The 60,948-nt window shown below is 50.6% G+C and overlaps 6 protein-coding genes across 6 annotated transcripts; all 6 read left to right on the top strand.

Annotated features, from left to right (window-relative positions):
- The first annotated feature begins 2,048 nt into the window (after positions 1-2,048).
- Lcn8 (lipocalin 8) lies at positions 2,049-5,317 on the top strand. The gene is made up of 7 exons (XM_052722442.1): positions 2,049-2,491; positions 3,409-3,539; positions 3,996-4,066; positions 4,358-4,462; positions 4,545-4,634; positions 4,729-4,754; positions 5,306-5,317. The coding sequence occupies exons 1-7, from the start codon at positions 2,252-2,254 to the stop codon at positions 5,315-5,317; spliced, it is 675 nt and encodes a 224-aa protein (XP_052578402.1). The 5' UTR covers positions 2,049-2,251.
- Positions 5,318-7,557: 2,240 nt separating this feature from the next.
- Positions 7,558-17,604, top strand: LOC128100363 (epididymal-specific lipocalin-5-like). Its single transcript, XM_052722440.1, has 7 exons — positions 7,558-7,665; positions 7,879-8,015; positions 9,539-9,618; positions 10,083-10,187; positions 10,356-10,457; positions 10,561-10,632; positions 17,540-17,604. Exons 1-7 carry the CDS (start codon positions 7,558-7,560, stop codon positions 17,602-17,604), a joined length of 669 nt encoding a protein of 222 aa, XP_052578400.1.
- A 2,919-nt stretch (positions 17,605-20,523) lies between these two features.
- Positions 20,524-24,414, top strand: Lcn6 (lipocalin 6). The gene is made up of 6 exons (XM_052722439.1): positions 20,524-20,616; positions 20,806-20,942; positions 22,989-23,059; positions 23,672-23,782; positions 23,972-24,073; positions 24,308-24,414. The coding sequence occupies exons 1-6, from the start codon at positions 20,524-20,526 to the stop codon at positions 24,412-24,414; spliced, it is 621 nt and encodes a 206-aa protein (XP_052578399.1).
- A 1,424-nt stretch (positions 24,415-25,838) lies between these two features.
- Lcn10 (lipocalin 10) lies at positions 25,839-28,786 on the top strand. The gene is made up of 6 exons (XM_052722432.1): positions 25,839-25,940; positions 26,628-26,767; positions 27,153-27,223; positions 27,442-27,549; positions 28,276-28,374; positions 28,758-28,786. Exons 1-6 carry the CDS (start codon positions 25,839-25,841, stop codon positions 28,784-28,786), a joined length of 549 nt encoding a protein of 182 aa, XP_052578392.1.
- A 15,583-nt stretch (positions 28,787-44,369) lies between these two features.
- On the top strand, positions 44,370-49,980 carry LOC128100357 (odorant-binding protein 2a-like). The gene is made up of 6 exons (XM_052722431.1): positions 44,370-47,378; positions 47,888-48,021; positions 48,257-48,327; positions 48,781-48,891; positions 49,470-49,571; positions 49,904-49,980. The coding sequence occupies exons 1-6, from the start codon at positions 47,235-47,237 to the stop codon at positions 49,978-49,980; spliced, it is 639 nt and encodes a 212-aa protein (XP_052578391.1). The 5' UTR covers positions 44,370-47,234.
- A 5,104-nt stretch (positions 49,981-55,084) lies between these two features.
- Positions 55,085-56,328, top strand: LOC128101991 (protein B-Myc). The gene has a single exon (XM_052725477.1). It carries the CDS (start codon positions 55,504-55,506, stop codon positions 56,089-56,091), a length of 588 nt encoding a protein of 195 aa, XP_052581437.1. The 5' UTR covers positions 55,085-55,503; the 3' UTR covers positions 56,092-56,328.
- Positions 56,329-60,948: the final 4,620 nt, after the last annotated feature.

Raw genomic sequence — 60,948 nt, 5'->3', positions numbered from 1 at the left:
GAGCCCTGTCTTGATCCTAGACCCCCTGGGGAAACTGAAGTGGACTCTGGCCACTTAGGGTTCTCCTGAGAGAGGGGGCAGGAGGTTTCATTTAAATTTGGTGCAGGGAGGTTGCTGCATCCACAGGGAAAATTGAGCATAGCATATGTGGCATCCATGAGTTCACAGTGTCTTTGGTGAAACTGAGGTGCCTTGTAAACATGGGGCCTGGCTACCAGGCTCCTTTGAGTCTCACTGGTAGGATGTAGGAGAGCTGGAGCTGGAACAGCAGGAGGGACATGGAGTTGGCTTGCCTGGGTTTTGCTTCCCACCGCTGCTGTGATCTTGGGCAAATGGTTTGGACCTCTGGGAGCCTGAGAAATGGGTCAGGACAGTGGCCAGTGTGCTCCTAGACCTTGCTTGACTTGCTGTCATGTGTATTCCATGACAGACCTCCTGGACACATGTAGATTAAGACACTGATGCACAGAGGCTAGGCCAGTTATTCAAGGTCACATGACAGGCAAATCCAGGCTCAGGCCCCATGGTGTAGGTTCTGTATTGCTCTCAAATGAGAGGTGGGGTACGGGGTCCCTTCCCAGGGACCATCACTGCTGTTTTCTTCACGTCACAGAACCCCCATTCTTTTAGTGGGTCTAGTTCTCATACTTCAAGGGCCAGGTGTGAGTGTCCGGAAGGTGCTGGAGTTCTGGTCCATTGCTCATCAGTGTCTGTGGTCCTCAAACAGAAGAACCAGAAGTAATCAGCCCGCACAGGTGCTGCCCTCATCCTGTCCTGGTCATCCAGAGAACCAGATGCCACCCACTCCACTTCCCTTTCTCTCACTCCTGCCAGCCAAACCCATCTCTGTGTCCCCAGGGGTCCTGGCTTGTCAGCCTGTTGCTGGGACCAGTAGGTCCTCAGCTTCCCTCCTGATGTCCCAAGGTCTTTGGATGGTTCCTTGTGTTACCCAGTGTGCTTCCTCTCCTAACTCATCCCTTACACTTTCCTAGCAGCCCACCCTAGTGTCTTCTCTAGCCTGGTTCCCTCTGGAGGGTGGGCTTCAGTAGCTGTGACCTCCCTGTGAGCTGCCCAGATCTCGAGCAGCTCCACGTGGGTCCTAAAGATTGGACACCACTCCTGCAGGATGAGGAATACTGACCTGGGTAGAGTTGTTTTGAGTACCCTGGGGCCCCTTTGCTGTACAATCTGTGAGCTAGAGAGTTGGGTCCTGAGGCAATCAAACCCTTTTGGGAGTACCAGTTTTTTATTTTTTTCCCAGAGAGTGAGAGGCTTTAATATCAATCACAAATAAAGTTGGTATTGAAAGTAAAAATTGCCTTAAAAAATTCTCAGTGGCCCTAGAAACTGTGTCATTGGGGTTGGGAAGATGGCTCAGTTAATAAAGTGCTTTCCTCAGAACCCAGGTAAGAAGCCAGGCATGGTGGTGTGTATTTGAAATCACGTGGTGCAATGCTTGGAGAACGGAGATGATGGATCTCTGGGGGTCAATGGCTCGGCAGCCTGGACTACTCAGCAAGCTCCAGGTTAGTGAGAGACTATCTCAAAGACTAAGTACCAACCAACCAACCAACCAACCGATGAACTAACTAACCAACCAACCAACTAACCAACCAACTAACTAACCAACCAACTGATGAACTAACTAACTAACCAAACAACCAAACAACCAATGAACTAACCAACCAACCAACCAACCAACCAACCAACCAACCAACCAAAACAAAACAAAACACAAAGTGAATGGTACCCGAGGAACAACACCCGAGGTTGACCTTTGGCTTCCACACCCATGTGAATATGTGCACACCTTTCCCCCAACAAGAACACACACACACACACACACACACACACACACACACACACACACCATATACAAATACACACACACACACACACACATTGAAGTGTGTTACTCTCTAGGGCTTCCCAGAAGCTTGCAGCCAAGAGAGGTCATAGGCAGAGTGGAGGGTGGTCCTGGAGCGCAGGATGGTGCAGGAAGTGAGGTTCCTGGGGGGGGGGCAGTGACCCAGAGCTCCATGCCCAGTTCAATATTTTGCTGTTGTTTTTAAATGCACTGTTACAAATGGGGAAACTGAGATAAAGTAGCTTGCCCAGGTCGCCACACAGAGGGTGGTGCTGGGGTTGGTTTGTGCAGTCTCAGGGCATGGTCCATCGCTGTCCAAATACTAGGATGGAGGCAGCTTGACTGCCGTCTTAGCTGGGTCCAACCCTCTCTGGATGTGGGTTGATGCAGAGTGAGTCTGAGTCTGAGTCTCTGAGCAGCTGGCAGCCAGCTTTGCCCAATGACATTCTCTGGGTGGTTGCACATGCTTGCACACTCTCCAAATATAAGCCCGTGCCCTCCATAAGCAGAAGCCACAAGGCAGGCCTTGAGATGGAAGCCAGGCTGCTGAGCACCGTCTGGGGACTCTTCCTGGTGTACGGGCTGCAGGCGGAGTCTACGAGGGTGGACCTAGTACCAGAGAAGGTGCCTCTTTCTTCTTACCTTGCAGGCATTACTGGGGCTTGATGGGAAGGTGGACAGGGAGGGAACAGAGTGGATAGCCATTGTAAGTCTTGCTGCCCTTCCATCCAACTCCTACTTAGCTACAGGATAGCTGGCAGGGGCAGGACCATCCCCAAGAGGGCAGGCAGTGGAGGGCCCTGGTGAGGCTCTGAGCTTCTCCCCTCCCTGAGTTCTGTCATGTGCCACCTGTGCCGCGGCAGGAGCTGCTGTCCTCAGGCTGGTCACCTCTGGGTCCTTGGTGATTTACAGATTTGGGGTCCCTTCCTGCTCCCTGGTTCATAGGGTTCCTATGACCCTATCGCTCTGCACTGTGGAGCCAGAAGAGGACTTCTCCAGAGTGGACAGCTTGTTTGCTTAGATTCCTCTTTCTATGCCCTGGATCCTTCCTGAGACCACAGATTCACACTGTAAACTCAGAGGGGTCAGCTTTGGGGGACACAGATTCTTTCTCTTGTAACAGTAACCAGTTTCTAAAAGTTTCAGGTGATACCCTGTGCTCTGGGAACATTGCTGTCATGGGAAACCATGATCTCAGGGAAGTTGAGGTTGGTAGAGCCATGCTCCTGTATTCGGTGTGCTAGCTGTAGGCCTGGATGCTTGCTCCCCACACACCTGTTGGAAAGGTGTCCCAGCAGACCAGTCTTGTGTCAGGATCTTCTGGAAGGGACATTTCTGTCTGGTGTCCTGAAAGGTCCCCTGGGAAGGAAAACTCGGCTAAGGACAAGTGGCCACCCAGGCTCATGACTATCTATTGGCCTCGCAGAGCCCACCCACTCCCTGCCCGAGGGTCCCTGAAATACCCTCTATAGCCAGGGAGCTGCAAACCCAGTTTGGCTCTACTGCTCAGAGCTAAGGATACCTCTAGTTCTGTTCTCTAGATTGCAGGATTCTGGAAGGAAGTGGCTGTGACTTCGGACCAGAACCTGGTGTTGAAGGCTCAAAAGAGGGTAGAGGGTTTGTTCCTCACCTTCAGTGGGAGGAACATCACCGTGAAGGCTGTGTATAACAGGTAAGAGGCCTGGCTCATTTGGGGGATGTGACCCACTGGGAAGGAAGAGACATATATGTAGTTGAACACAGTCCAGGCTGTACCTCTTGTAGTGGAGAGATCATCAGCATGTTTGTGGACTAGCCTTCCCCGTATCTACCGGCTTGGGCCCTCCAACTCCAGAGAAAGCCAGATCTCAGGCTCCTTGAGCTGCATTTCTGCCAAAATGTAGGCAAGGGCTTAAGATAAAGCCTTATTCGTTGATAAGAATGTGCAGGTAGTAGCTGACTGGCTCCTTGAAGGTGAGAGGCTGGGGCAGCCCTGCCCCATGCATGGCCCCTTTCCCATGGGTCCTAGGCTCCAGGATGCTCCCCAGTTTGCCAGCACCCTTTCTGAAGGTATGCCCCACTCAAAGATGTGCCCATCGGGTGGACACAGGCTGTCAAGTTCTTAACAAACACTGTTGGTGCTTTTCAGCTCAGGAAGCTGTGTGACAGAAACATCTGTGGGTTCAGAAAGAAACATTGTGGGGGAATTTGCTTTTCCTGGTAAGTACTGTTGCCTTCTTGCTGAAGTTGCAGCTGCCTGACCCTGGATACTATCTCCCCCTGGCCTGGAGGCTCTCTGTGCCCTTCCTGGGGTTCTCAGGCCCTGGACTCCAGGCCCCTCATCTCTGCTAGTGAACTGGATTGACCTTGAGAAGTTATCTTCTCAGGATGTCACAGGCAGGTCCCAGCACTAGGCAGAAACAGAAAGGAGTTAGAGTCTGCAGAGCCAGCCTTCGAGGTCAGCCCCCAGGTTTGAGCAAGGCTCCCTAACCCTGCTACTGACTCCTGAAGGCCAGAGGAAGATCTACGTGCTGGACACGGACTATGAGCACTACGCCATCCTGAAGTTGTCTCTGCTCTGGCAAGGCAGAAACTTCCATGTGCTCAAGTATTTCAGTAAGCTCGGCCTGGGTTGAGGGGCAGAGCCCTGTGACTGCCTTCTTTCAGTCTGCTAGCCCAGCCCTGCTGTGCCCCACAGCTCGGAGTCTTGAGACTGAGGATGAGCCAGGCTTCTGGAGGTTTTGGGAAATGACAGCAGACCGAGGCCTTTACATGCTGGCCCGACATGGTGAGCACATCACCTTGGGGAGGAGGCTGGACCGGGCCCCTGTTATGGGGTCTGATGCCCTCCTGACTGTACCACGTGCTGTCCCATCCCACAGGGAGGTGTGCTGAGCTCTTGAAAGAGGTGAGCCTACTACCCTTGGTCTACATTGCAGCCTGGCCCTCATGGAGCCCCTGCTGGCACTACTGGTCCTGGAAAGGAGGGGTCATCCATCCCTCCACTGATCAGGACAACCAACAGCCCTGATGGGCAGCTTCAGATGGAAAGAACAGTCTGCCATGTGACCCCAAGCTGTCGTGCTGGACCCTTGGGTGTGGGACAGAACTAAGTTGGACAAGAGAGGTCCCTTGTTTGTATTGTTCTGTCCAGCAGGACTGTGCAGGGCTCTGGGCCAGCTCTGCCCCTTCATGTTCTGCCAGTTGGTGGGATGGGGGGGGTTCAGCTCTGTTGGATATCTTGGGGTTTCCTGTGTCTAACACCATGCTAACCTGCTACCTACACAACCTCACTGTCACAGCCCAGGCCCCAGAGGTTGACTCCATAACTCCATTTTGCAGATAGAGACTCCAAGGCTCAGGGAACCAGTGCTTTGCCAAAGCCAGGCAGCTGGGGTACCAGCGTCTCAGGTCCCTGAAGGCCACACATGGCCCTAAGCTCTGCTGTTCTCCCTGCAGGGACTGGTCTGAATAGCTTCTGCCCGGGCCTGCGGCTGCAGCTCCACCTACCTGGCCTCTCCTGCTCCTGCCTGAAGGGCCTCCTGCATCTACTTCAAATAAACCCTGCTGCCAAAAGCTGCCCAGCATCTTTCCTGGGGGCAAGGAAAGGGGTGGCGGGAACGGTTCTCTGGCCCAGGTGGAGGAAACAAGCCTGCATTTTCGGTGAATGCTTGGTGAAGAATTTGCCTTACACACAGGGCAGCCAGTCCTAGACTCCCAAGTGAAAAGGTCCTGCTTCACCCTGCCCTGCCCTGCCCCATTCATGCTACCCTGGGCAGTGGGTCCCACAGCCCTCTCCTCATTCTGGAACAGTGTCCATTCTGGTCATGAATGCTGGTGACACCCCAGGATGCTGTGAGCGAAAGTGAGAGCAGGTCTGGAGCTTTGCAGGCATCTGGGCAGAGGAGTAGCAGAGAAACGCTTTTCAAAAGGCTGCCAGATGGCCAAGGCCACGCTGGAGGCAGAGCCTCCCGTGAAGACACATGGAAATGTGTGGCTCTGGCTGTGATGGAACCTCTAACCTTCCTACTGCCCACTTTGTTGGCTGCCTACCTCTACACCTCTCCTTGACACATCCCTCTGAGATGCCTTGTCCCCACTGGGCAGATGGGCAGCTGACACTCAGAGGACAGAATTGAGTCCATACCAGAGCCCCTTTCCTGAGGCCAGTACCCGGTACCTGGTGCTACATTCTGGAGATGGCCAAAGGTGTTGCAGCAGCCACTGTGTGTCTTGTGAGAGGATAGGTTGGGTGATGTGCAGTTAGCAGGATCCTGGAGGGGTTCTTTATTTGTTCAAAAAGCAGGAAAAATGCCTTCCATCTCCCCTGAACATTGTTTTGAACACAGGGATTCTCTAAGAATACAGACCCTTGCAGTTGCCGGTGGGCATCACCCCACCCCAAAGTCCTGGTGTTGAGGCTCCTTGAGTTTCCTTTGTTGGCCTTCAGTGATTGCTGACAAACCACAGTTTCTAGGACGAGATCATTAGCATCAGGATAGCTCAGTTCTGAAGACCTGACGTTCTTCTGAGGTTGGAGGGGTCAGGGAGAATTGAGTTGGTCACTGGCTGCTAATGTGGGGCTTGCTGAGATGGAAAGGGCTCTGGGCCACAGCGCTAATGGCTGCCTGACTTTACCGGAAGAGCTGGTGACTGATGTTCAAGAGGTATGCTGGGGACACCAGCTTGTGGCTTCTGTCAGGAAGAAAGAGCGTGCATCAGTCCACTAGTTGGGCTACCAGGAGATCCAAATGGCCATTGCCTCTGTGTGTATTAGCCGTCCCTTCCCGAAGGGCTCTGAGCCCTGGGTCATTTTTATAATCCTTAACTGTTCTCCCTGTCTCCTCGTTCCTACTACTTATAATTTGAACGCCTGCTGTAGCTGCCGATACTCTTCTGTCTTGTCTGTGCCCTGCAGGGTCAGGGCCTGGGCTTTCCCTAGGGGGTGATATTACAAGGGACTCCCTCTTTGCTGTGGAGGCTTCACAGGTGGCTTGGCCCTATGTGTCTTGCTCTTCACCGGAAATCTGGAGATTGTGATCTTGCCCACAAAAACAAGTTTGCAGGTAAAGATAAGGCCAGGGCAGCAGGGCTGGCTTTAGCCCAAGTGTGTTTGGCTGCTCGTCTGGTGGCCCTTGGCTGATTGCTGTGCCTTCTTTAAAGTACTCAGTAAGATAGTGATGGGGCTGGAGGGGGTCACGATATTCTGGTCCACTCCTTAAGATTCTCAGCCGGCTGAGCACAAAGCTGCACAGATTCAACCATGCATGGCTCCAGTCTCCTCAGTCCTGCCTCCGCCATTCCCAGGACTCTGTTGCCTGGATCATTGCCTGGATTTCCAGTTGACAGAGTTCCAACCCTAGCAAGTCTTCCTCTTCTCTGTGGCTATGACCAAAGCCTGCCGAGGGGCCTTGGTGGGACACCTGCTCTGTCACCTACATGCAGCTGGAAAGGAGCAGTTCAGTTGCTGAGTGGATTGATGCACACATGAGTGGACGCCCAGAGACAAGATCTGTGTCCCTGGAGGCGGTCCCCTGAGGCCCTGCTATCCACCTGGCTGGTTTACAGTCTACTTCCAGCCCACCTAATGAGAACCTTCTATGCCTATTCCAAGCACCCACAGGGAAGGATATAAGGTTCAGAGACTCTGAGCCAAAGGCTGTGGCTTCCTGTGGCTGAGAGCTGAGCCCAGGTACCCAACTACTAGGCACATGGAGAGCAACATGCTCTTCACCCTGCTGGGGCTGTGTGTGGGGCTGTGCGTGGGGCTGGCGTCTGACTTACAGGATGCAGAACTGAAGGACTTCAACATAAACAAGGTAGTCACAGTTATAGTGAGCCAAGTTCCATGGGGGTTGGGCCCTGCCCAGAGTCAGCCTTCAATATTCTACCATCTTGGGTGCCCTTCACCCCTAGAACTTTCCAGACTGCTGCATCCCTTGGAAGGGAGGGATGTAAAATGGTTCTCAGGGTCCCAAGTCCTGAATGCTGGTACACCCAGGCAGTTCCTTCCTCTAACCCCTATCTCCCAGTTTTTAGGCCTCTGGTATGAGATTGCCTTTGCCTCCACGATGGATACACATGGCTTAGCGCACAAGGAGCAGAAGTTGGGAGCCATGACAGTCAAGCTGGAAGAGAACCTTCTGGCTCTGACCACCACCTATTACAAGTGAGTTAAGGCCTTGTCTATGGCCCTAGAGGAAAGCTGGGGTTGCCTGGACAGTGCTCTCTGCTTTCCCCAAAGATACATTGACCCATGTCTGTGCCTCAGCCTCAGCTGTAGAGAGGGATAAGGGGGCAACTGTTTCAGATGGGACCAGACATCTTTGGCATCCTGGGTGTCCCAGTGTCTACTAAGACAGTTTATGGAGTGGCCTACAGCTCTACAATCATGATAGGAGTTTGGCCTCTGGACTGCCACCCTGGACTCTGAGCAAAGCAAGTAACAGACCAGACAGCTTTAAGGTCCAATTCTTTAGCTCATGAGACGTGCCAACTTCTGACTGACAGATGGCAAGGCCTGAGGAGAAGTGAGGCAAGGCTGACCCGAGTCGTCTCTTTCATCCTGGCACACAGCCCAGCAGTGCCCAAGTTCGCATGTAGCTATTGGCCAGTAGACACCTTCAGGCCAGGTCACTTCCACAAGGATGTGTGCACGTCCCTGTTCTAGAGTGTCCCTTCAAAGTGTGTCGTTTCATCACAGAGTGGCCCTGATGCTCAGAGCATATGTTCTCCAGACGTAACCATAACTCTTCACCTCAAGATTGTGTTCTTCAGGTGTGAGTGACCATGTTCCTCACACATGTGTGTCTGCTCCTGAGTGTGTCCCTCAGTATTTGTGCCCTGTACCACCGAGTGTGTTTCTCAGTCATGAATAACTTCCTGTTTTTTAGGTTCTCCCCTAAATGTGTGTCCCTTTACTTCAGAAAGCCTGTCTCTCACACATGTGTTTCCCTGCTCCTGAATGCATTCCTCATGTCAGTGTGTCCATCTTTTTCAGGCTGTGTCCCTCGGTGGGTAGAGAGTGGGTCTCTTAGGTATATTTGTTCCTGTTCCTCAAACTGTGTCCTTCAGACACAAGTGTGACACTGTTCCCCAGAGACTATATCCTTCAGATATATATACAGCCCTGATCCTCAGGGTGTGTCTCTTGATCCTTTGTGTATCTGTGGGCACAGGTTAAGTGGTTCCTCGGGAGTCACCGGGAGCGTATTTCCACAGCCAGTCGCTCTTGCTACTCCATCTCCTTCTCACTGGGTGGCCACTGGGTAAGGGTCCTGCTCTCTGGGGTCATAGGCTCAGCAGATATTAAGACACATGTATCTGGCTGGTTTCTGGACTCCTGGGTTGCCCACCATGCCCACCACCTCAGAGCATACAGTGTACGGCCTGGTAGGCAGGAAGCTGGGAGTCTCCTTCCTTTCTTTATTCTCCTTCATTTGCCTCTTGGTCTGTATAGCCCAGGCTGCCTAGGACTATATGCTCAGGGATGTACACAGGGATCGGTCCTGTGTATAAACACGCCTAAGAGACCCACTCTCGGCCACTGAGGGACTCACTGTTTTCCCCCTTTGTCAGTCTCTATAGCCCAGGATGCCCTGACTTGGGCATCAAACTGCAATCCTCTTGACTCAGCTCCCCTCACCTCCCAGTGTTGGGATTACAGGCTGGCCTACCTTCTTGTCTTCATAGTGGGGACCACTGTGTGCTGGAGAAGGCCGGGGCCATGCAAACAGACCATCCAGGGAAATTCAAGGTCACCAAAATATCAGGCAAGGACGCTGTCCCAGCTTTGGTGGGTGTGGTGGCCTCTCTGAGGCACTTTGGCTTATTCTTAGTGTGTCCTTACCACTGTTCTGGATGTGGGGGACCCTGCCTCACTGGGGGTATTGCTGATGTATCCTGACTGAAGCTCTCGGTGTGGGGCTACTCGGTACCAGGGTGTCATGCCCAGATGTCAGGAGCCCCTGCAGCCACTGTCCTCAGCCTCCATCTTTGCCAGGATTTTGGTGGCTTCCTCTCTGAAATCCTAGATGTGATTCAGCATTCATTTATCTGAGTCAGTAGGAAATCCCTGCCCTCCTCTTCAAACTCTCCAGGTCCGTTCCAGGCTGCCCATGTGTGTTTCGAGTACATGCTTGTGTGTGTGCAAATGTGCTAGGCAGAAGCATAGCTAGGAACTGAGAGCCCTGGACAAGCAAGTGGGAGGGTGTCTAGAATTTTGCTCTGTTCTCAGGAAGCAAAGAAGTTGCTATTGTGGCCACTGACTACCAGACCTATGCCATCATAGACATCTCTTCTCCAGTAGCTGGGACAGTCTACCGGGCCATGAAACTGTACAGTAAGTCCAGCCTGGACTCATCTGGGGGTGGGGTGGGTGTCACCCCTCCTGTACCTCATCTCAATGTCTTCCCACCCTGGGGTGGGGATAGGAGAGTATCCCAGGGCTACATCAGGATGGGAGGAGAAAGTCTGTAACTGTAGAAGTTCAGTCCATATTCACCTGCAGGCCGGAGTTTGAACAACAATGAGAAAGTCCTGAGAAAGTTCCAGAAGGTAGCCTTGGAGAATGGGTTCACCACATCAAACATAATCATTAACAAGCATGACTGTGAGTAGGCCTCGCCCGAGTCAGGGCCTCCCAGGAATGGGCAAAGACCTGGCTGGGCCTGCCCTGTCCTTTCCTTATCTCATCATTTGGTTTCTGTCTACAGTAACCTGTGTGGACATATTGCAGTCGGTGAGTCTCCGAACTAAGCTGGGACTGTGCTGGGCACCCAGGCTGGGTGGGGACTCTTTCACATGTCCTTTCTATCACATTGATGAGGGTGGGAGCTTTCCACTGGCCTGGTATCTGTGGGCAGCTGGGGAGTGTGTTTGGTCACATTTACTGGAGCAGGCAGATCCAAGTTCCAGAACACGGGCTGCCCAAGGATCAAGAGGACTCAGTTATTCTCTCTGGGCTATTTTTCCTCTGGCCTCAGCAGCTGGGGGAGGTCTCTGTGGTGGGGTCTGACACTCTCCTGCCTCCATTTCATGCAGGGAGGTGAACCAAAGTCCTGAATAAGGTAAGCCCACATCCTTCATTCTATACTGCAGCCCCTGTGTTCTGATACTCCATCCTGATCCTGGTGGGGTGTGTGTGTGTGTGTGTGTGTGTGTGTGTGTGTGTGTGTGTGTGTGTGTATACCTCTCCTCTGATGAGGACACCCAATAATAGCATTGCTTGACAGTTCCAGAGAGGCATCTGTTTTGTTGTTTGGACAAAAATGTAGTTGGGAATATGAATCCAAGCTGTCAGGCTAAGTCCTAGGAGGGAAGGGATTGTGTGGGTAGGTGTGGGTGTGGATATTGGGACAGAGCTGCATGGTAGGCCCCTTGTCCTCAATGTTCTGCCCAGCAGGGATGCTCAGAACTGCTAATTGACCCTGTCCGTCCCTTCAGGTGCTATCAGGGGGTGAGTCAAGGAGAGATATGGACCCTGTTAGATGTCTTAGGTTTCTGTATATCCAGCACTGTGCTGGTCCATCACCAGCATGACCTCATTTCCACAACCTATCCCCTAGATATTGGCAATACGACTCATTTTACAGATAGAGAAATCAAGGCTCAGGGAACCAGTGCTTTGCTAAAGCCAGGTAGCTAGGATGCCAGGCCCTTCCCCTGTGACCTTGACCACTGCCTCAGGGTCCCTGGAGGCCACACACGGCCCTGAGCTCTGTTGTTTTGCCTGCAGGAAATGATCTGAGGAGGAAGCGGTAGCTCTGCCCATCTGGCCTCCCCTGCCCCTACCCAAGGTGTTCCTTGACCTGTGACAAATAAACCTTGCTGCCACATGCTTGCTGCCTAGCATCTTTTTTGAGGGTGGGTGGTGACAGATGGGAGGTAGGGGCACACCTGTGATCGATCACCTTGGTTTCTGTCCACAGTGACCCACATGAGTGCAAATGCATTACATTTTTTTAATGAATACTCTGCAATGGACATACCTCACATAGCCGATCAGGTGCCACCGACTGATTCAGGCCCACAGCCCCACCCTCACTCTGGAGCAGTCTCCTGTCCTCTTAGGATCTGGAAGCGGTCCTAGCAGGCCACAAGCAGAGATAAGAGCACACCTTCTCTTGCGGTCTCAGTAGGTCTCTCAAATGGAAGAGGAAGAGGAACAGACCCCTCTGCTGCCTGTACTTTCCTAAGGCTCCCTACTGCGTGGAGTTCAAATCCCCAGCTACTGTTTCCGAGGTCCTCCTGGATGTGGCTGCTCTCTAGTCCCCTGCTCGGCCCCTCCAGTCAGTTCCGAGTCTTCTTCCCAGCTGTACTCAGGGCCCGAGTGCCCGTCATGGTGTCTCTCCCTCCATGGCCTAAAGCCACTGTCTGCTTACCTTGCCTCTTTTCGTTGCTGCAGCAGCTAGAGGGCAGAAAGGACAGGAATGTGGGGTGATGTGAGCACCAGCCCCTTGGGGCAAATGGGTTCTGCTTCCCGAGAGCAGCAGCCCCAAGATGGAAGCAGGAAAGTGGTACCTGGGGTGGAACAGTGTGGGATGGGGGAGAACCAGCCCAGCTGGAGTGGAGAGATGTTGCTGACCCCCAGGCATCGGAGTGAGACACCACAGAGTCTCACAAAGAGAAAACTACACCCCTTGCCCACCTCAAATCCTGAAGCAAGTGCCAGAGAAACCTCCGAAGAGGCATTCTGAGGTGAGGTTCTGACGTGCTAAGGACACGGGGAGTGTTGCAGTTTCCTTCAGATCTTCTGGTCCAAGCCTGCACCAAGTCCCAGGAGCCTAGCGTGAGGTTGGACTTCCAGCTCCAGACTGTGGACTCCAGTCACAGTTCATCATTGCATAGTTCTGGAGCTTGACCGCCAGTCCACGATCATGTGACCTCCAGTCCACGATCATGTGACCTCCAGTCCACGATCATGGGCCAGAAGTTCGTTTTCAGGGCTGGGACACAGCTCAGCCAGTAAAGCACGGACATGCAAGCATGCAGACATGGATTTAGTGCCTCGTAGCCCATGTCAAAAAGTGCCAGATACTGTGCTACATACCTGTAGTCCCAGAGCTGGGGAGATGGAGACAGCAGGATCTCTGGGGCTTGTTGGCTAGCCTATTTGGCCAACTTGTTGGGCTCCAGGTTCAATTAGCAACCCTTGTATCAAAAAATGGTGGGGAGTGAATGATGAAGACACCTGATGTTGACCTTTGGCCTCCACATAAATGTACACATATGTACACATGCTCTCACACATGCACATGCATAGACACAAGAAAGTCCACCTTCAGGTAGGGGCTCTCTTCCTGGCTGGTGGACATGGAAGTGGGGGACAGAGTGCTTTATATGGTCAATCTCCCTGTCCTCATAAGGACTTTAGCCCCCTTGTATAGAGTCATAGTGAGTGGCTTTACTAGAGCCTCACTTACTACCCGAGAACCCCAACACAGTAACACGAGGGTCAGAACTGAGGAGCATGCAACCCAGTCTTGGACAAAGTATACTTTGCAAAGGCTACAGAATGCAGGGCTTTTATATTATCTATTTATTTGTAATAGGGTTCTATGTATTTCTTAAAAAGTATTTTTATGTATATGGATGTTTTGCCTGTGTGTATGTCTGAGCACCACGTGCATGCAGTGTCCAAGGAGGTAGGAAGAGGGAGTTGGGTCCCCTGGAACTGGAGTTATAGATGGTTATGAGCTGCTGTGTGGGTTCTTGGAATTGAACCTAGGTCCTCTGGAAGAACAGCCAGTGCTCTTAACCACTGAGTCATCTCTCCAGTGTTGAATGTAGGTAGGGATTTTATAATGTGTTATTGCTGATGCGTCACAGAAAGGTTACTAGATATACAAACAGAAAAGCAGGATCTATGGGAGAAAAAAGGAATAGTTAGTCCAACATGACCCTGAGAAGAAACAAAGTTGGATTCAGAAGAATGTCTAACGAGGCATCATAAGCATGTTAAAGGAAAAAGGAAATTAATGGCATGGCAAAAAGAAAGGATTCACAAATAAAAAAATAGCCAATGACCAATCAGAGAGAAATTCAGCACGAAGTGGGACTGTTACAAAGAGCAAGAAGGAAATCTCAGAGCTGAAAGGACATTGCATGGACTCAGCATCAGGTTGGACAAATAAATGTCAGTGTCCCAGTCTGAGGAAGAGAGGACAGAGGGACTGAGGTTATCTCAGAGGTTTCCTGGAGAAGAGCTGGCCAATTTGTTTAGACACGTGGTTGAGCTCCAGGCTCAATGAGAGACCCTGTCTTGGAAAAAAGAAAAAAAAAGATGAGAGTGACCGAGACACCTAACACCAGCCTCTGGCCTCTACATGCATACACACCAGTATAGTGGGAATTAAGGAGGTAATTCCACGTAGCCTATCTGATAGTCAAAAGAGGTTTATTTTGGGTAAACTTACAGCAAGCAAAGGGGTCTGTTATGGGATCCAGGAGAGGTGAGGTGCAGTCCACTGCGGTTCTCTGGAGAACTCTGACTTGGTCTGCAGTCCAGCATCCAGCATCCAGCATCAACAAGGTAGCCAAGAGAGAGCGAGCACACACGCATCTCAGGTCTTAAGGGGTCCCTGTCTTGGCCACGCCCTGGGTGGGGGCAGGTACCTAGCAGTTACCTGCTGCCTACTAGGGGCAGTGCTTCAGGGGTGAAGCACAGACAACCGCCCCTACACACCAGCAAAGCAGCCATAGGAATAGAACAGAGCAAGAAATGTGCAGAAACGTACTAGAATCAACAGTGTCTGTGTCAGTCACTTTTCCCACTGTGACCAAATACCTTACAAAAGCAATCAACCGGTGAGGGCGCTGTCCGTCATACTGGGGAAGGCATGGCAGAGTTCATGGCAGTGGGGGCATGTAGCTGGGACTCCTTGAATCTTGACAGGTCATGAGGCGGGGACAGTGTAATGCCAGTAATGGCTTCTTCCTTCCCTCTTGTATTCAGTCCAGGAGACCTCAGCTCACGTGGGACGACAACCTACATTCAAGGTGGATTTTCAGTTAAACTCTGTGGAAACACCCTCAGAGACACACCCCAGAGGGGTGCCTCACTAAGGCCCAAGGTGTTTTATTAATCTAATTATGTTGACAAAGTTAGTCACCAGATCATCCTAAGCTATCAAGTTTAGGATAATATCAAGTCGCAAATTTTATATAGACAAAAATGTTTTGTAAGGTCATAAAATGCAAAGTTATTCCTAAACTTGATGAAAACATCACCTTAGAGACTCCCAAAATTTAGAGAAAATGAGCAGAATAAAACAAAGAAGCAGCTGAGTGGTGGTGGCACACGCCTTTAATCCCCAGCACTTGGGAGGCAGAGGTAGGCGGATCTCTGAATTCCAGGCCAGCCTGGTCTACAGAGTGAGTTCCAAGATAGCCAGGGATACACAAGAAACGTTGTCTTGGGAAAAAAAAGAGGGAAACTCATAAAAAAAATCATATGCAGGGATGTCACATTCTGCATAGTTAAGCCAATGTTCTGGAAGAATATTAAAAGTTAAAAACATGTGGCAAACAGGGATGCAGGTGCCTTGTGTCCCAGGATAGCAGGGCGGTCCAGGAGAGGGCAGAAGGGCATTTTTATGTAGTTGAGAGAAAACCCTCAGCTCAGGTTCCAGTCGTTGCCCCTTGTAGAGACAGCCCGTTCCTGCATCTCTGAGGGCCACTCACTTGCCTGGCCTCTTTCGTGCGTGTGTCTCTCACTCTGGAGACTAATTTGTTCATTTTACTTGGAGACCCTGAGAGATTTCCTTTTGTCACTAAAAAAGGAGATTTATTTATTTTTATTTGTGTTTGTGTATGTGGCTGCATGAGTGTGTGTACACCAGGTGTGTTCAGGTACCCACAGAGGCCAGAGGGTGCCAGAAACCCTGGTGCTGGAGTTACAGGCAGCGGAGAGCCTCCTGACGTGGTTTCTGGAAACTGAACCCAGTTACTCTTCTTTTTTCATTATAAATATTTTTATTTTATAATTAATTTAATTTTACATATCAGCCACAGATTCCCCCGTCCTCCTTCCTCCCACCCCCCAGTCTCCCCCCCCAATCCACCTCCCACTCCCACCTCCTCCAAGGCAAGGTCTACCCTGGGGAGTCAGCCCAGCCTGGTAGACTCGGCTGAGGCAGGTCCAGTCCTCTCCTCCCTGCACCAAGGCTGAGCAAAGTGTCTCACCATAGACAGTAGGTTCCAAAAAGCCAGCTCATGCACCAAGGACAGGTGCCGGTCCCACTGCCTGGGGGCCCCCTAAACAGTTCAGGCTCATCAACTGTCTCACTTGTCCAGAGGGCCTGGTCCAGTTCCATGGGGGCTCCTCAGCCATTGGTTCACTCATGTGTTTCAGTAAGCATACTAAACCACTGAGCAACCTCTCCAGCCCCTTATTTTCTTTAATGCTGTTCTTAGTTAGGGTTTCTATTGCTGTGATAAAACACCATGACCTAAAGCAGCTTCGGGAGGAAAGGGTTTATTTCGGTTTATAACTCTGAGGTCACACTCCATTACTGAGAGAAGTCAGAGCAGGGACTCAAGGAAGGAACCTGGGGGGCAGGAACTGAAGCAGAAATTCTGGAGGACCACTGCTTGCTGGCTTACTTCCATGGCTTGTTCAGCTTGCTTTCCTACACAACCCAGGACCACCTGCCCAGGGGTGGCAGTGTCCACAGTGGGCTGGGCCCTCCTGCATCAACCATTAATCAAGAAAATGCTCTACAGGCAATCCGGGTGGAGACTTCTTCTCAATTAATATTCCCTCTTCCTAGATATGCCTAGGTTTGTATCAAGTCGACAAAAACCAATCAAGACAACACCCACGTGAAGGGCTCTAACAGGCCTGAGCATGGCAAACACGGCTCTGGCAGGCTTTGCCCTTCCCCATTCTCTCTGCCTTGCTAAACCATTGGATTACATTCCTAAAGCCAGCCATTAAGGTCTCTTCCCCAATTTGGCCACTTCCTCCTCCTGAGGCTGACCACCAAGGTCCAGCTATCAAAAGCCCCCCTTGGTTCACCTAATTAACCTGTCCAATCAAAATTAAACACCTCATCCTAACACGGATTCCCTTTTACCTTTATAAACCACCATTTACCTATGGGCCATGTCTGTCTCCTCTCTGTCCTGAGGCAGTCCTTTGTTCCTCTGGGACAAATTTCTCTTCCCTTTCTCCCTTGTCCCTTTCCCCTCTTCTCTCTCCTGTTTTTGTCTCTTATTTCCTGCCCTTTGTCCCTCTGGGGCAAATAAATTTTCTTTATGCTGAGAACTTGGTCTTGGAGTGTCTTGTGCCAATATTGGTTATTTCGCTGTATATACGTTAGCACGTTCAATTCAGCTTAGAGTGTTGTTATAATTTTTTTTCTTTCTTTCTTTCTTTTTTTTTTTTTCTGAGACAAGGTTTCTCTGTGTTGCTCTGGCTATGCTGGAACTCACTCTGTAGACCAGACTGGCCTTGAACTCACAGAGATCCACCTACCTCTGCCTCCCAAGTGCTGGGACTAAAGGCATGCGCCACCACTGCTCGGCATAATTTCTTCCTTCCCTCCCTCCCTCCCTCCCTCCCTCCCTCCCTCCCTCCCTCCCTCTCTCTTTCTTTCTTTCTCTCTTTTTTTATTTCTTTCCTTATTTTTTGACCTGATTTACAATTTAATGGCTGTTCAGGCCTGGGTCCCTCACTTCCGCCACTCTCAGGTCCACTGCTCTGGGGTCAGAGTTTTCTGCTCAAAGGCATGGATGTGCAGGAGCTCTTCAGCTAAGCATTCATTCACCAGCCGGTGTCTCTGGAGCAGTGGCTTTCCCTTGAACTTAGCTGACACCACCAGGACTGGGAAGCTGGTCACGAAACGCAAAGGTTGAGAGTCGTGTCCTCCACCTCCACATGCTCTGCCTCCAGGTCCCGCCGCTGCAGCTTCTTGAGGACCATGGCCACAGCCCAGTGAGGGCACAGGCAGGCGTGCCCAGAACCTCGCCTCGGGTCCTGCCACTCCACCTTCCGCCCTCACTGGTGGGACCGTTTTCATTAGCTGAAATATTTTAACTCTTACTTAGCTTCTTCTTCTATAGCTAAGTAGAGACAAGGATACCTTTATTTTTATAGGCCAGCTTGTATTCATTTCACAGGCCTGGTTGGTTCATAAGAGTCCTAACTGATCTGTGTCGTTTCTGTGAATGTGTGTGCTCTGCTTCCTTACTGGTAGTTGTCTGGTAGTCAGCTCTGGATGCCACAGCAGAGTGCTGGAGGCTGAGCAGTTTAAACATCAAAAGCATATTTCTCACGATTTGGGATCAAGCCATCTCTCCCCTGGGAGAGAGTTCTCTAAGTTAAATTTTTAAGATTTATTGATAATGCAATTGTAGTAATGTAGCATGAATCTTAAAAGGTCTTATTAATAAAAAACAGGTACTGGGGTCAACGCTGGAAGATCAGAGAAGCAGAACAAGCTACAGCCACCTCACCTTGCCAATTCCTCAGCTGATCCTGTTTCGAGTCCTCATCCAGAATGAATCTCAGCTGAACTGTTGCTAAAAGCCTAAAAGCTTAACCAGCTCTAGTTCCTGGTCCTCATGTCTTATATACCTTTCTGCTTCCTGCCATCACTTCCTGGGATTAAAGGTGTGTGAGTCACCATTCCTGGCTGTTTCCAATGTGGCTTTGAACTTACAGAGATCCGGATGGATCTCTGCCTCCCAAGTGATAGGATTAAAGGTGTGTGTGCGCCACCATTTTCTGGCCTCTCTAGTGGCTGTTCTGTCCTCTGACCCCAGTAAGTTTATTAGGGTGCACAATATATTGGGGGACACAATATATCATAGTAATACATTTTTTTCCCCTTTTTGAGACAGGGTTTCTCTGTGTAGCCCTGGCTGTCCTGGAACTCACTCTGCGCAGACCAGGCTGGCCTCAAACTAAGAGATCCACCAGGCTCTGTCTCCTGAGTGCTGGGATTAAAGGCGTGCACCACCACTGCCTGGCAGTATATTTCATGACTAGCATGGCTGCAGTTTTCTTCTTTAGGGGCATAACTTTCGCAAGTGGTGAAGAAGTTCAGGCACAGTAACCCACTCTGACCTGACTCTCATGGACATTCCTTTCCTACACCACTTTTTATGATGTCTGGTGGCCTCCAAGAACTTCCAAAGGTGGCTTTGCCTGTGAGCACTGTCTTAAGAACTCTTTTCAGTCTGCCTTGGAGGACCCAGGCATAGTTACGGGCCTGCTCTTCCTGTCCTCCCCCACCCACCCCCGCTGTTGTCCTGGTCCCATGTGTGTTGACTGGAAAATGTGTTTTAAAATGATTGACAGCATTGATCTGAAGATTAGGATGGGAATTTTGGAGCATTGTCTTCCTAAAAGAAATTTTACTTTCTTCTATCAGGTATCTGGGAGGTCAGCAGCCAGGAACCATCCTAATCCAAGTTCAAGGTCTGACTCTGGGTTACTGAGCTGGACAGAAGGACACTTAGCTGATGTTTACACAGGGTCTGGCTTGTGCACTTTTACCTCTCCACAGCAGGATCTGGGAGGAGCTCTATTAGATCTCCTTTCTGCAGAGACTCAAGCTGTGGACACATTGCACACATGGGTTCTCAAGTCTTGCTTGGAGTGAGGATAGGGATGATGAGGGGCATGGGTGTATGGGGGCAAAGTGTGAGCTTCAGTTTGCTCTGTGGTGGGTCCTGAGCGCCTGCAGCCTTGTTCTGCAGAAATGCTCAGTACATCTTTGATGATGAGTGAAGGAGTAGATGAGCCAGGCTCAGGGAGTGTGTGGCTAAGGTCTTTTCTGGAGGCAGCAGGATTCACCTACCACCTCTGCCACCCCTCAAGTATGGTGGGCCAGATAAACCCCACCCAGAACTGCTCCTGATAGCAGCTCCAATGACTTGGTGATGGATAGCTCAGGCTACAGACAGCAATCAGGGGATCCTTGGGGATGGGCTGCAGACCCCAATCAGGGGAGCCTTAGGGTCTGGCTGAAGTCTGTCAGGATTTGGTCTTAGGGAGCAGAGAGCTAGATGTGGCCCAGCTGGAGATGGATGAAGAATGGTTAGATCCAGATAGGGGGACAGATGGAACAGGACAGTTAGGCTGCAGAACTGGCTGTTGGGGTCAGTGGGAGGCCGCAGGTCAGCAAAGCAGAAGGTTGTGTGGGCCAGTGTGTGGGGGAGAATGGAAGTGTAAAAGGAAGTCTTTGGGATGGCTTTTTGTATTTTTAATGATTGAGACAAAAGATGTCTGAAACTGCAGATTCTGGACAGACTACTTGTGCTTGACCAGCCGAGACTGGAACTTGGCCTCAGCTCGGGCCTGCTTGGCCAGCCCCTGAAGAGCAGATTCAGCTGGGGAGATTGCTGATCCTGGGAAGGGGAGAAAGCAGGGTGGCCAGCTTTAGGAGGCTTACTCTGGAACCTTCTGGGGAGTTGGCACCGTTCTGTTGATTTGAACAGGTTCCTGGGCCTCTCTCATTTCTGTCACAAGTCTGAGCTAGACACCAAGGCCGCCACAGTTTAGCAGTGCCCTCCCCCACCCTGAGTTTCTTTGCTTTGTGAGAGGTCAGGATGATATCCTGGCAGTTAGTGGCCACCCACACTGAGGCACTCAGAGTCATATAAGCTGTTTCCTGGTGGGAGATGGCACATCCTGGCCTACTGCGTGGTGTGCCTGGGCCTCTGGGAGAATGAAGGTGGTACTTCTGACTGCTGCTCTTCCTGCTTTGGTCTCTTTGCCCTGGGTCCAGGCAGTGTGGCTGGGAAGGCTGGATCCTAAGCAGGTAACAGCCTTCTTGGGTAGCAGGTCCTAGGGCCAGGCCCCACCTTTGAGGCGTCATAGCTTTTGGATCCCCAAGAATCAATTTGGACAAGCATGGGTGGAGGGAGTTAGACTGCATGAAGGGTGTTGGAGTTCTTTGACTGTGCTTTGAGTGGGGAGAGCTGGGTATCTCAGCTGATGCTTCCTCTAGCTCACTGGTCCCTGGTACATCCTGGCTGTGGCCTCCCGTGCAAAGGACTTCATGGAGAAGGACATGAAGAATGTGGAAGGCGTTATGGTGACTCTTACTCCAGACAACAAGTTGAGAATTCAGTCCTCTAGGCATGGGTGAGTAGGCAACCCTCGAGCTGTGTGACTCTCTATGTTTTAGCTTCCTCAGCAGGAGCACCTTCACCAGAGGGGCTGCAGGCTTTGTTCGTCTGGTTCAGGTAGAGGACTAGACTCTGCAGACCCACTCCTGGATACATGGTTGGCTCTCTGTGCTCCCCACTCCCCTGTGCTCCTCATTTTAGTCTCCTCTTTTCCCTGAGCTCTCCAGAGGGGCATGCTCCTGCATCTGTTGCGCATTCTTCTTTTCTGTAGCAGACTCTGCTCTGACTCAGCCACTTTCTGCCAGCCTATTGAATCTGTGTTCCTGGCCTCTGACTGCATGACTTGGTACTCCTTTGTTCTCGGCGCCTTGCCTGGCCCTGGTCAGTATGCAGCCCTTTTTCTCTGTGAGTCTTTTGGAACCTGTGGAAGTTGGTTCATGCATTTGGTCCTCAGGGCCACCGGCTTGGCCTCAGGAAGGAGGTCACCAAGGTCTCATGCCAGTCTGGCCTGTGACTAGGCAGGAAGTATAGGCAGGACAAGGAGAGAGGAGAATTGGGGGAACAGGAAGAAGGAGGGGGAGACACTGCCAGCCACCACCAGGACAAGCAGCATGTAAAGATGCCGGTAAGCCACGAGCCACGTGGCAAGGTATAGATTTATGGAAATGGGTTAATTTAAGACATAAAAACAGTTAGCAAGAAGCCTGCCACGGCCATACAGTTATAAGTAATATAAGCGTCTGAGTGATTATTTTATACGTGGGTTGTGGGACTGCAGGGCTTGGTGGGACCTGGAGAGAAGCTCTCCAGCAACAAATGGTGCTCAACGGCTCGAGTTTCCACCTTAAACCTGCAACTAGTCTGTGATAAAAACTAGTTATACCAGGTGATGGCGGCATACACTTTTAATCCCAGCACTCGGGAGGCAGAGGCAGGCAGATTTCTGAGTTTGAGGTTAGCCTGGTCTACAGAGAGAGTTCCAGGACAGCCAGGGCTACACAGAGAAATTCTGTCTCAAAAAGTCAAACCAAAACACCAGAAAACCAAAACAAAGCACACCAAAAAACAAAGCAAAAGACCAAACTAGTTACAGACATACTTCCCAGTTTGTTTTTCTGATGTTGTTTTTTTTTTAAATGTATGTGTGTGAATATTTGGCCTGCATGCATGTTTGTGTACCATGTGCATGCCTGATGTCCACAAGGGTCAGAAAAGAGCATCAGATCCCTTGGCAGTAGAATTATGAATGGTTGTGAGCTATCATTGAGTCCTGGGAACAGAAGCTAGGTCCTCTGCAAGACCAGCAAGTGCTCTTAACTGCCAGGCCATTTCTCCAGGTCCGAGGGGAACTTTTTTTCTATGAAGTGCTTTTTAGTTCTGCACTGTATGTACACCAGCCTTCGCTTCTGAGGGTTCTGGGTGCTATGACATTGAGTGGGGAGAGGTGCTTCTTTCTCTTTCTGTCTCTGGAAGTCTTGAATCTTTGGTACTTCCAGAATTTTGCCTGGGGTAAAAATGTGAGATGCACTCAGGTAGCTGGCAGCCCCACACGGCTTATGACCTTTGTCATAGGTAGGTGTCCGGGTAAGTTTTCTTTGTTTTTTAACTTCTTATTCTTTTCCTTTGATCTATGTATGTACCCAGACCTTGATGTGGGTTTAGGGCGTGTCTTCGTCTGCTGGACCAGCTTCTGCTGCTTTTCTTTCGGAAGCCCCAGCACCTGCCCCGTGGGTGTCTTGTTCCCAGCCGTCTGTGCAGACACTTGCTAAGTCTAACAGACCCTGCTGCGCTTCTCTTGCATTTGCTCACCTCAGAGGCTGACTCCTCGGGGGACTTCTGGATAGTGTCTTCTCATCTGAACCACAGGCTGAAGTCTCTTCAGCCCTCAGCACCCGACAGTGTGGATCCCTTGGGAAATGAAGGGGATGATAATGCTTCTCAGGCCCCAGGGTGGGTTTTCTGGGTAACCCAGGCATCATGAAAGAGGTGAGCTCCCTTTGAGGCCTTCCCCCCGGTGGGACCACGTGTGAGTCTCAGAGGCTTTCTTCCCATTGCTTCCTAGGCCAGATGGGTGTCGTCAGAGCACTGTGGAGCTGCTGAAGCAAGATTCCCGATGGGCGTTTGAGAACCCCTGTGAGTGTGACGTCACTGGGACCTCCTCACAAATCACCATGAAGCCAACCCCTGTGTGTTCCCAGGCTGCAGTTGGTAGGGCCAGGCCTGGCAGAAGGAGACCACTCTGCTCCAGAGCCCTTGGCATAACTCTGTGCACCATTAAAAGATCTGACAGTCGGGACCCTGGGGTCAATCCTCAGGGGAGAGAGGCCCCTGAATGGAGGTCTTAGACCTCATATTCTCACCCTCGTGTGCCCAGATGCCTGTGCGGGTCCTAATCTCAATCCCTGGGCTCCTTCCTGAGTTCAGGGAGCAGGGTGCCTGGTTAGAGGCATTCTACCCCCATAGGGTAGGACTGGGAAAGGGTGACCCACTTGCTCTTCAGTCACCCCAGGCTGAGCTGGGGCAAACACTCCTCTGTCCATCTGTCTACTGGCATCTAAGAACTCCTTCTTGCTGACACAACGTAGGAGTCAGGGACCTGAGGACAGCTTGAGACCTCTGCTGAGGTTTGATAGGGTCTGGTCCTGAATCTGCTCTCTATCTTAACGGCCAGTCCCGGCTCCACGCCTGGCTGGCATGATGGCCCCGTCCCCCTTGCTGCCCTGGGATCTTGCGTTTGCTCTCTAGCTCTTGGTGTGCTGGATTATCGGGTACTGGGCACGAACTTCAAGGACTATGCTGTCATCTTCACACAGCTGGAATTTGGGGACGAGGCCTTCAACACCGTGGAGTTGTACAGTAAGTGGGGACAGGCAAGGTTGCTCAGTGCCCCTGGTTCCCCCAGACACAGGTACTCTGTGTCCTAGCAGGGAGCAAGCCCCAACCACCCTGAGGTTGGCTAGGGATTGGGATAAAGAAAGGGGCAGAGGACACAGCCACACTCTCCGCACTCTGACCGTCTCTCAGAAACTGCTCCTTTGTGTCCAGGTCGGACAGAGATGGCCAGCCGCGAGGCCATGCAGCTGTTCACCAAATGGAGCCAGGGTCTGGGCTTCCTGTCCCATCAGCAGGCCCAGCTGCAGAAGGACTGTGAGTGTTACTGGTACTGGCCACCGGGAGCACAGGCAGTTCTGACACACAGGGAGTGGCTGGATTGGTGGAGGTGATTCGTCTCCCGCTTTTACTGGTTTATGGGTGCTTCAAGGGATCACCTATGCCTGTCATAGTCAGGCTTGGAGGGACAGCCTCCTCGGGAAGAGGCTTGTGGGTAGGGTCCTGGGAGCTGCTACAGCCCTGTTCCCACAACTGGCTTGGTTCTTACAGTCACGTGTGCACACAAGATCCTCCAGGTAGGCCACCTTTTCGAGCATCACTCTTGGCTCCCTGAGGAGCCTGGGACTCCGGGTGGACCCTCTTCAAAGCCTGTGTAGCCCGTGGCTCTGCTGGTGGGAAGGCCACTGAAGGGGAGGATGATGGCTGTCAGGAGCCCCACCCCAACTCTTGCCCTGGTTTTCAGTGAGTGCCACACCCCGGAGAAAGCACCACAGCATCCTGGCATCCTGGTGGAGGTGGGCAGGCACTGTCTTTGCTCAGTGGCTGGTTGGTCCTCTGCTCTCCTAAGCTCAGGCTTGGGTTGAAAATAAAGTGATTTCACAAGTAAACCTGCCACAGTGTGTCTTCTCTGGGGGTGGGATGGTCCCTGTGCTGCGGGAGAGGACATCTCCAGAGGACACAGAGCCAGCTTGGGAACAAAAGAATTTGATGCACTAATGTCCCTTTGCCAGAGTTCTTGAGCCTGAAGACAGGCCTGGTGGCTTTTCACTGGGGACAGGATGTGGCCACTAGAACGGCAAAAGCTGAGGTGTCTGGGCTATGTGAGTAGGTCAGGAGACTATTAAGGCAGCCGCTGGACCATCAGAATCCACGGCTAGGGGGCCAACCACCTATGCACTGCCTAATAGAAAGGACCACTGAGTTGCACAGTCGGAGAGCATAGAGAGCATCTGCCAACTGCCTAGTATCCATCGGGGGCGCTTAGCATCCACAGGCCGCCTAGCAGGACACAGAATTCACCGACTGTCCAGCCGGGGAGGCCAGTATCTGTGAACTGCCCAGCAGGGAGATTCGGCCAGGGCTCTAGCTCTTCTTTCTCTGCCTAGGCTCTGGCTGCTGGTTGGGGGTGGGCATGCGGGATGATGGTGGAATTCCCAAAAGTCTGAGCCTGCAGTCCCTCACTACAAATGGGATATCTAGTCAGGAAATGGCGGAGTGGTATCATCTATTGGAAAGTAACAGGGGAGAAGAGGGGGTCAAAGCTTGGGTACGTGTGAGTACTCTCTCTTCTGGCCTGGTCATCAGCAGCTCCTCAGGCACTTTAAATAGTCTTAGGTAGGGAGCTCCTAAGCTTATGCCTGCTGTTTCCTCTCTCCTGTCTGCACACCTGCCCAAGAGGCTAGTCCCAGAGACACCCTAGGCTTCTGCCTCTCACCTTTGGCTAGGGTTATGGGAGCCCCAGCATCCATTGCTAGGTGAGTCAGCCCAGGCTGCAATAGCATGCAGATGTGTGTGGTTCTAGCCCCTCAGGAGTGAGGAATGTGAGGACCAGCCTCCCTATGGCCTCTGAGAATGTGGCGGTGTCCGTCTTCAGTGGTCTCCCAGGCAGGCAATGGCTGCTGTAACCAACAATGGCCAGGCTGAAGCCCTCAGAAGGAGGGGCAGAGCTTGAAGCCACACCTGCCCGCTTCTTACCCCACCCATCCCAGCAGCCTGAGGCTCCAGGGTGGGTCTGACATCACAACAGGGCATTCACGGTGAGATACAGGTTTAATTAAACTTAGAGCTGCCCCAGCTAAGGATGAAGCTGGAGATGGCCCTGGCCATAGTCCTAGTTCTGGCTGTGGTGTCCTGGACACAGGAGTTTTTCCCTAAGGAGGCCCACACTCTCAACTGGGGCAAGGTAAGCCACATGCCCCCTTGGTACCTTCATCAGGTACTAGGGTTACAGGGTACATAGACCAGTTAGGACTAGAACTCCAGCGGTGGGGCCATCTGGGCTAATGTCCCCAGCAGGAGGGCAGATCACAGTATCCACTGGGTCCAGCTGTGTTGGTTACCCGTCCTCTCCCACCACCGCCCCGGCCCTGGGACCCCTTAGATACCTCTGCAAAGGAGTCGGGAGCTGCAAGAAGAGCAGGGTGGAGGGTCAAGCACTGGACGAGTCCTGAAGCAGAGGATTCCAGGTGGGGTGGCTGTGGGCACAGTGGCTAGGTGGACAATGCCAGTAGCATGCACAAGGACAGGGTTATTAGGAGCAAGGAGTGTGCAGCAGGGAAGAGCCGGTGGCCATCGGCTCAGGCACAAGCGGAAGGGAGAGGGGCCGGGCACCGGTGTCACAGGGAGGCCAAGAGGGAAGGAGCCTCTGAGGTGGGTAGGGCGGGCACAGCCCGGGCTTAGCCTCCTGGCACCTGACCAGCTAAGCACCAGCTTCTCTTCGGCCCAGGACAGGGTAGTGCCCACTTGCGGATACAGATGTGGTCTGGGTCTTGGGAAAGGGTCACTTGCTGGGTCTGTTCTCCCTCTGGGAGCTTGGACAGGCAGCGTGGTGTGGCAGCTCCAACACCGTCCTCCCCGGATGCCCCTGCAGTTTTCAGGCTTCTGGTACATTATTGCCATCGCCACAGACACCCAGGGGTTCTTGCCGGCTAGAGACAAGAGGAAGCTGGGGGCAGCTGTGGTGAAGATGCACAAAGCAGGCCAGCTCAAGGTGGTCATCGCCTTCAGCCGGTGAGGGGATAGGATGTGCCAGTGGTCCTGGTACACCTTTGCAGACTGGCCAGGGACACCTTTCTCTCTGGAAAGAAAGAGCCCACAGGAAGCAAAGTGGAGTCCTGGAGGAAACAGGCCCGTCAGATGGTTTTGTGACCTCTTCCTCCCCTAAATCCCAAAGGGTGATTTTGGGTGAAATACCTGGCATCAGGGAGGGAGTGTTGAGAGTGGACCTCTCAGCTCTGGGTGGGCCTTTGCCCAAATTAGAAGATTCTCACCCCAAGTGGTCATCTTGGCCCCTGACCCCCCATCCCTAGGCTCTAGGGGCAGAGGGTGAGTAGAGCTGGAGAAGTTGGTGGTGGAAAGTGGTCCTCTGGCTGCAGCTCACAGCCCCTGTCCCCAGGCCTCAGGGATGCCGGTCCATGGAGGTGACCCTGAAGAAGGACAGAAAGAAACCTGTGTTCAGGAATACCTGTGAGTAGGATGCCTGCGCCATGGAAAACAGAGCATGTGGCAGGCAGGCCAGACACCGAGGATGGGTGAGCAGGGTGGCTGTGGTCCCAGAGCAGGCCTGGGAGGTGAGGTCAGTGAGAAAAGACCAGGCTGGACTGGCTGATGTGTTGAGCCCTGGGTTCTGTACTGTGGGTGGGCATGGATCCGGGCACCAGTGGCTAGCGGTGCTTCTCTTGCAGTGAAGGGGATAAAGGGTTTCCATGTGCTGTCCACTGACTACACGTATGGCCTGGTATACCTCCGCTTGGGGCGTGGAGGCAACAACTACAAGAGCCTGCTGCTCTTCAGTGAGTACTGTGCACAGCGTCCCCTTTGGGTGTCAGAGTCGTGGTGGTGGAGGGCTTAGGGATCGGAGACATAGAGACATAGAGGTGAGGGAGGGAGAGGGAAGACAAGGCTGGAAGGTGAGGCTGGCTAACTGGGAGGGAGGATGGTTGGTGGAGGGTGGTCTGAGAAGGGCTGTGGCAATAGAGCCTGCTGTGTGTAGGGTTGGAGGCAGCAGCAGCAGAGCCAAGTGGAGACCCTCACCAGGAGGGGTCTAGATGTAGGGGCTGCCGTAGAGGACAGTGAGAGTGTTGGGGTGCTGCTGGAGAGGAGGTTGAGATGTGGGCTGTGAGTTCTGAGCTCTGGGAAATGGAGGGTTAGACTAGGCGGCTGGATCCAGTGGGAATAAAGGGCAATGTTAGGGAAAGCACTGGGGAGGGTGGATGGAAGTGATGTGGTGAGGAGGAAGGGCCCCAAGCCTGGGCTGCAGACAGGGGTCTGTGGAAAGAGCAGAGGAAAGGCGTGTTTAGAATGTAGCAGGCCTGGGCATGCCCGGGGGTGGCTGGAGTGGATTACAGGAACAGAGGAGGCTCCCAGGTGTCCCCTGGCTGCAGAGTGACCCCATCTCCTAGCTTTGGAAATGGGGCACCGGCACAGAATGACAGTGAGTAGGAGCATGGGAGATTAGGATGCAGCCCTCCAAAGGTCATATGGGCATCCCTGCTGCTGTGATTCTGTCCCCAATTCAGACAGACAGAACATCTCTAGCTTCCTGAGTCTGCGAGAATTCCTGGACAAGTGTTACACTCTGCAGCTCACCAAGCAGGCCACCATCCTTCCGAAAGACGGTACATCATGGCCTCAAGCTTTTATTCTCCTGCCCTCATTCTGTCCCGTTAGACAGCTGGTCCATGTAGGACATGTGCATGCACGTGCATGTGTATTGTGTGTGCATGCATGCATATCTGTGTGTGTGTGGCATCTGCAAAGTCAAGATGCCCAAATGTTCTCATCCCCCCTGGACCTGCGGCTTCCTGTGAGCATTGGGTGCTCAGTGTCCTATGCAGACAGCGATGGCTCCTAGAACATACAGACTCCAACCGACACTCACAGTGGAGGCTGCACAGCTCTACCCTCTTTAGAGTCCAAGGCAGACAGGGCCAGGACCCTCGTATGGATTCCCGACAGAGGCGGCAGCCAGACCTCTCAGCACCCTTGTTCTTGTCTACAGATTCCTGTGCACACACCATCCTGCTGTGACAGCCAGCCACCCTCTGCTCATCCCTTTGACTTGAGAGCCTTCCTGACCTTGAGAATGCTGTTCCAGATGGTGGCTGTGACATTCAGTGGCTTGTTCAGAGGTATCCTGTGATGGCAGGCCAGGGACTGACTGACTGCACAGAGCCCGGGCTGTGATGGCTGCTTGCATCCCCCAATCTCAGCAAACTTCCACAAACTTCCACTGGCTGTGCTCACGGCTTTCTCTTTGGTCCACCTGCCCTGGCAGTGTCCTGGCCTCCAGTGGAGGCCAAGTCTGGCACTTTACATCTCTTCACTCTGGGGAGGCCAAGCACAGACCACAGGCTCATCACACTCCCATTTTTTTCCTTTCTTTTAAAATGGGTTTATTTTGGGGGCTAGAGAGATGGACGGCTCAGTGGTTAACAACATGTTGCAGAGAACTCAAGTTTAGTCTAGTCCCCAGCATCCATCTTGAGTGGCTCACAAATGCCTGTAACTCCAGCTCCAGGGGATCCAACAGCCTCTTCTGGCCTTTGTGGGCCCTGCACACACATGCACAACCTGCCCACATATACATATAATTAAAAATAAAAATCTTTAAAAATTTTTTATTTTCATATGTCCTTTTCTGTTCTATTGTTTTGTTTTGTTTTTTCAAGACAAGGTTTTTCTGTGTAAAGTCCTTTGTAGACCAGGCTGGCCTCAAACTCACAGAGATCTGCCTGCCTCTGCCTCCCGAGTGCTGGGTGCCCAGGAGTGGTCATACAGTAGTTCTAGTTTCTGTTTTTAGGAGTGTCCATGCTGACTTCCACAGTGGCTGCAGCACCCCTCTTTAACCTCTGACCACTCAGCCATGTTTTGCTACAAGGAGCAGGGACTGCAGGAGCTCCTCATTAGGAGGCCTTCTGGGTTGGCTCACCTGCTTGCTGGGTCAGCTTTCCGCTTTTCATGTAACCAGCATCACTGGCTTTCTCCTCCTTGTGGGTGTCTCTCCTCCAGTCCCCGGTATGAGCATCTTCTTCCGTGGCCTCCTCACACCAGCAGGCTTCCAGCACCATAGTAACTAACTCCACCACCGGTACCACTGGTGCTGAGCAGTCTTGTGTTGTCCATTTTCACTTCAAACCTACCATGTCGCCATGTGAGCAAAATGTTGGCACACTGACTCGGTTCTCTTCTTTCACAATGTGGGCTCTAGGATTCAGGTCATTGGGCTTAGCAGGCAGCATCTGTATTTACTGAGCTACCCCTCTGACCTTCTAATGCTGGCATGTAGAATGAGCAAAACTGTAGCAAGAACGAGTTCCACCCTCCAGGAAATTCTCAGACGTGCCTCTAGGTCTTGCTGCCAACACCCAACGACCATAGTCTGCCTCTGCCATTACAAGTGACTTCGGTTTGTTGGGATGGGACATGCCATGCCTTCCGGGGTATGCTGCTTGGGGAAGTCAGGCCTCTTTCATTTAGCTGTGATGCTCTGAGACCCCATGCTGATGAGCACATGGCCAGCTTTCCTCTCTAGTGCTGGCTGCTGGGCGTTAACAGGCTGGACTTTGTGAGTAGCCTTTACCCACAGTTAAGCCACACGGAGCCATTGAGGTGTTGCAGAGCAGAGCTGCACTTAGGGTTAGTTTGCCTCCATTGCTTAACATGATGGTTCTCACTGGCTACCCTGTCACCCAGGTGTGGGGACTGGGACAGAATCCAACTGTCTCCAACGGTCCCGAGGCTTGCTCTGTGATGGACTGGGTTTACTTAAACATTTTTGGCAAGAATACCAATAGCGAGTGACCTGTGACCAACCATGTCGATCGGCACAGGATTCTGTTTGTGCTGTTCACAGTCACCAGGCTTCCCCCAAGCCTCCCAAGAGACACTTGCTCTCTGCTTTTTAGTTCATTACCTGTGTGTGTTCTGGTCACCGGCCTCTTGGCTCCAGGGCAGTTAGACATGATTTCTGGCTTCTGAATGAAAACAGAAGCCCAGGAGCCCAGACTCAGAGGAAGGCAGTTGATATTAGGCTCCACTGTTTCCTGGGAAGGATCTAGAACTTACGTCTGGTGGAAAGATGGCAGCTGACATGCAGCATGGACCTACAGCCCTCCTGGGAAGGACCCAAGATTTAAGTATGGTGGGGTCCTGAGCACCCCTCTAAGCTTTAGGTCCAGGAATGCCATAGGGAGCTGAGCTTGGGGTTCCTGTCTCTTCCTCTGATACCTTTGGTTCTTTTTTTTTTTTTTTTTGGTTTTTTGAGACAGGGTTTCTCTGTGTAGTTTTGGTGTCTGTCCTGGATCTCACTATGTAGGCCAGGCTGGCCTCGAACTCACAGAGATCCGCCTGGCTTTGCCTCCCGAGTGCTGGGATTAAAGCCATGTGCCACCACCCGGCCAATACCTTTGGTTCTTTTTTTTTTTTTTTTTTTTTTTTTTTTTTTTTTGGTTTTTTGAGACAGGGTTTCTCTGTGTAGTTTTGGTGCCTTTCCTGGATCTCGCTCTCTAGACCAGGCTGGCCTCGAACTCACAAAGATCCGCCTGCCTCTGCCTCCCGAGTGTTGGGATTAAAGGCGTGCGCCACCACCGCCCGGCTACCTTTGGTTCTTAATGATAGATGGTGGACAGGCAGAGTGAAGGACAGCCATGCCCTGTCATCTGGCCTTAATAATCTCCAGATTGTTGTTAAATCAGGGTGGGTAAGATTATCCTTACTAGGGGCCTCAGACTTCCAGGACAGATGCTGTCTACTGCTGGGCCCTTCCAGTGGTGGGGAGGAGGGAGAGAAGGGAGGAGGAGGAGGAGAAATGGGAGGAGGGGGAGGAGAAGTGGGGAAGAGGAGAAGTGGGGAGATATTGGGAAGAGGGAACCATGGAAGGTCCCAGAGGGGAGACGCGAGTCAGTCAGTAGGTCTGGGTGCCTACACGTGCCCCACAGGGTAGACTCAGAATCTATCCCTCTGCCCTTGAAGGTAGCCTCCTTTGAAGCAGCCGGGTGGATGGGGCCAGAGTTGGTCCCAAATCCCATGGAGCCAGCCTTGCACATCCTTATGCTGTTTGCCACAGCGGGACCTGGATCTCATATGACCCCGGTAAGGTTAGATCTACCTCAGGGTCCTGGGAAGGGCTCACAGCCACTGTGGCCTCATTGATGCCATTTCCCTGACTCAGATCCCAGAGGCAGTGGCAGAGCTGGGCTCTCCCTGGAGTGTGTGTGGCTGGAGAGAGAGCCATGCATAGACAGGCCACAGGTGAGTCCGTGGATGAGTGGATATAATCATAAAACCAGACCACATGCTACCTGCTACTGCAGAGACAGGAATCGAATCCTTAGGCTGTGGTTTATTTGGAGAGACCAAGAGTGATCAAACGAAGTGGGTGTGCTGGAGGAACGCTGGACTCCGTGGACTTGATGCATATAATCCCTCCAGACCTCGAGAGGAAACACAGGAAGGGGGAAGCAACAGCGTCATAAAGCTCAGCGACAAGGCTGACCTTGTCTAGGCTGACCACCTAGACAGAAGGACAAGATTTTGGAATGAGTATTGCCCCTGTCCTGGTGAGAGATATCTCAGACAAGGCAGTCTCCCCTGGCTTCCCTGATTGCCAGCTCTCGGAGTAAAGCATAATTTAAAGAACCCATTACTGTCCCTGCTCATTGAGCTGTGACAGACAGCAGGAGTTATTGCATTCCATTGACACATATAGTCATAGGGTGAACCTATGCTTGATTGTATGTAACATGACAAATGCTGGGGAGGGGGATAGGTGGCTTTCAGGTATCCCCTAAGTGTCCATGTGAAGCTCTGGCTTGCAGTGGGATAATGAGGAGAAGGACCCTTTGGGAGGTTTCTGTTGGATGAGGCTGGGAAGGTGGGTTCTTATGATGGGAATGAATCTGTGCCCTGCCACATGGGAACACAATGAGATGACACCCTGCCAACTGGGAGGAGACTTCCTTCAGAATTCCATCATATGGAAGCCCTCTTGGACTATCACCTCCAGAACTTTGAGACACAAATGCTGTTAAGGCCTCTGTCTGGGACCCTTGGCTATGGCACCCCCAGCTGATGAATCTACATACATGAACCCACCTTAAACCCACAAACTTGTAGCTTTTCCTGGGGGCTCGGTCTCTGAGGGGAGAACACTCTTGGACAGCGTCGTCCCACTGGCCATTCTGAGTGTGTGTGGGATGATGAAAACCCTTCCTGTGGGAAGGTGGAGGAACTTGGGATGACAGAGGGAGCCTCACTCACAGGCCTGGACACTGTGTTCTGATGGAGGAGGTGTAATGACTCTGCTCGGTGACAGAGACAAACTTTATTTTGAGCTCAGCCCACAGGTTCAGGGCCTCTGGGATCTCTTCCTGCTTCCTAGATCAATGTGTCCCCCAGATTCCCACCCCCACCACCTTGCATGTCTGCTTTTCTGAGTGAGAAGCTAGACAGACTATTCTCAGTTTCTTGAAAGCCCTGGCTGGGGTTTCTGCATTTCTTTTTGTAGTTAAGCCACAGGGCAGGAGCAGGTCTCATTGACTTCTGCAGAAATAGCTATAAAAGTGAGTGGCCACAGACAGCCACTGACAAGTTTGCACACACACACACACACACACACACACACACACACACACACACACAGCAGTGCATGCACACATATTCATGTGTGCATTGCACCCTGACAAACAGCTGCATTAGAACATATGATTCATAGGTAGAGAATGCAGAGCCTCATGTTAACACATGCTCTAGCATATATAATGCACACACCCCATCTTGTGCACAGAGCACACTCACAGTGGATCACATACCTGCATGCACACTCCAGATATATGCATGTATGCAGAATTTACATATGTGCACCTGGACACCTATACAGGAACGTGTATATACATAGTAACCATGCATGCATGATATATGCATATATACAATATACACATTCATTCACATGCATACATATTCATCCATACACATATTTGTATGCATATAAATGCACATACACTCCTGCTCAGAGTAGAGTCTGCCATGTTAGCTTGCAATGGAGGAGGGGCTGTCCAGTGCCCCTGCCCCTTTCTTAAAGACTGGATGTCTGGAAGGTTCTGTTTTCCAATTATAATCAACACTCTGTTGGGTTGTGGAGGTCTAGGTTGGGGTAGCAAGTAATAGGGAGCATCTTGGTGTTCAATGGCCCAGAGCCACAGGCTTGGTCAGTCTTCCTCTAGTCCCAGAAGGTCCCTATATGGGCCCAGGTACCAAGGAGACCCAAGTCTCTGATGGTCCAGTGACTTTGACACCATCTGTTAGGGAACATTCATCCTCTTTGCTAAGGGGGACGCCTGACAGTTGCACAGAGCCAGAAACAGGCTGAGGAGCCTCAAGGGAGGGAACCAGAGCAGGAAGCCTGATGGTGCCACATGCCAGTGGGAACCAGAGCAGGAAGCCTGATGGTGCCACACGCCAGTGGGAACCAGAGCAGGAAGCCTGATGGTGCCACACGCCAGTGGGAACCAGAGCAGGAAGCCTGATGGTGCCACATGCCAGTGGGAACCAGAGCAGGAAGCCTGATGGTGCCACATGCCAGTGGGAACCAGAGCAGGAAGCCTGATGGTGCCACATGCCAGTGGCCATGCCAGAGGAGCAGCAGATGGCAGTTGACTTCGGACTGTCAGCCCACCAGGAGGAAAATCCCTGATGGGTGAGTCTCGGATAGACAAGGCCCCATGACCACAGACTCCAGAATGTCTTTTGCTTCTGCTGTGCCTTTACATATTCGCTGCTGCCATCTTCCTCTGGCGGGTGTGGGGAGATCCCCACTGCCTGTAATGTGGTGTGTTTATCTCATGGAAACATCTTGCTTCAATGAGCATTTTTACCTGTGGATTATTATGAAGATGACTTCTTCCTAAGCTGTACTGTCTAATTGATAATAATAATGTTAGTTTAAATAGTTTTGATGATAAAAAATAAAACAAGGAAGTGTCATACAGTTAAACACATGAGTTTCTTTTCTTTCTTTCTTTTTTTTAAAGATTTATTTATTTATTATGTATAGTGTTCTGCCTGCAAGTATGCTTGCAGGCCAGAAGAGGGCACCAGATCTCATTACAGATGGTTGTGAGCCACCATGTGGTTGCTGGGAATTGAACTCAGGAAGAACAAGCAGTGCTCTTAACCTCTGAGCCATCTCTCCAGCCCTCTTTTCTTTTTTTAAATAATTTTTTATTTAAAAAAATTTCTTTCCTTTTACATACCAACCCCTGTTCCCCCTCCCTCCTCTTCTCCTGCTCCCCCACCTACCCCCATCCCACCCATGAGTTTCTATTGAGGAGCCCTATAGCCTGTGGCTTAGGTTAATGATTCAGAAAAACATTTGAGTCCCAGTAGCCCAGCTAGTTTAAATTCTTCTACTGTTAATGTTGGGAGATGTGTTCACAGGTTTCAGAGTGCATCAATGCTGAAAAAAAGCTTTGAAAATAACTTTAAGTTAGACTCAGATTTTTTTTTCCAGAGCTGAGGACTGAACCCAGGGCCTTGCGCTTGCTAGGCAAGCGCTCTACCACTGAGCTAAATCCCCAACCCCAAGATGTTTTGTTAAACAGCTTCGAGGTGAAAAACCCAAGAAGACAATCTAAAGTTTTAGAAAGGCACATAGTTGAAGGAGGAACTCGTTAAGGTTCTCAGGGAACAAGAACAAAGCAGCCCAGTTATTAGCTGATGTACTTTCCTTGCTGGGGTTGGTTGATGATCAAAGGTGAGGATTAATAATTCCTTAGACCTATTTCTGCCCTCAATCTCCTGATATATAAAAAACTATTGATGAGTGGGTATGCACCCTAAAGATTTAAAGTAGAGCTGATTGATTGTTTTTCATGTATGAAAGTTTAGGTTTGTGATTCCTTTAAGATTCCTTATAAGATTACCTTTCAAGATAAATAATAAAGTGATGGGTCCTTTCTTCGTAACTGCAGTATGCAGGCTGACAAACAAAAGAACTGGCTGAGGAAAAATTCCTTCTGCTTGCTCATATTCTGTTAACCTGTCACAAGTTACTTAGATGCACATGTATGTGGGTGTAAGGAGTTGGTCCTTAATTACATCATCAGCCTGCAATGGCGTCCCAGCCTAAAAAGCGGGTGGGCCCTCTGTGCGTCCCTCTCTTTCCTTTCCGCTCCTTCCTTCCGTCTGTCCTCTCTCCCTCCCTCTCCCTCTCCCTCTCTCTTCCTCTCTCTCTCTCCCCCCCTCCCTCTCCCCCTCTCTCTCCCTCTCCCTCTCCCTCTCCCTCTCTCTCTCCCCCCCTCTCTACCCCCTCTCTCCCAATAAAGCTCTAAAAAGGTAACCATGGCTGTGACTCTTCCAATCAGCACGCTCCTCCACCGGCATGGCCGCCGCGGGGCGGTGCCACGAGGAGCAGCGCCACAGCTTAACCAGCAGTCGGTTCTTGGGATGGCTTTGTTTTAATCATGTAAAGGAGATGAAAAACACGTTTTTACCTGTATTCATTATAATCATTCATTTCAAAAATAGAATGTAACCACAATGTAATTCATAGATTGCCTGAAAGACTTTGTTGGGGTATACAAGCTGTAGAGAAGTATACAGTAGAAGGGTAAAGAAAGAAATCATCAAGAGCGTACGTGTCTTTTCCCCTAACCCCCTCAGATTTAAAAAAAAGTCACAGTCCATGGACTCTGTGTTTTTCCCCTTGAGCCCTGCGAGGCTGGAGGCTGCCCCCGCCCCCACCCAGGCAGTGGTAGTCACAGATCTGGGGATGAGGTGTTAACTGTCCAGGGCATGAACCAGAGTGACTGGCCAGCCACTGCAGGGGTCCCGGGCTGCAGAAGCAACCCCCTGTACCTGGGCTGTTCCAAACAAAAGAAATGCACATCTACAGACTCGGAGGCAGTAACTGGGGTCCCAGGACTGTGCTCCGTTGTAGGGTCCTGGGGAAGGTCCTTTGGGCTTCTCCCAACTCCTGGTGATGTCAGCAGGGTCCTCTTGCCAGGGTTATGTGGAGACCTCCTGGGTGCGCTGGATGACCTTGAGCTGGCAATGAAGATTGACAGCCTTTCCACACTTCTGGAGCTTTCAGGGCTGATTCATTTGCCTCCTGGGAATGAACTCCCTGGAAGGCAACCACACCCAGCTGAGGGTTTGAATTCTTGGAGTAGGAACTTCGGGTGCAGTTTTGGAAATGACCACTGGGGGGCATCACTGTCTACAGTGCTCAATGAATCAAGAGGAATCAGGGAAGAGCCCGTAGGGACATTCTGTGTATCTGCCTCACTTAAAGGGACCTTTATCTCTAGCATTCCAGAGTAGGGTGGGCCTCTCACAGGTGGGAGGCCATTCCTGGCATGTACACAAAGGCTGTGTGCCATTGTTCAGGGCTAGAGCTGAAAGGAGGGGTGTGGCCTTGGGTCATCAGGGACAAAGGCTATCAGGAATCACCCATACCTAAATGTCAGCGATTGAATTGATGTATGAATGCACTGGGTCACTATGGTGAGATAATTTTTGGTTTTGTTTGTACACATTTACGGGTGGATCTTCAAGTTCATGTCAGTTAACACAGTGAGCAACCACAGTGCCGTCAAGACCCTGGAGAAATGGAGACCCTCAGACTTTACGTGTGGGACTGTGAGATGGTGCAGTCACTGTCCAAGCAACCTTCCAGCTCTCCAAATGTCAGGATGGAGAGGGATCCTGTAACCGGGCAAGTCTGTACCTAGGAGCACGGATACTGAGAACAGACGTCCACATGAAAATGGGTCTGTGAAGGTCCACAGTAGCATGGTGGAATCTGTGCTGATGTCTGTCAACTGAAGAGCAGACAGACGCATGAAAACCTAGAAGTGAAGATCCACAGTAGCACGTTTCCTAATAATCTCATGATGCAATCCGTGCTTGTCAGCTGAAGAGCAGATGAACATACATCTGGGGAGGGGGAGGGTTTCACTGAGCCACAGAAGGGAATAGAGTTCTGACACACGCTAAACATTTGTAGGTCTGGAAAATGCTCAGGGCAGGAAGTCAGTCACAGGAGCCACAGCCTCCGGCCTCCATCTCTGTGTCAGGGCACACACAGCTGGAGGCACCTGGCAACCAGAGCTGCAGGCTGTGAACCAGCTCCAGGCTTTTCTTCACAAGAAGGCTAAGCCAGCTGAAGACAGAATGAGTGACTCTCCAGAGATGCAGAACATGGAATAATTGTCTGATACCCACTTCCCTGTGGAAGAGCCAAGCCAGTGGGAGCCAGCATGGCATGGATACGAGGTTGTCTCTCTACAGGTACAGATAACTATATAATGCAGATCCATTTCCCCATAGGGGAGCCAAGCCAGCTGAAGCCAGCACGGCAGACACATGAGGTTGGCTCTCTACAGGTACAGATAACTGTGTAATGGAGACTCACTTCCCTGTGGAAGGGCCAAGCCAGCCGAGGCCAGAGTGACGCAGATCCGAGTCTGGCTTTCATGGAAAGCATTGCACGATTGCCTGAGGTTAGGACTTCCACAGGGTGGTGAGTGTGTCTTTTGCTGATGTTTGAAAGGTCAGTTGCTACAGCTTTAAAGACACATCCTGTTGCTTGTCATGGCTCCTTACTCAGGGCTGGAGCGGGCAGTGGTGCCGCCTATGATGGGCAGGTGGCCGTTCGGAGCTCCGCATCTCCCCTGACTCCTCACTATCCTGCACCTCCCTTTCCACGACATCCACACCCCCCTAATTGTTCCCTGTCATGGTACAGCTGTCCTCTGACACACAGCCTCCACACAGGGCACTGTCTGCCTCACAAGCTTAGCCCACAGCCTGAGCCTCTGCTCTCTGGGCTGGAATCTAGGTATTGGGCCAGCTTTCAGGATGTCGTGCTGGACCTGGATGCTTCCTGACTCTATTCAAGGGTTCACTGGGTGGGCTTCTCTCACAGGTCTTCCTCTGGGGTTCTCAGACATCCCCCATGTGTTTCTCTGGCCAGCCCCAGCAGCATAGACTGAGGGACAGGTCACTGTAAATCAGTCAGAGCCTCCTTGGAGCTGGGAGTGGGTGTGTCATGACTTCTGTGAACACTGGTCTGAGTTGGAGGAAGAGGGAGGAATAGATAGTGGGAAGCCATCAGCAATGCCAGCATCAGCCACAAAAGGCCCTGTGTTTGCCCACTCATACTATCCCAGTGTTCACATCTGCCCACACACTTCTGTTGTTCCTAACTCACAGGTCTGCACGATGCTTGGGGAACCTAACAGAGAACACAGCACATGTGAGAAGAGCCTCCCGCCACCCTCTTTAATAGTTGATAGGACTGTTAGGCTGAAGCTCCAGCCTCTGCTCACCCACCCCATCTTCAAAGTGAGGACATTGGGAACCCCAGGGAGGAGATTTGGACTCATAGTGTATATTTATCATTAAGGGAGGCTTCTTCCTTCCCACTGGCTGATGGGAGTTGGGATGGCCAAGGCCCATCAGGGCTCTACACTGATCCCATGGGGAGCCTGGCCATGGCTTTCAGATCCTGCACCTCCCCTTCTTGGGAGCAACTTTCCAGAACAAGGGTGCGGAGTGGCTGTGAGGAGTTCCAGCATGGGTGGCCCAGGGTGAGGCAGGCAAAGCTTCAGGCAGACCATGTCCATGGACATCAGTTAGCATGCAAATGCACAGCACACAGGTTGGGCAACCTCCAGTCATGTTCCTGCTCATGTGACATTTGCTGTGACATGGCCCAAGGGGTCCTACAAAGTGTCCTGTATCCAGGTAAGCAAGGCCTGGGAGGAACTGAAGGAGAAAGCCACATGGTCAATTCAACCTTTCCCTAGGTGTGGCCTCCTCTGCACAGAGGACCATCCGGGAGTGGTCCTGGCCCAAGAGGACACTTGCCATGGCAACTTCCCTCCCATCCAGCTTCAGGACACTCTGGCTACTTTCTACTCCTTCTGACTCCCAGCCTGTGTCATACAGCTCCTGCTGGCCGCTGCCCTTCCCACATCCCAGCCCTGTGCATCTTTCCTCTCTTCTCAGAATCACGTGTCTCTAAACTCTGCTCCTTCCCACTGTCCAGGGAATGAGCTGGCCCAGTTCCTCAGACACCGAGTCCTCCCACCAGGCTTAACTGCACCTAGAGTCTTTCTTCCCTTTGCAGAAGTCCATTGCTCGCTCCACACATGGCTTATTTGTTGTTTCTCCTCTAGAATCCTATCAGATGATTTTTTTCTCCCTAATTAATGGGAGCAGGAAATTCACAAAACCCCAAGCTAACAATTCCATGTCATTAGCTGTGCTCAGGAGTGTGCAACCACCAATAACTGGTTCCGTGGCATCTGACCCCCACAATAGACCCTAGCCTGTGGGCAGTCCCTCCCATCCCTGCTCTGGAAACTGACAGTCTGCTTTCTGTCAGAGGAGATATAAAATGACGAATAAGAACACATTAGCAATTAGGGAAGTGTAAATCAGCACTACACGTGTATAGCTGTTTCCTCCAAGACCTAGACCTTCTCTCACGCAGGGGAACTCATTAAGATGCACGGTGCTAAAGGGAAGTAAAACAAGAACGCTCTCAGGGAGCATCCCATCCTGCAGGGAAGCTCCTTAAGCCCAGGAAAGAAACAACTTAAAGAAATGAGGAAGTCCCTGAAACTGACCAGACACACTAGTCTCCTCCTTCCCGGAGCATATATAATCTGAAAGGACTGATGAAAGATACTCTCTGCCGGCCTGGACTGTCAGGAAGAGGCTCAGGTCAACTGAACTACCTAAAAGAACATTCTCCAATCTGTGGAATTGCCTACAAATTATGTACTATGCTCTAGGTTTCCAGCTTCTGTGAGCTGTCTCCCATGCTGGGGTGGGCTTTGGTGAGGCAGCTCACTGCGTCATTTCTGATCCTGCAAGCAGCCCCCTAAAACTCATTAGTTCACCAAGTTGGACTTTGATGATATCCTTACTCTGATCTGTCACCAGCCCCTGTCTGGGAGGAGTAGACAGTTGTTCACGTTTCCTCAGAAATAGTGTCACACAACAGCGTGAAATGTCACCTCAGTCCACTGTGATACTTACAATCAAAGTCATACCACAACCATGAACTGTCTCATGCTGTTGGCATCGGGCCTTCCCACCATAACAGACAGTAGCCCTTCCTTAACTACCAGTCAAAATAAGCCCTTCCTCCACTAAATTGCTTTTTGTCAGCTATGTGCTCACAGCAACAAGAGGACTAACTAGTACCGATGCATCGGACGCCAAGACGCCATCACAGCAGAGTAGGCTGTACCCCTGTTGGTAGATGCCTGACAAGCATGTACAGAGCTTTGGGTCCAGTCCTCAGAACTGCACAAATCCAATGTGATGGTGCACATCTATAATCCCAGAATCAGGAAGATAGAAGTAAGATCAGAAGTTCAATGTCATTCATGGCTACACAGCAAGTTCAAGGCCAGCCTGGACTACATAAGACAATGTCTGAAAAAAAAAATGGCAAGACATGGTGATTTTAATCCTAACACTCAAGAGGCAGATGCAGGCAGAGTTCTATGAATTCAAGGCCAGCTTGATCTACATGGTGAGTTCCAGACCAACCAAGTGCTACATAGTAAGACCCTTTATTTATTTATTTATTTATTTATTTATTTATTTATTTATTTATACAGTGTTCTGTCTGCATGTTTGCCTGTACACCAGAAGAGGGAACCAGATCTCATTACAGATGGTTGTGAGCCACCATGTGGTTGCTGGGAATTGAACTCAGGACCTCTGGAAGAGCAGTCAGTGCTCTTAACCTCTGAGCCATCTCTCCAGCTCAAGACCCTTCTTTAAAAAAAAAAATCCATCACATTGCTGACATGGTGCAGGCTCCCCTCCAATGACTGAATTAAGGCCACTAAGGCCCCCCTAGGATGGATCTGGGATGTTCCTGGAGCTACATAGGATTGAGTCTGGTTGCTCAGATTTCTGTTCTTGGAATGAGCCAGGCTAACTCACTGAATTCTGTTTCTGTTTAAATTAACCAGAATTCAATCCTGGTATTTGGAGTCAACAACCCTGATAGTTCTAGAAGCTTATGAAGGAAAAGCAAACCTGGGCTGGAGACACGGCTCAGTGGCTCTGAACACCTGCTGCTCTTATAGAGGAATCAGTGTTGATCCCAGCACCCACAGCACAGCTCAGAACTGCCTGTAACTCCAGGCCCAGGGGATGTGATACCCTCCTCTGGTCTCAGCAGGCACCAGGCACACATGTGGTCCACGGGTACATATGCAGGCAAAAGACTCATGCAACATAGAAATAAATAAAAAATTAAAAATCACAAAATACATAAATCCTTAAAAATAAAAATAAAAAATAAAAAAGGAAAGCAGGTCTCCCCCAGGGCAGCAGTTCATGGGGACAGACCATTGTGCTCACAAGAGCCAAGAGGAGACTCTGCCCGCAGCACACTATGCCAGCCACTGCAGCAGAACTCCCCGAGAGTGGAAGAGTTCATTCAGGAAGCAGCCAGGCTGGAGGAGTGGGGACAAGTCCTCAGGTGCTCACTGAGGACCGGGAGGTTGATGAGACGAAGAGGTGGAGTACTGTGGTGTGGGGGAGAGGTTGGAGGTGAGAAAAGCAGCCATGAGTCAGCCTTGCACACTTAGAAATGGTCATGGTTCTCTGTGTGACTCACAATCAGAAAAGAGTGGCAGCACCACAGTCCAAACATGGGTGGTCGGGCGCCTGATGTCAGCCATCAGACACCCACCCAGGCAGAAGAGAGGAACAAGTGATTTCACAGAGGACTGCCAAATCCCTGGGAGCAATCTGGGCAAGAGTGGTCAGAGGCGTTGTCGACAGCAGAACTGTCCAACTCTATAGGACTAACAACACCCTTCTCCTAAATTAGTGCTGCTAAAAATCAACGGAAAGCAAGTAGAACTACAGAGTTTATTCAAGACTTCCTCAGTGTCAGGAGCAGCTCCAGTCCTTAGAGCAGTAGGAGAGGATTTAGCTATGAAAGGAGTGAACTTCTGAACCATGCTGAAGCATGAATGAACCTCAGGGGACAGACACAGTAGACAAGCTGCAGGACTCCATCTACACAAAGTGTCAGCTGCTGGGTGGTGGTGGTGCACACCCTTAATGCCAGCACTCAGGAGGCAGAAGCATGTGGATCTCTGTGAGTTCGAGGCCAGCCTGGTCTACATAGTTCCAGAACAGCCTGAGCTGCATAATGAGACCCTATTTCAAACTAACTAACTAGCTAACTAACTAACTAAATAAATAAATAAATAAATAAATTGTCCTCTGGAGAAAGGTCTACTCAAATCCATTGTCCATTATTAATTAGGTTTATCCATGAGTTACCAATGTTTTACTGACATTAGATCCTCATCAGATGTATAATTTGCACATATTCTCACAGTCTATCTTGTCATTTAATTTCATTCACAGAATCTTTCTTTAAAATATTTATTATTATTTATTTGTATGTATGTGTGTATCTGTGAGTGTATAAGCATATATAAATGCAGTTCCCCTAAGAGGCCAGAAGAGGGTGCCAGATTTCCTGGGGCAGCAGTTACAGACAGTTAGCTCACCACCAGTGAGCCATCTGATGGTGCTGGGAATGGACTTGGGTCCTCTGGAAGAGAAGCAAGTGCTCTGAACTACTGAGTCATCTCTCCAGCTCCTTCACAGAGTCCCTTGGTGACTCCCAGTTTTACACACTGCACACTGATGAAGTCCAATCTGCCTCTTACTCCTTTTAATTTCTGTCTTGTCAAAGCCATGGTCAGAGGTTTATACTTTCTATGTGTTTTGGTTTTAGCTCCTGCATTCAGGCCAGGCCCATTTCAAGTAAATCTGTACAATAATGTGAGGTCTGAGTTCATTCTTTTGCAGGTGGATGTCAATTGTCCCAGGGACATATTAAAGCTGTCCTTTTCCTCTTGTGTTTGTGCTCCAATCCATAAAAATGATTTTGCGGATTCTTTCCCGTTTACTCTTTATTTGGGTGGGTATATAAGTCCATGCCTTGTTCTTCCCTTCTGCCCAGACAGGCAACGTTACACCATCATTCTTGCCTGGATCACTGTGTTTTTTCCAGCTGTTATGCTTGTTGCCTCCAATCCATTCTTAATACAACACCTAGAAGGACTCTAAAATGTACCACATGTTGCCTGTATCAAAGCCCTCCAGTTCTCCCTGTCTCTCCCAGAGAATATATTCTATATATCCTTACAGTGGCCCACAGCCACCCTTGCTGGCCCTGCCCTCTTGGTGACCTGGTCTTTGCCCAGTCTTCTCAGGTATAGTCAGTCTGCTGTAGATGTCCTGCCCTCCGGTCTGTTTTTGGAAGCAGCCCAGCTCTCTGCCCCAGGTCTGTACCCTGTGTTCCTCCCATGTTGTTCCTGAACCATTTCCTTCACTGAAGTCAATTTTGTGTTCAAATGTCACCTTGGTGAAGTTGTCTCAGACAATTCCACTTAAAGTACAAACACTACCCCCGCCCCCGCCCCATGTCAACACTCTCTGAACAACTTGTTCCGTTTGATTTTCCCCATAACATTTATGACCTTTTAAATAATTTATAATTTCATGAATCAGGGTTCAATCAGGAGACACAATGGTACAGTAGACAGAACAGGAATGGTTTATGTAATGAGCAATTAACAGTATAAATGTAAAGACAGCTCTAAAGAATAGCTTGAAGTTATAGGAGGTGGTTTGGGGGTGGAAGCCCATCCACAGGGTTTGGTTCAGACCTGGTGGGAAAAGGTGTGGCTGCAGCCCAGGGTCTCTGCCTGGGCCAGGGCTGGGTCTGGTCAGGGCAGAGGACAGCCAACTGAGAGAGGCACACTTGCTTCCTAGCAAGCACAAAGCCTGTCTTCTCTTACAGGGCTGTATCTCTAAAGAAAGCCATTGGGGGCCCACTGAGGCAGTGTTACTGAATGTCCTGCATGGCCTGATGTGTTTAGAGCTCAGTGGGATAGACAACTAGAGAGCTCTGAAGTAGACCTGAACAAGTGTGCCAAAGTGAGATAAATGTATGTTCTCCATGAGAGAAAATAGTGATGTTTGTCTTTCCATCTCCTGTCCATCCATCAGACTCTACCTTCCCGCACATGGTCACTTATACTTTCATATCATATATGTGTGCAAGATATGTACATACTAAATGTAAATCCTGAAAATAAAGGAAAACATGCAAAATTTCTCTTTCTGAGTATGTTAAGAATAGGCCAGGACAAGATTTAGCTGAAGGACGTATTCCCTGTGACTCATTTCTATCAGTCCTTTGCCTTCATTCTGCAGAATATCTCAAATAGGGCCACTAGCTGGGAATAAGTCTTCAACACATGGACCTGTGGAGGATGCTTCTGATCCATACATGATGATGTGTTAATTTATTTCACCTCTGTTCTTTCAGTACGTGTGTTAGGGAAACACAAGGAGATGCAGGCATGAGATTGGGAAGCTGTGTGGCTGCTAGTGTGTCTGGAGATGTCACCACAGCTTCTGGGGGCTCTGAGGTTCAGGCTTCAGCACTTTCAGTCACAGCCCAAGTCAGCAGCAGACTGAGTGTCCCTGGCTTTGTCAATCACACGTTCATATCATTCTCCTCCTGTTCAAGGATTGAGACACGTGTGCCTATGTGGTAAGATGCTTCCAGGAATGACTCGTGCTAATGAAGGACAAGCTGACAGGTACAGAGATGCCTCTCCCATGATATGGAAATGCTAGCCTGCTTTCCTAATCTCTGGTCCTAAAGGTCACCAGCCCTGCCCTCTCACACCCAGAATGACAGGTCTCCTACTCAACACCTTCTATAGTGAGGTCAAGACCTGGGCCATGCCAGCTCCTCAGCACAACCCAGGGCCTGTCAGAGAGTGCTCATTAAGATTGTTTGTGGAAACATAAGCCTGCCTACCTTTGGTCCAGACAGACACAAAGATGCCATTGTGGGACCAGCACCCATCTCCAGAGCCATGGAGTGTGGACAGCCCCGCAGGAACTGAAACCCTTCTCCAGAGCTGACCTTCTGGGGTCTCAGGGCAGGTGGCCAAGTTCAGGAACTGCAGAGTGGGGAGTGGAAGGCAGAGTTCCTACTGGGAAGGAAGCTGGGCTAAGGCCCAAAGACAGGTCAGCCAGGGCAGCCATCATGAACTCAGAACACAGGCTGGCACATGGAGTCATGGTGCCTCTTGTATTAGTGACCCAAAGGGAATGAGATCTGGCCCTGTTGAGAGCAAGTGGGTGCCCAGAGCTAATGAGAAGGGAAGCTGTGGACTCCAGAGGAAGGAAGTTCAACAGGAGCACAAGGGTGGGCTCAGGACAGGCTGAGGTGGACCCTGGTTCTTCATCCCACCTCAGGGCACAAGATGGCAGGAAATGAACACACATGGGCCTCAGTTGTACCAGGGCAGCCCTGGCTCTGAAAAATGTCCTCTCAGCGGGTCCTCGGATGACAAGAGCAGCAGAAGGTCAAGCCCCCTTGTTGGAGATGAATCCCCTTGAGCTCACACAGGTGACCCCCCCTTCACCGATTCCTTCAGGGGACAAATATTCATGTGTGGCTGGAATCCTTCATGCGGCCAACTTAAAATTGTGAACTATGAAAACTGAACCCTAACTGGTGATTGAGTAGATGGGCATTGGCCAGTTAGTGAAAAAGGACCAAGACAGCCGGCGGTGGTGGCGCAAGCCGGGTGGTGGTGGCGCATGCCTTTAATCCCAGCACTCGGGAGGCAGAGCCAGGCGGATCTCTGTGAGTTCGAGGCCAGCCTGGGCTACCAAGTGAGTTCCAGGAAAGGCGCAAAGCTACACAGAGAAACCCTGTCTCAAAAAACCAAAAAAAAAGGACCAAGACATCTGGAGTAAGAAGTGTCCTGCAGAGCACACAGCTGGCCTCAGAGCAGAATGAAGTGGGTCAGGGTCAGGGTATTGCCTAGTGTGGCAGGGGTCTACCCTGAAGATGTTTAAACTGACTAGAGTCAGGAGTTTGTGTTTCCACTTACAGGAAGGTCCAGGTGGAGTATCCATGCAGGGATAGGACAGTGAAGTGGCCTCCCTCCCAGGCAGGGGCCAGGCCATCTGGGAACAAGCAGACATTCTCTGGTGGTGAAGCTCAGCCCCATCCTCAGTAGCAGGAGGTCAGAAGCCAGGTCTCAGGGGACACAGCTCAGGGCAGCCATGGGCAGATGGAGGGCAGGGGTGTGAAGGGAAGCCTGGCCCTCCCTCCCTGCCCAAAGTGCAACCTCCCTGCCCCTGAGTCACTCATCCCAGGGTCCTTTGTGAGCACAACTCTTGGTGGTGCAGACATTGCAGGGCATTGTGTGTCTTTCTTCATCTGTAGGTGACATTGAGTTGATATTCATCAGATCCCAACAACAACAACCTTCCACTTCCATGATGGATGTGGATTTGGCCATGATAGAAGGGCAGGAGGGACGTGGCCAGTGCCAAGTGGGCACACATCCCTGGCCATGGGGGATATAAAGGGCACCCTGTGAGGATGCGGAGCAGACATTCCCCAGGTGACCTGCCTTGTGTGAGAACGCAGAGACTGAAGATGAAGAGTTTGCTCCTGACCTTCTTGCTTCTGGTGCTGGTGGCTGTCCTGAAGGCCCAGGAAGCCCCACCAGATAACCAGGAGGATGTGAGGAGGGGCAGATCAGTGGGTGGGGTAGGATAAAGGCATGGCCTTCTGCTTGCTGCTGGTATAGAGTTGAGCTGAGGTGCAGGATGTTTCCTTGAAGGTTGAGTTTGATCTTGCGCTGAGTGGTCAGATCAGGGATTCCACCATTCAGCCAGGAGACAGGCATCTCCTAAAGACAGGGGTTAAAATAGAAAAACAGAGTTTGGTGAGGGGTCCTTGTTCAAGTGACACCCAGAGCTAGAAGGCCTCATAGGCAAAGACATTCATCAAGTGCTGAGGTGTAGACCTCAAGAGTATAGATACCTTGGGTAGGGAACACAGGCTTTCTACTGTCATGGATTGGGCAGCCTGTGTTCTGGTATCTCTTTACTGACCAAAGGTCTTCGGGAATATGGGCTTAGGCCACATCAGTTAGCCTGGGCTCTGGAGCTAGGTGCTAGCCCATATGCTGGAGCCTGGGATAGAAACAGGGTCAGACTTGGGTGTTCTCAAAGCTTTGTCTCCTGCAGTACTCTGGGATCTGGTACACAAAGGCCATTGTACACAATGGAAGCCTACCCAGTCACATGATACCTTCAAAGGTTTTCCCTGTGGTGGTAACAGCCTTGGAAGGAGGAGACATGGAAGTCAAGGTTACATTCTGGTGCGTGTCCCCTACTATGGGTCTGTATAGTTTTTTGTCTCTCCCTTGCTATCCATTATTTGAGTTTGGGTAACTAAAGGATCCCCGCCTTTGAGGGGACACAGTGGCAGGCAGTACCCTAAAGCTGGAACATGGAATTTAGGGGATCGCCTGACCAGGCCTGATATACCAAAAGAGCTGAGAGGCCTCAGCTATGTTGCTGAGAGTAGCCTGACTGTGGGCTTGTGTTTTACAGGAAGAAAGGGCAGTGTCATGAGTTTAAAATTGTGATGAAGAAAACCGACGAGCCTGGCAGATACACCACCTGTGAGTCCCCTTGTCTTAGGGTCTCCTGCAGTGGCAAGACCTTGGATGGATGGGTCCTTGCCTGGTTCAGCTTCTAGGACAGGCTACCCGCTCACTTTCCACGCACCAGATATTAGAGGCCATGGACTGGTCAATCCTAGAAACTCACTGGTTCTTGCTGCCCTGCCCAGCTCAGCTCTTGACCCAGGAGAAACCAATGCTAAAGACGGGAAAAGCAGGCAGGGAGATGCTCAGGCCTGGGTCCAACCCCACCCCCTCTTCTGAATTCCTTAGCTGGGCTCGGCAGCTTCTTGAGAAATGGCTCCTGTCTAACTATGGGGACCACAGAAAAACCAGGGCTAGACTAGCTAGGTCTCCTGGGTGACCACAAAAGTGTCCTAAGATGTTCCTTCATGTGGTCTCTAATAGTGTCTCAAGGATGAGACACTAAGAGCTATTTCTGTTCCCCTGCAGTTCACGGAAAGAGGTTCGTTTATGTCGTAGAGCTGTCAGTGAAGGACCACTACATCTTCTACTGTGAAAGCCATCAACGTGGGAAGTTGTTTGGCATGGGAAAGCTCATGGGTGAGGTGCCATGGAGGTCCCAGGTCCTGTCCCTGGTCTCTGCTCCAGTAGTCATGAGAAGGGCAGCAGCCATGCCTGGTACTGGAGACTGGGAAGCCTCTGGCTGCCGGACCCCGGGTGCTGCCCAGGAAATGTATGAAATCCAAAGTGGAAAGTGGGTAAAACTGGGTGGGGATGGGGCTTTTGTGGCTTTTGGAGACCTGAGCACCCAGGAGAGGTTCCCACCACTGGAGCCAGCAAATGCCACTTCTAGGGGTCTCAGCCAAGGGTTGGGTCAACTTCAAAGGGATGTCTTGTCAGAGGTCATTATGGTAGGTGGGGTCCTCCAGGGTCAGGGGACAGTCTCATACTCCTGAGATTCAGGGCTCTTACAGGTCTGTGGAGTGACCCTGTAGGGCTACAGAGATTCTTCCTTGGGCAAGAGGGTCATTCAGTGTCTGGATGTCCACACACTGTAGTTCCTTGTCCACTGCCAGAGTCCTCTCTCAACCTTTGTGCTGGTTAGTGCTCCCATTCTGTGCCACTGGCTCTCTGCAGAGCTGAGCACCACCCTTCAATCCTACCTCACCTTCCCACAGGGAGAGACTCTAAGGAAAACCCAGAGGCTGTGGAAGAATTTAAGGAATTCGTACGGCAGAAGGGACTCAGAGAGGAAAACATCTTAGTACCAGAGTTGAATGGTGAGAGCAGGACGGCCCATGCCTCTCTCCGCCTATGTCCCCTGTGTCACTGCTAACTGTCAGTCCCCAAACATGTATGTCTGTGTGCCTTCTGCGTCCTTTCTGTGCCTGGTCCTATTGTCCCTTATGCGTTGTTTCCTGTCTCTCCATGTTCCCTATGTCTCTGTAGTATCTCCATCATGTTCTCAGTGTCATCCATAAGTCAATGTCACAGAGGACATACTGTCGCGGTGTCCCTCAGTGTCCCCATGTACCTCCAAATCTCCTGTGCTTCTGCCTCTCTCTCTACCCTGCTCTCTTTGTGTACCTGGTTTCTGTACTGTACCTTCAAGGTCCCCTCACCTCTCACAGGGTTGCCAGGGCCCTGCTTCAGGTCTTGGCTGTGGGAGGGCCTGAGCTGCAGGTGTGAGGGGGTCCTCTTACTGGGCCCTTCTCACTCCTGGGATTCTTTTGGTTTCTACAGAGCAATGTGTGCCTGAAAGTTCTGAAAGTGACTAGGGTAAGTCGTCCATCCTCCCCGCCCCTCCCCACGCGTACCCCATTGAACTGTGGGAAAGCCTAGAATGCAGGGCTCAGGAACTAGAGAGTCCTTATCCTATTTACATAGACAGGTGTGGTCACTTGGGAGGCGGCCCTGAGTGTAGTTTCCAGGACAGTAAGGCCTTTCTTTTTGTCGTGATCTCTCCTAGTCCCTGGTCCCTGCCTGGTCCTGTCCTTCCCATTCTCTCCCAGGAGGCTGAGACCTGGCTGCTCACGGGAGTGGTACAGGGATCACTTTAGAGGGCCCCAGCTCCTAGCAGGGACCACACAGAAACACAGGAAAGAAGATCTCTGACCCATATCTGCCCTGGGCTATCCCTGCCCATGACTCCCTTAACAGCTGCTCCTGAAAAATGGTGACAGGAGTGGGGGGGGGGGGCACTTATCTGTCTTCCTCTCTCTACCACAGCAGCTACCCAGGTCTGCACCTGCTGAGCAAGCCTTGATTCCAGCACCTGGCTGGGACATCCCTGCACCATACCTCTGCTGGACCAAACTCCCCACTGCCTCCCCATCCCCCCATGCCTTGGCCTCCCCTCCCCCACCTGACTCCAAATAAAGCCCTTCAGCAGTACTCTGGCTCAGCCTCTCTGGGAAGGCTTGTGTGAGCTCTAAGAGCTCTGCTGGCAGCAGGGACATGGGGAAAGTTCAGCGACACTGGAGGACCAATGCCCAAGGAGCATGGCGTCTGACTTTCCTGGAGAGCCATGTGAGGTCCTAGAAGTCCTCACCTGGTCAGCCACTCCCTGTGAGGCTGGACCCTGGCAGGAGTGTCTGCGAAGCCCCTGGGGACAAGGCTGTGAGGAGTCATCAGGGCTTTGGGCAGTGTGACTGTCACCACAGGGCTCCTGCTCCAGCAGGACCTGGTGGACTACTGGGAGAGCCTTCCTTGAGAAGTCGATCTCAGTGACAGGGTGGAGCAAGGGTGGCTAGCTCCTCCATCATCTTCCTCAGGGAAGACAGAAGCAGCCACAGCCTCCACCAGCCCTGTTCTCCACTCCAGCCCTCCCCCATAGTTTATCCAAGGACCAGGGTGTGGGCTTTCTCTGTCCAATAGGGACATGGTGGCCACAGTGTGGGAGAAGATGTGATCAATACAGCCTAGTGTAGCTCCCACATGTCACCTTTTGCTGAGGGGTTGTTGGTACTCAGGCTAGTGTCCCTCAGCTCTGTGACCCTCCAGTCTAACCCCCACCTGATCACAGTTCTCTCTGAATTCCTCTCCTGTCTGGACGTAATTCTTGCTGGGAGCTATTGGGTGTTCCTGAGGTGGAGCAGCTGTGCTGGTGTGGGTGGGGCCTGAGGCATCCAGACACTTTGGAGGGCAGGGCCAGGCTGGATCCCACATACATACCAGGCTGTCTTCTTGCTTAATACAGGGACCATGCATGGCTTTTAACTGTGGGCCCCAGGACCACCCCAAATTCAAATACTTGATATTGTTCTCCTTTGCAATCAGTACATCAGGAAGACTTCTAATTCAAGCCCAAACATGCAGAGATTGCAATCTGACACCACATTACAGTATCTCCTCCCCGTCCCCCTCTGTGTGTCAGTGCTGGGGACTCAGGGATGACACTGTGGACTTGATGTGAAAGCTCAGGGCCCATGACTGCCTAGGAGGAATGGGCAGAGTCCTAGCAGGACACAAAGTGAAGAGGCGTCCTGCTTTTCTGCCAGCTGCCCGCACACTGGAGCCTCCCCTGAAACTTCTTGGGCTTAATTACTGCTGGAAGGGAAGCACCAGGGACTCCATTTTGGCAGGGACAACTTCCTCCTTCTTGAACTCTGAACCCGTCGTCTTTAAAGACATTTTGACCAACCAACCATCTTGTGGTTTGCTGTGGTTTTTTGGTCCCTTGTGACTTGAATGGAGCTTTTCAGGTGGTCTGATCACATGTTAGGGGCTGGGCAGATAGCAAGATAGAGCCAAAGGCACTTTAAGTGTTATTTTTATACCGCTTGTGTTTATGCAGGTATGCACAAGCCACAGCCGAGACGTGGAGGTCGCGGTACAACTTTATGTTGGCAGCTCTCTTTCCAGTTACACGTGGCTTCTCGGGATTGAGTCAAGTGGTCAGGCTGTGTATGGCAAGTGTGTTTCTCACTCACAGACCGACCCTGCTTATACCAATGGCGCTTTTTCTTCACCGAATTTAAGCATCTGGAGTCTCTGAAGGACGGGATCTTTAGACTAGTTTGTTAGTTTTCTGTTGCTCTGATAAAATACTCTGGCAAAAGCAACCTAAGGAGGGGGGGTGTGTGGCTCACAGTTTCAGAAACTGTCCCTCATGAAGAGGAAGCCAAGGTGGCAGCAGCTAGAGGGATCTGGTCACATCCAATCCACAGTCAAGCAGCACAGACTGGGCCAGCCACATGGCTCAGAGGGTAAACCATCTTGTCACCAAGCCTGACCCTGAGTTCAGTCCTCATGACTCACATGACGGAAGGAGAGACTTGATTCCTGCAAGTTGTCCTCTGACCTCTATACTTTGGCCATGTCATCTGCGCGCGCACGCACACACACACACACACACACACACACACACACACACACACACACACATTCATGCACAGAAAATAAGTACATAATAAAATGTAATAAAAAATTAAAACAGCATAGGTTGATAAAAGTGTGTGTTGATGAGTGTGCTCAGTATACTTTTTTTTTCTCCCCAAAATTTAAATAAGCCCTCATTAAAATTAAAACCCGGAAGAATTAACAGTAAATTTAAAATTTTAAATTATTGTCTTTTTTCTTTCTTTTTTTCTCTCTCTGTCTCTGTCTCTCTTTTTTGAGACAGGGTTTTTCTGTGTAGCCCTGGCTATCCTGGAACTTGCTTGGGAGACCAGGCTGCCTGAACTAAGAGTTCTGCCTGCCTCTGCCTCCTGAGTGTTGTGATTAAAGTTGTGTGCCACCACACACTTTTTGGTCTTTTTGAACTTTTACTTAAAATAAATCAACTTTCTATACCTTATATGAAAATTCATTTAAAAATTTAAAATAAATGAACACAAAACAAATAAAATAAACTTTGTAAGCAAGTCCAAGCATTTGAATATACAGCATCAGAAAACCCTATAAGGCATATGTGGGTTAGCTCTAACTTAATTACATATAATTTCATATAAAATGCTTTATTCTTTTAAAAGAAATTATTTATTTTTATGTGCTGGTGTTCTGTCGTCATATATATCTGCACACCATGCCCAGGCAGTGCCTCTGGAGGCCAGAAGAGGGTGTCGATTCCTGAAGCTGTAGTCACAGTCGTTGTGAGCTACCCTATGGGTTTTGGGAATCAAGTCTGGGGATTCTGCAAGCGCAGCCAGTACTCTCAGTCACTGAGCCGTCTCTCCAGCCCCTCGAGGGGTTTTGTCTTAATAAGGTGTTAGGGAGAACGCCCAGCCAGTCAGGTGTTTGCTCTGCAAGTGGAAGGACCCGGGTTCGAGCTCCCGAATCCATGTTAAAAAAAAGCCATGGAGACGAGTTTGTGATCCCAGCCCCGGATGGTGAAGACAGGATCGCTCAAGCTCACTGGCCAGCCTCGCCTGCCTCATCCGCCACAGTGAACTTGTCTCAAAGTGACATTGTGGGTGGGGTGGCATCCTGAGAAAGAACACCTAAGACTGACTTCTGGTTTACACGTGTTCGAACACACACACACACACACACACACACACACACACACATACACACACACACAGAGGAACATGTACACACAAAAAGTATTTATTCCTCAAGCCTTTTGTATGTGTGCAGAACTGCTGTAACTCATTTCGATCTTTAATGCAGACCTCAAATAGCTATAAGATATTATTGTCTAGAAGCCAGAAATCATACTTGTCTTATCAGTGTTCTTTACGTTATTTATTTTTCCTTTCTAAAATGTTGGTATAAAATAAGGAAAGAAAAGAGAAAATAAAATTAGATCTTTTGATTTTAGGAATTCTGCATTATGGATTTTCTTGTTTGCTTGAGAAAGATTCTCACTTTGTAGGCCAGGATATCCTGGAACTCTCTATGTAGCCCAGCCAAACTGAATTTACAGTAATCCCCCTGTCTCAGCCTTCCAATGCATAAGCTGCCTTGCCTACCTGACATTATGTAACATTCAATCATAAAGTAGTTTAGAATTTTATTTCATGCCTTTTTTTTTTTTTTTTTTTTTGGTTTTTCGAGACAGGGTTTCTCTGTGTAGCTTTGCGCCTTTCCTGGAACTCACTTGGTAGTCCAGGTTGGCCTCGAACTCACAGAGATCCATCCACCTGGCTCTGCCTCCCGAGTGCTGGGATTAAAGGAGTGAGCCACCACCGCCCGGCTTCATGCCTAATTTTAATGTGTAACTCACATATATTTGTATCTACACTCTAGACAAATTGCAGATGCCATACATATATACATACATACATATATATGTAAATTTTGTTTTTGTTTTTTGAGACAGGGTTTCTCTGTGTAGCTTTGCACCTTTCCTGGAACTCACTCTGTAGCCCAGGCTGGCCTTGAACTCATAGAGATCCACCTGCCTCTGCCTCCTCGAGTGCTGGGATTAAAGGCGTGCCCCACTGCCGCCCAGCACAGATGCCATTTATAGTGCAAGCATTGTGTACACATTACAGATGTGTGGGGTGGTGCTGGAGAATTGGCTGTGCATTTAGGACCTCTTGCAGACCTGGACTTGGTTCCCAGCGCTCACATAGAGGCTCACAGTGTCATAACTCCAGTTCCAGGGGATCTGACATAAGATCATAAGTAAATATAAAAAATAGTATGTCTTTAAGAAAACCCTTAAAAAAGACACCAAGCCAGGATTCCACGGAGATCCTTGTACATGCGTTTATTGCAGAAGTTTTCACAGCAGCTGTTATAGAACCAAGGTGCTCATCAACAGAGCAACAAAGATGTGGTTTATAAATGGAAATGGAATATTTTCAGTCATAAATAAGAGCAATGTACGTCATCTGCAGGAAGTGGATGCGATTGGAAATTATCATATTAAGTCAGTTTCAGAGAGACAAATACATTTGTTTCTCATTCATGGGTTCCAGATTTTATAGATACATAAAATCATACCTGTTACAGATGACATGAAAGTAGAAGAGAAACTGGGCGAACAAAGAGGACTAAGGGAGGTGGAGGACTACAAAACAGCAGGGAATGAGTGAGAATTTGCTGGAAGTAGGTTACATGCCTGCATGAAAAATCTACCCTGTACGTGCACGACGTGGCGCCTCTAACCTCTCTCCATAAGGTGGCGCGATACTTTGAGCGTGGCGTCTGGCGACTCGCAGTCGCCTCCTCCCTCTGCTCCAGACCGAGACTAAGGCCTGGTGAAGGGACTGTCGGGATAGTAGGAAGTGAGAACCGGGGAAGGGGAGTGGTTCAGGGCTGATGCGCACCGCACCACGCACCAGCTCTGCTCCCCTCGGTGTGGCCCTCAAACGCACAGCCGCGACCATGCCCCTCCACGTGAGCCTCGCCAACGGCAACCGGGACCTGGACTACGACTCGGTGCAGCCATACTTCATGTGCGACGATGAGGAGGAGGACGTGCACCAGCAGCCGCCGCAGCCGCCCGCGCCCAGTGAGGACATCTGGAAGAAATTCGAGCTGCTGCCCACGCCGCGCCCGTCCCCGGGCCACGCCGGCCTCTACTCAGCTCCCAGCGAGGCGGTCGCCGCGTCTTTCAACCCCAGGGAACACGACGATGCTAGCTTCTTCACCGCAGACCTGCTGGAGATGGTGCCCGAGCTGCCTGGAGGAGACGCCGTGAAGCACAGCTTCGTCTGCGACCCGGACGACGAGACCTTCGTGAAGAACATCATCCTGCAGGACTGCATGTGGAATGGCTTCTCGGCCTCCGCCAAGCTGGTCTCCAAGCTGGACCCCTACCAGGCTGTGCGCAAAGAAGGCGCCAGCGCGAGCCCGGCCGCCGACACTGAGCCTGCTACGCCTCCAGACTGCACCTGCAATACCTGAGCGCACAGCACTGGGCCTTGGGACTGTAAGCTTCAGCCATGTTATCGGCCTCCAATTCCGGGCATAAAAGAACCCCCTCCCCCTTTTCTTTTTTAAAGCTTGCCATCCTTCCTCACTCCCCTTAACAGATTTGTATTTGTTTAGTAAGAATATCTTAAAGTTTATCAATTTTCCAATGTCAACTGGACCCTTAAAATGTAAATAACGTCAATAAAACGTTTTATCAGTTGTACCAGATGTTAAGATATGACGTATAAAAGTATATTTTCCTTTTAAAAGTAGATTCTTTTCTATTGTTTTAAGGAAAACAAAATAATTGGCAAATATACTGAGCCCACGCTAAAAAAAAAGCCTTATGAAATCCAATAAATAAGTAAATAGATAAACAAACAAACCGAGGAGCTACAGTAAATACAGAAAATTAAAAGTATGCTAGTAGTAAAAAGGGGAAATTTATGGGACCGAAAAGGAAAAATAAAATGAACAAAAGAGAAAAAGACAAAAGATTGCCCAATAATGAAACAAATGCGTAAACAAATTAAATAAATAGACCAAGGGGTTTAAAACTATGAACATAATTTTAAAAATGAAATAAAGGTATTTCTATTGAAGTATAGAAAAAGAAAAAAGGTGTATCACAAGAGGCAAGGGAAAAAAACCACCAAAGTATGGGGTGTCTTCTTTCTGGGTCCTGTGAATTTGGAGACAGCCAGGTGTGTGGGGTGTGTGGGGTCAGCTGAGCCTGTGGACTCTTGTCTCCCACCATTTGGGCTGGTGCTGACCCTGCCTGGGACAAATAAACACCAGGCCATCTTCACTTCAGCCTACCGAGGGCCTCTGCTGGCCACACTGGGCTTTGCAGCCCGTGTGCTGGGCAGGCCCTCTCACCTTCTTACCAGCCTGAACTTCCTCAATTCCTTCACCCAGGAGCAGCTAAAGGTCTAGCCGAGGGGTGGGGAGTGTCTCCAGTGTGCTGGGAGTGGGGCGAGTGACCACGGCGCTGACATCTGTATGGGTGGACCTGTCCTCCTACTTTCAAAGCCCACTAAACTGGAGGCTGCGGCTGGGAGGCAGACTATGGCCACTGGACGTCAGGGGTCTCAGAGTCCACAGAGGACACTGAAGGCTAGGTGCTGATACACCTGCTGGCCCCAGGCTCCGTGTTGTCAAACTCCAGAGTACTCTCAGTTGATCGGGTCAGCTCCAGGCAGCCAGGGTCCCTGTTCCATGCGCTTCACTGCCTGAGCCCAGCTTCCTGCCTGTTGGACCTTTTGACTTCTCAGTACCAGCCGCCCACTCTCCATAGCTGCCCCCCAGGCTCTCACCCGAGCTGTGTAGCAGGTTAAATTCGGATCCCTGAATTGTGATGGTTCCCTGTTCTCAGCCTCCAAGGTAGATCAGGTTTACTTAACAGGTTCCCTCTCAGGATGGCTCCCGGCCACAGCCCTCAGAACTGGGACACTGCTCTCCATAGCCGACCCACCTGGCCAGAAAAGTGACTGTCTCCACAAGATCAGCAGCTGGATTTGAGGCTTGTGTGAGCTGTGGCCTTGTCCTGTGGCTCTTTGCACCAGGGCTGCCTGGCTTCCCTTGGGCTGCGGCTCTGACTCCTCCCTCCAGGGGCCACAGTGCTGGAGCTGTGTTTGGCTTTCTTCCTTTTGATGTGTTTATCTTCCTGTTTCTACATAATTCCCAGCTGTCCTGTCTCTGCTTTTATGAATGTCTTTGTAATAGTGTCTCTCCCCACCTCTCTATATATGCACACATAATACATATATATATTAATTTTATTTGTTTATTTTTCTTATCCCAACTCTTCTCCTCCACCAGGGCCCATGAAGTCACCTTCTCAGCCTCCATCCATCTGGAAGTCTCTGGCTTAGGTTTTGACCACGTTGAAGAACTACAGTAGGTGCCATTGAGCCTTTTGTGAACTTTTTCCACATTGCCCATTAGTAATTAGTTCCAGTCTGTTTCGTTCCTGGTCTTGTACCCTGTGACCTCTGGCTAAGGGCAGTCAGCCGGGCCCTCTTCGAGAGCTTCCTCAGAGGTGGACTTGGCTATGAGAACAAAATAACAGGCCATGAGGCTCTAAACAGACATTGATTTCACAGTTTCAGAGCCTGGGAGGCAAGGTCAAGGAGCTGGCAGGTTTGACTTTTGCTGGGGGCCACTTCCTGGTTCTCAGATGGCTGTGACCCACTGTATGCTTACATGGCGGAAGGGAAGAGCCCTGGTCCCCTCTGCGGGTTTAAAACCACCAGTTCTGCCTGGGAGGCCTGCCCCTCTGAAAGGCCGCCCTCCTGACCCCATCCCCTTGAGGTAGTTCTCAACACATGCAGGGTAGGTGGACACAAACATCCGGGCCGCTGCGAGGCCCTCTGAATTTCATCACCTGTCTGAGCTTTGACAGCCAAGACGTGTCCCACCGTCCTTCAGTTCTTGGTGTCGGGTGGTACTCTCCAGCCATCTTGGAACTTCTCAAGAGAATGTAGTTTCCGGGAGCTCTCCCGGGCAGAGATGTTGCACAAAGGTGTCCCCCTGTCTTTCCACAGCCCAGTCTGGCTCACTACTCTCATAGCTCTGTATCTTGAGGCCTTCACCACCTGGCAGAGGTCTCAGGTGATGACTGAGAAGGATTGGTGAAGCTTCAGTGCTCGGACCGGAGGTTCTGAAACCCCAGGGCCACCTTCGTGTTGATTGCCTCAGTTTAGCCTGTGTTTTAGTTCCTTTTTGTTTCTGTGATAAAAATACCCAGACTGAGGCAGCTTCAGGAGAAAACGTTTATTTCGGTTCACAATCTGAGAGTGCACAAGCTGCCATGGTGGAGAAATCCTGGAGGTAGGAGCCTAAAGGCAGCCCATCACATCATCCACAGTCCAGAAACAGACCGTTGCTTGGGCTCGCCTCACTGTCTCCTTTTTATGGGAGAGGGAGAAAGAAGGGGAGGGGGAAGAGGGAGAGATGAGGAGAGAGAGGAGTGGGTAAATAGAGAAGAGAGAACATGTTGCCCACGGGAGAGGAATGACCTTGGTATTACTACAGGTTCTACCTAGAGGCAGGAAAGGGTGTTATTTATGAATGACTTCACAGAATATATCTGGTAAACTCTACAGAATGAGCAAAGGACACAAGCTACTGGAGCTCAGAGTCACCTAGCAGTTGTGTGTTGAAACCTGAGATTCCTTTCAGGGGGTGCTGGACACTCCCTCACCTTAATAAGGGGGCTTCTGGGGACTTTAGTCACCCCACACCACATTCACAGCACAGAGTGGCCAGGGTGTGGGCGATAGAGGAAGCTGCCGAAGAGATCCATGGAAGCGCCTTACTGTGATGTACAGAACAGCCGTGGAGCTTCAAGGGCAAGTAGAGCAGCTCAGAGAAGTGAGACTAGGTCTCTCTTGCTATCAAAAAGTGGAGACTTCTTGAAAGGGGACGCCCAGAGTTCAGAGAGTGAAAGCAGAGCCAGGGAGGTCAGAAGTGCAGAACCACTCCCAGGCTCAGGGCCCCTTCCTCCGCAGATGTCCCAGTGCCCAGCCTCTGGTCAGTGTTTTTGCTGAACTGTATCACCGAATTACATGGACTTCAAACTGCTAGGTGCCCTCTGCACCCCCCCTTCTTCCTTCTGCTCCCTCCTCCTGCAGGAGAGAACTGTTCATGCAGCCTCCTGAACTGTGTCAGTCTTGAGGAGGATGTCATCGACATCAATGGTGCAGGATCTCCTGTGACGGTCAGCTTGTGGTTTTGTGTTTGCATCACAGGAGAAAAAGAAGCTGTCCCCCAAGTTCCTGACATCATGCATCTCACAGATCGAGGATTACTAAGCACTATGGAGAGGGGCAGTCCACCTTCAGAGGCTCCAGCCCCATAGGGTGAAGCCCTGAGAGCCCTTGATATGAACCAACTACCTCACCCAAAATCATGGCACAGAGATGGGCTGTCCCCTTTGAGCCTGGCCTCACCATAGAGTCATGTGCAAATCCTGGCCAGTTACTTAAGTAATAGGAATTTTGACAGCTGGTTACTTAGCAATAAACTCTGGAACTTCATCATTCTTCCATCCTTACCCAGTTCAGTCTGATTTGGGAGACAGTAAAGCTGCAATGTGCTATTTCTGCCATCCTGTCTACATTCCTTAGTATCAGTCAGAAGCGAAGCAAATGTTTTCAGTCTATCTCTGTCGTTGTTTTGTGTCTCAGCCTTGCTACAATCCCATTGATTAAAAAATTATTCAGAGTGCAAAATGGCAGATTAGAAGCTGTCCTCTTGTGAAACTGTAAGCGGTACGAGTCAGGGTAACAAGGAGAGGTGACTGACATCCATCCATCTAACTATACACCCACTCATCTTTTCTTTCATCCACTCACTCTTCTCATCCATTGATTCATTATTGATTCATTCATTATCTACCATTCACCCACTAGTCACTCTCTCATTCACTCACCCGTCCTCCTATCCACCTCTGACTACATACCCACCCATCCATGCATCCATTACTGAGCAACATGGGATGGAGATGATTATGACTCTGTGGTCACACCTTCATTTTCCTTAAGGACATTGAGAGCCTGATGTTTTACCTATTACTGTTTATAGAGGAGCTTAAAGTAGCAAAATTCCTTCCAAAATATGGCTTTGACCCCTGAGCCTGAATGTCACCACTTCCCAGTACCAAGACAGTTACAGGGGAGATTTCCCCTACTGGGAACTCACCATTTCTTACAATGGCCTTCATGAACCAATCCCTGGAAAACAGAGGGGTGAATTTCCTCCCTTCCTAATGCCTGTGCACCCTCTCTGTGGCATATGTTCCCCACAAACTGTCACTTAATCTTTACTGTCCCATTCCCACCATGT

This window comes from Peromyscus californicus, unplaced genomic scaffold (assembly GCF_007827085.1).
Source record: "Peromyscus californicus insignis strain IS unplaced genomic scaffold, ASM782708v3 Scaffold_7__1_contigs__length_154581171, whole genome shotgun sequence".
NCBI classification, from domain to species: Eukaryota; Metazoa; Chordata; class Mammalia; order Rodentia; family Cricetidae; genus Peromyscus; species Peromyscus californicus.
The sequence above is the reverse complement of the archived record's forward strand: the minus strand, read 5'-3'. Positions and strand labels throughout refer to the sequence as shown.

Coding starts and splice junctions, on each gene's coding strand:
- LOC128100357 (XM_052722431.1), top strand. CDS start 47,235: ATGCGGAGCAGACATTCCCCAGGTGACCTGCCTTGTGTGAGAACGCAG. Junction 47,379..47,887: donor CACCAGATAACCAGGAGGAT/GTGAGGAGGGGC, acceptor TGTCTCCTGCAG/TACTCTGGGATCTGGTACAC. Junction 49,572..49,903: donor CTTAGTACCAGAGTTGAATG/GTGAGAGCAGGA, acceptor TGTACCTTCAAG/GTCCCCTCACCTCTCACAGG.
- LOC128101991 (XM_052725477.1), top strand. CDS start 55,504: ATGCGCACCGCACCACGCACCAGCTCTGCTCCCCTCGGTGTGGCCCTC.
- Lcn6 (XM_052722439.1), top strand. CDS start 20,524: ATGAAGGTGGTACTTCTGACTGCTGCTCTTCCTGCTTTGGTCTCTTTG. Junction 23,060..23,671: donor ATGGGCGTTTGAGAACCCCT/GTGAGTGTGACG, acceptor TTTGCTCTCTAG/CTCTTGGTGTGCTGGATTAT. Junction 24,074..24,307: donor GGCCCAGCTGCAGAAGGACT/GTGAGTGTTACT, acceptor TGGTTCTTACAG/TCACGTGTGCACACAAGATC.
- Lcn10 (XM_052722432.1), top strand. CDS start 25,839: ATGAAGCTGGAGATGGCCCTGGCCATAGTCCTAGTTCTGGCTGTGGTG. Junction 27,224..27,441: donor ACCTGTGTTCAGGAATACCT/GTGAGTAGGATG, acceptor CTTCTCTTGCAG/TGAAGGGGATAAAGGGTTTC. Junction 27,550..28,275: donor CAAGAGCCTGCTGCTCTTCA/GTGAGTACTGTG, acceptor TCCCCAATTCAG/ACAGACAGAACATCTCTAGC.
- LOC128100363 (XM_052722440.1), top strand. CDS start 7,558: ATGGAGAGCAACATGCTCTTCACCCTGCTGGGGCTGTGTGTGGGGCTG. Junction 9,619..10,082: donor CAAGGTCACCAAAATATCAG/GCAAGGACGCTG, acceptor CTCTGTTCTCAG/GAAGCAAAGAAGTTGCTATT. Junction 10,458..10,560: donor AATCATTAACAAGCATGACT/GTGAGTAGGCCT, acceptor TTCTGTCTACAG/TAACCTGTGTGGACATATTG.
- Lcn8 (XM_052722442.1), top strand. CDS start 2,252: ATGCAGAGTGAGTCTGAGTCTGAGTCTCTGAGCAGCTGGCAGCCAGCT. Junction 3,540..3,995: donor GTGAAGGCTGTGTATAACAG/GTAAGAGGCCTG, acceptor GGTGCTTTTCAG/CTCAGGAAGCTGTGTGACAG. Junction 4,067..4,357: donor GGGGGAATTTGCTTTTCCTG/GTAAGTACTGTT, acceptor TGACTCCTGAAG/GCCAGAGGAAGATCTACGTG.